Source organism: Beta vulgaris, chromosome 4, assembly GCF_026745355.1.
Source record: "Beta vulgaris subsp. vulgaris cultivar EL10 chromosome 4, EL10.2, whole genome shotgun sequence".
Lineage (NCBI taxonomy): Eukaryota > Viridiplantae > Streptophyta > Magnoliopsida > Caryophyllales > Amaranthaceae > Beta > Beta vulgaris.
The window spans coordinates 11,850,540-11,922,628 of NC_079205.1; the positions used below are offsets into that span (position 1 = coordinate 11,850,540).

General features: G+C 37.1%; 4 protein-coding genes and 3 long non-coding RNA genes across 7 annotated transcripts in view; 4 read left to right on the forward strand and 3 right to left on the reverse strand.

The window, feature by feature from the left end:
* Positions 1-2,018: 2,018 nt before the first annotated feature.
* LOC125496336 (uncharacterized) lies at positions 2,019-3,227 on the forward strand. Its single transcript, XR_007273007.2, has 2 exons — positions 2,019-2,545; positions 2,610-3,227. It is a non-coding gene; the product is annotated as an uncharacterized LOC125496336 (long non-coding RNA).
* A 1,970-nt stretch (positions 3,228-5,197) lies between these two features.
* LOC104908640 (uncharacterized) lies at positions 5,198-6,625 on the reverse strand. The gene is made up of 2 exons (XM_010697770.2): positions 5,707-6,625; positions 5,198-5,607 (listed from the first exon to the last, which is right to left on the reverse strand). Exons 1-2 carry the CDS (start codon positions 6,623-6,625, stop codon positions 5,198-5,200), a joined length of 1,329 nt encoding a protein of 442 aa, XP_010696072.2.
* Positions 6,626-11,792: 5,167 nt separating this feature from the next.
* On the forward strand, positions 11,793-13,676 carry LOC104908639 (protein FAR1-RELATED SEQUENCE 5-like). Its single transcript, XM_010697769.1, has 3 exons — positions 11,793-11,901; positions 12,572-12,783; positions 13,125-13,676. Exons 1-3 carry the CDS (start codon positions 11,793-11,795, stop codon positions 13,674-13,676), a joined length of 873 nt encoding a protein of 290 aa, XP_010696071.1.
* A 111-nt stretch (positions 13,677-13,787) lies between these two features.
* LOC104891558 (protein FAR1-RELATED SEQUENCE 5-like) lies at positions 13,788-23,483 on the forward strand. The gene is made up of 4 exons (XM_010677264.1): positions 13,788-13,990; positions 14,475-15,477; positions 15,827-16,013; positions 23,392-23,483. The coding sequence occupies exons 1-4, from the start codon at positions 13,788-13,790 to the stop codon at positions 23,481-23,483; spliced, it is 1,485 nt and encodes a 494-aa protein (XP_010675566.1).
* Positions 23,484-37,849: 14,366 nt separating this feature from the next.
* LOC104908618 (uncharacterized) lies at positions 37,850-40,290 on the reverse strand. The gene is made up of 3 exons (XR_792215.4): positions 39,571-40,290; positions 38,714-38,781; positions 37,850-38,037 (listed from the first exon to the last, which is right to left on the reverse strand). It is a non-coding gene; the product is annotated as an uncharacterized LOC104908618 (long non-coding RNA).
* Positions 40,291-59,721: 19,431 nt separating this feature from the next.
* Positions 59,722-61,203, forward strand: LOC125496375 (uncharacterized). Its single transcript, XR_008968841.1, has 6 exons — positions 59,722-60,009; positions 60,118-60,201; positions 60,287-60,418; positions 60,494-60,600; positions 60,674-60,740; positions 60,820-61,203. It is a non-coding gene; the product is annotated as an uncharacterized LOC125496375 (long non-coding RNA).
* A 9,455-nt stretch (positions 61,204-70,658) lies between these two features.
* The window catches only part of LOC104908635 (protein FAR1-RELATED SEQUENCE 4-like), a 3,069-nt gene continuing 1,638 nt past the window's right edge, over positions 70,659-72,089 (reverse strand). Inside the window, exons 3-4 of the mRNA XM_010697766.2 lie at positions 71,899-72,089; positions 70,659-71,749 (exon numbers count right to left, since the gene is read on the reverse strand). The exon at positions 71,899-72,089 is cut by the window's right edge and continues 908 nt beyond it. Of these exons, the coding sequence (XP_010696068.2) occupies positions 70,659-71,749; positions 71,899-72,089 (1,282 nt within the window). The remainder of the gene's footprint in view (positions 71,750-71,898) is intronic.

Consider the following 72,089-nt stretch of genomic DNA (forward strand, 5'->3'; position numbering starts at 1 on the left):
CAGCTTGAGATGAGAAGCATTCCAGGTTCTAGGTACCGCCTTCCCATCCTTAGTAATCAGGTGATAAGCACCTTTTCCAACTATTTGACCAATCAGGTAAGGACCTTCCCAGCTTATCCCTAGCTTACCTGCATTAATCTCCTGAGTATTTTGGAATACCTTCCTGAGAACCCAATCTCCTACCTTGAATACTTTGGCTTTGACATTCTTGTTAAAGCTACAAGCTACTATCTGCTGCTGCGCAGCCATCCGTATTAGCGCATTATCTCTTAGCTCCTCGATAGAATCCAGGTCATAGCTGAGCTCTTCGTCATTGGCTTCTGGAGTCAGCAAGCCATATCTAGCTGTGGGGATAGCTACTTCTGCAGGCAGCACTGCCTCGCATCCATACACGAGCGAGAAGGGAGTCCTTCCTGTAGCACCTCTTGGTGTTGTTTTGTTTGCCCAGAGCACTTTAGGCAACTCTTCTGCCCACTTTCCTTTTTTAGCTTTTAGGCGTCTCTTAATGTCGTTGATAATTACTTTGTTGCTGGACTCAGCTTGCCCATTAGCCTGTGGGTATCTGGGTGTTGAGGTCACCAGTTTGATGTTCCACTCATGGCAGAACTGCCTCGTCTTATCACTTATGAATTGTGATCCATTATCACAAATGATCTCGCTAGATACCCCGAACCTGCAAATGATGTTAGTGTGCAAAAAGGATATTACTTCTTTGTCCCTTACCTGCTGGAATGCCCCAGCTTCGATCCACTTGGAGAAGTAATCCGTAAGTGCTAGCATGAAGACTTTTTGTCCTGGGGCTACGGGTAGTTTTCCCACAATATCCATGCCCCACCTCATGAAAGATCAGGGTGTCAAGGTGGGATGCAATACCTCAGCTGGCTGGTGAGACATTCCTGCGTGCTTTTGGCAGCTTTCGCATTTTTGCACGTACCTCTTTGCATCAGCATGCATAGTTGGCCAATAATATCCATATGCTAGGATCTTATTTGATAGACTTCTTCCTGTTGCATGGGACCTGCATTCACCTTCGTGGAATTCTTTAAGCGTGGGCTCCCGCTGGTCTTTCTCCAAGCACCTTTGCAACAAGTCATAGCTAGCGCATGCTCTTTTAAATAGGGTACTTGAAAGGACATGATACCTGGTAGCTTTCATTCGCAGCTTCCTAGCTTCCAACTTATCTTCTAGCAGGATGCCCCCTTTTCAGATATTAAATTATTAGCTGGGTCCAGCTAATGCTTTCTGCGCGATTATCGTCTGGCTGCACCGTATTCACCTCCTTACTGATAGCCGGTTCAGCTAGATGAGCTATTGGTACTGACTTGAAGTCGCATTTCCTGAGTGCTGATCCCAAGTTAGCTAGAGCGTCGGCCTTGGTGTTTTGATCTCTTGGGATTTGCTTTATGCTGAATTCTTCAAATAGCTTATCTTTTTCCTTGACTAGCTCCAGGTAAGAGGCCATCTTTGAATCTTTAGCTGCGTATTCTCCTTTTACCTGGCTTACTATTAACAGCGAATCACTGAACACATGTAAACTGTTAGCTTTTAAATCATACGCTAATATCATACCTGCAATTAGGGCTTCATACTCAGCCTTATTGTTGGTAGCTTTAAAATCACAACAGATAGCGCATACTATCATGTCCCCTTGTGGCGACTTTAGTACTACACCTAGACCAACCCCTCTGAAATTCGAGGATCCATCGACATACAGCTGCCAGGATCCATACTTACCTACTTTATTGATGTGGCGTACTTCCTCTTCAACTGCAGCTGCTAGGTCAGGACTAAAGTCTGCCACAAAGTCAGCTAGGGCTTGGGATTTTATAGCTGTAATTAATGTCATGCGCGGTTAGGGATATAGCCCACTTGGCCATTCTCCCTGAGCACTCTGGCTTTCGTAACACTGCTTTGATAGGATAATTAGTCATGACATGAATAGAGTGGGACTCAAACACTAGTAGAAAAAGGTCAATTCGCGTCGCCCCATTTGCGTGGCACAAACACGGAAACGACGCAAAAATACTATTTGCATCGCATGCAACAATGAATCGACGCACAAGACGAACGATGTGCGTCGTATGTAACTAACGTGCGATGCAAATCATCTATGTGCGTCGCATGAAGCCCATAGTGCGACGCACATAACAAAGTAATCTGCGTCGGACCCTTGGCCCATCCGACGCAGATCGGCCCAAAATCCACAATGCGCGACTTTTAAACACTCCTCTCCCCTAACTTCTCTCAAACCCTAACTTCATCTCTCTCTCTCTCTCAACTACCGTCATCTCTCTCTCTCTCACCTTAGCATCGTCTCTCTCTCTCTCACCTTACCATCGTCTCTCTCTCACCTTACCATCGTCTCTCTCTCACCCACCTTATACAGAACTCAACGACGACGCACCTTACCTTCGACGCAAGTGAATCTCAACAACGAAATCATTCATCTTCTTAGTTTCGTGAATCTCAACAACGAAATCTCAACAACGCAAGTGAATCGCACCTTACCTTCGACGCAAGTGACTTTCAAATTCGTTTTGTGAAGGTATTCTTCTTTCTTTTATTTATGTCTAATTTTTTTGTTTATTTTGACCTTTTTTCGTTTTCAGATCTTCTCGAAGTCTTGTAGTTGCGTTTGAGGTGAAGATCTGGATTGCTATGAAATTATATGAAATTCTCGAAGATCTGAAATTTCGACTGGATTTCTGTGAAGATTACGTTTGAGTTTTGTATTTTATTTTTAATTTTATCTCCCCTTCATCTTCTGATTAGGGTTAGAATTTCTTTTTTCTATTTTTGATTTAGTTTCTTGATTGTTCGTTTTATTTTTAGATCTGATGAGGATTAATAGTTATGATAAGTCCCATAGTGGGTGGGATATTTTTAGATCTGATGAGGATTATTTTTAGATCTGATGAGGATCGACAATCATCATTCATGGACAGGATAAACTTGTGTTAGGTACCCTTCAAGAACTCGAGCTTTGGAAGGAGAATGCGCTCAAAGATGGGTTTGAAGTGGGATATAGAAATCATCTAAATCTTTACAGAAAGGGATTTACTGCTTGTAAAGATTAACTCTGCACTCCTCTCTTCCTCATAACTCAGCTGTATTTTTTTCAATTAAAATTATATAAAACTATGTAACATCTAGTATTTTTTGCTGTTTTTAAATTTAGATCTGATGATTTATAAAACAGTTGTATTCGGGTTTTTTGATTGTTTCAATTGTTTATTATCATCAAGTTGTATTTTAGATCTGATGTTCTTAATTTCCTTTTCAATTACTGCACACCATGTAACTTCTAGTTTTCGCTGTTTCTGTACCACTACCAACTCCACTTTCTACGTTTTCTAGTTTTTTTCAATAAAATTTTTTTTTTTTTAAAAAAAATTACAATTTTCGTCGCACGTTGCCCAAGGTGCGACGCAAATGATTCATCTGCGTCGCATCCTAGGCGATGTGCGACGCACATCTACCTTGAGTCTTGAGCTTGGAATTAGCCTGGCAAGATTCACTTGCGTCGCACCGTATACAGGTGCGACGCAAATAGGTGAACCATTTGCGTCGCACCTGTATACGACGCAGATCGTTTCTGAGTCATTTGCGTCGAGGGCTTTGGCGTCGCACCAAAGTCCGACGCAAATAGGCGCCTCACATCCGACGCAAATTGCCTTTTCTGTACTAGTGAAAGTAGTGCCTTAACTTTCGAGATGCCATGTACAAAGCTAACACTAATTTTTCGAGAGATGTGTACCTGGTTTCAGCGTCCAGCAAGGATTTACTTACGTAATAAACTGGGAGTTGCTGGCTTTCTGCTTCCCTAGATAGCACTGCACTTACCGCTTTGCTGCTGACAGCTAGATACAACTGGAGGGTCTCTCCTGCAGCTGGTTTCAATAGGAGGGGAGGTTGGGCTAGATAAGCCTTCAGATCTTGCAATGCAGCTTCATGCTCAGCTGTCCAGTTGAACCCTTTATTCTTTTTCAGCACGTTGTAGAACAGGTGGCATTTGTCGGACGATCTGGATATGAACCTATTCAGCGCAGCTGCTATCCCAGCCAGCTTCTGGACCTCTTTCAGATTCCGCGGTGATTGAATATTGATTAGTGCCTGCACCTGGCTGGGATTGGCTTCTATTCCTCGCTGGGTGACTATATACCCCAGAAACTTACCTGCTGGGACCCGAAGGAACACTTGCTAGGATCGAGCTTCATCCCATACTTCTTCAGAACTTCGAAGGTTTCTTGCAGATGGTCTACATGGTCTTCAGCTTTCTTTATTTTGACCAGCATGTCGTCTATATAAACTTCCATCGTATCCCCCAGCTACTTCTCGAACATCTTGTTGACCAGCCGTTGGTAGGTAGCACCTGCATTGTTTAGCCCAAAGGGCATTACCTTATGGCAATAAATACCTCTTTCAGTCATGAAGGCGGTCTTTTCATGATCTGCAGGATCCATAAGTATCTGATTATAGCCTGAGTATGCATCCAGGAACGTTAACCTTTCGTGCCCAGCTGTTGCGTCTACCAATGCATCAATATGTGGCAACGGGAAGGGATCTTTAGGGCACGCCTTATTGAGGTCAGTAAAATCAATGCACACTCGCCATTTGCCATTCTTTTTGCCTACAACCACCACGTTAGCTAGCCATTCTGGGTATTTGCCTTCTCGGATCTTCCCAGCTTTCAGCAGCTTCTCCACTTCCTCATTAACTATCACGTTTCTTTCTGGAGCGAATTTTCTCCTTTTCTGCTTTATGGGCTTCGAGTTGGGGTCAACATTCAGTTTATGTGTAATGATGTCAGGCTCAATGCCTACCATATCCTCGTGGCTCCACGCGAAACAGCTTATATTTTTCTTTAGGAACTCAATAATCCGCTGCTTCTCCTAAGCTGGCAGGGATTCCCCAATCTGCACGGTTTGTTCCGGCTTTGCTGGGTCCAGCGCTACTTCATCTACATCTTGCTCTGCTGGCTTAGCTGGCGCTGGACCTTGCTGTAATTTCTAGATGGACTCTTTCTTTGCTTTTAAAGATATGCTATAACACTCTCTGGCTAGCTTGCGATCGCCCCTGATTTCTTGCACTCCCCATTTGGTAGATAACTTGATAGTTTGATGATAATTTGAGGGTCCAGCTCGCATTTTGTGGATCCATGGTGTCCCCATGATAATATTATACGCTGAGGGACAATCTACCACATTGAATCTAGTTTGCAAGTTAACTCCCTTTGCATAGGTAGGCAGCACGATCTCCCCGAGCGTTGTAGCTGGCTCACCATTGAACCCGAACAGAACAGTTGCTTTTTGAGGATATCAGCTTCCTGCAGTCCCATGCTTTCAAGGGCGCTTTTGAAAACAATATTAGCTGAGCTGTCATTATCTATTAAGACTCGCTTCATGAGACAATTGCTGATGGTGAGAGACACGACGAGGCCGTCATGATTGTCAGCTTCTTCATCTCCATCTTCCTTGTCGAAGTTGATGGTCATACTCCTGAGCTTTTTCTCTTCTGCACTTCTCAGCGGACTTGGTGCGGTTTTGGAGCCTTCTCGGGCGAACCTCTTAGCTGCAGAGTATGTTAGTCCACATATTTCTGAACCACCTGAGATAGAGTTGATTACCTTATCGTGTAGAGGCTCAGGTGGTGGATGAGGTTGCTGTTGGCTGGAACCAGCTTTGTCCTCTTGCTACCCCTTCTTACCCATCAAATGCACGAGATAGCCTTTTTTAAGCAGCCAGGCTACTTCCTTTTTGAGGGCGTTGCAGTCTTCAGTCCGATGGCCATGGTCACCATGATAGCTGCACCATTTGGTGGTGTCTTTCTCGTTGTCTGGTCTGTCGCTCTTGCGTGGCCATCTAGTTGTTGTCCCCAGCTTTTCGAGCGCATTTACTACGCCTCTTGCATCCACATTAAAGCAATAGGAAGCAATAGACGGGTAATCATTGTTAGCAGATTTACCTGTGGCCTTGCTGGCTACATTATTGCTTTCGCGCTTTTGGTACGGCTGGTGACGCCAATCACTTTTCTTCTGATTCTGGGCCTTCCGTTCATAGCTGGATTCGCTCCCGTACCTGGACACCTCATCTTCTTCGACGCGGATTTCAGCCATAGCCTTGACTCTAACTTCTTCGAATGTGCTACAGGGGTACCTAGTTAATTCATAATACAATCTAGATTTATATGTTAGACCTCTCCTGAATGCTTCGATAGCGGTGGGGACATCCAGGTTCTTGACTGAGATCATTTCCTTGTTGAATCGATTCAGATACTGCCTCACAGCTTCGTTTGCCTTCTGAGTGATGCGATACAGGTCGCCTGTATGCTTCTCCAGAACCCTACTGCTAGCAAACTGCATATAAAACTTGTTAATCAAAGTAGAGAAATTTTGGATACTAGCTGGTTTTAGGCTGATCAGCCACTGCAAGGCAGGCCCAGATAAGGTGGCCCCGAAGGATTGGCACATAGTAGCTTCCAGCAGGTGCTCAGGAATGGAGAGAGTCCACATCTTTTGCTTATATTGTGCTACATGATCGTAGGAATCCGCAGCTCCATCATACAGCTTGTGAGGCTGGGTCACATTGATCTTCTTAGGAATCCTAGCCCTTGCAATTTCTTCCATGAAGGGGGACTGAGCATAACCATCGGGAGATTCTTCAGCCACAAGGGTTTGTGCTCCAGGCAGCTTCGTTAGCATGCGAAGTATCTCCTGTTCTGAGATTCCAGGAGCGCTATTTTCTTAGCAGCAAGATCAACTTCCTCTGCTTCTTCGTCAGACCTAGCCTCTTCGTCCTCGCCTTCGCTGGCTTCAGAGTCCTCAAGATTGAGAATGTGGGGAATCATACCTCGGCCACGGGGCTTTGGTGTCTTGCTGCTCTTGACAAACTCTAGCTCCTTCTTGAGGCTATCAATGGTTTGCTGAGTTTCAGATTGATTGCGGCGAAGGTCTTCCTGGGCCTTCAGTAGATCGACCTTCAGTGCTTCGGCAGAATCGTCAGCCATCTTTCGAAGTGGAATGAAGGTGTTTCTTTTTGTGATTTTAATGAGAGTTTAGCTGTAGAGCCCCACGGTGGGCGCCAAACTGTTTATGCCAAATTCTGATCAGGCAGATTTTAGTTGAGGATCTACAGCTAATGAAATTGCAGCTACGAACTACAATATATTCTAGCTACGAAAATAAGCAAAGGCAGAAAAGAACAAGACACCAAGAAATGGTGATGCGGAAAACCCCAAGGAAAAGGGTAAAAACCGCGGGTGGAATTGAGTCCACCAATCCACTATGTGAGAGAATTACAACTTATAGCTAGCAGCTAGCAGCTTGTACAAAGTACACTTGTGAATGTTCTAAATGTAGAAGAGAATGTATGAATGTAAAGCAATGTAAAAGCTTATCCTACCCAGATTGTTTCCCTTTCTATATATACTAATACATTTTCTGAACGTTGCTTCTTCTATTTGAACGTTACATAACAAACTCCTAACAAGGTGCCATGACTTCCTAAAATCAAGGGGTATCTTCTCTTCTGCTTAACAACTGCCTCCATCCTATTTCTTCGGCACAACAATCGTTGCTTGACTTGGCGTTGATCAGCATCCAATGTTTTCCAACCGGATTTATCTTACGCACTTCATAACTGCTTGCTGTAGCTGCTACCTGATGCTTTCTAGCTGTGGTAATCACCTTACCTGCAAATTCCAGCTTAGGAAAAAATTTAGGACATAACACCACCTGAGTCACGCCTAAAACCGCCGCGACCACCATCGTCCTTCCTTCCTCTCTCGCGCGACGCCTCTGCTGTCCCTCCAACCCACGCCCAGCTTCGCGACGTCTCTCTATCTCTCCGGCCGTTGAGCCACCGAAAAACCGCCGGCGAAAAACCCACCACCGAACTCCCTCTTCCTCCCCCTGCTTCGAGTCCCCTATATCTCTCCCTCCCCGTTCGTTTTTTTTAAGTCCAGGAACTGATTATTTGAATCAGTAAAGGAAACCCCTTCCCCTTTTAAGTGATTTTATTTAAATTTTGTTACTTTATTTTTATCTATTTTTAGAACTAAAACTCACACTTTTCCTAAACTAGCTACATTAATTAAGTTAGTGTATTTTGTTTAAGTTAATCTTTTATAAACCTGATAAAAGTTTTCTAATTTTTCTAAAACGAAATACGGAGTAAAATAAAGTTAGTTTTTCATGTCTAAAATAATTGTTTAAGTTAATGAAAGTTAAGTTGAAATAAATTGTGAGTACTTAAAACGATTTCTAAAATAATTTGAAAATCGTAAACTTTGATTCATAAGCTCGCTTGAAATAATAAAGAATTACTTTAAGTATTTTGGATTATTTAAATCGTATATTTTATGAAAACGGGGTTATTTAGGAACTAACTTAGATCTCGTTAACATTTATTGTAGACTCCGACTTCGTAGACGAGGAATACCAGGAGCGCTAATACGTTCCTGAATTTTACTTCGGGCACGCATCACGAGTTAATCTCCGATGTCCATCTAAACATAGATCCCGTTAGCGTAAAACGAATTAATTACATGATTATATGCTTATATAAACTTATAAGTATGGACTATAATTATGAATTATCGACTTAACGCGGACTATGACTACGAATAACAAAATGGACAACGACTCTGGATTCTGATTATGAATTATAAATAATGAATGGACGATGTACGATATGACAACGATGTTTATAAACGCTATTATTAAAACCACTTAATGTCTTTATAATGTTATGAATATTATTATGATTATTATTACTATTACTATTATTATTATGGTTATTATTGTTATTATTACTTCATTCATGAATATTATTATTATTATTAATATTGAGATTTTATGAAAGTTGGAATTGATAAGAACTTGTGACAATGAAATGATTATGAATCTCAAGTGATGATTGTGAATATCATGAAATGATTTATTGAAATCTCTATGAATGGATTGAGATTATAATGGATTGAATATGTTCACACTGGATTGAACAAGATGACGTAAATGTGTACGTGATTTATGTGATGACGTGAATTAAAAGATGTTAATCACGTAAAGTGAAATATCGGAGGGAAATGGTGAACAAGTTGCCCTGTATGAGTGGTTCAGCGGCCCCTTACAGGTTCTATAGTTACTATGCTCATTATTCTGTTACTGTCTTTCTTCTATCTTGTTGTGATCCAAGTAGAAGAGGTGTGCACGCTAGGGACTCTGTTATGGCCATTATGATATTCGTCCCCGCCTAAAAGTAGGTGGTTACAGGGGTTCACCCCGGACTACTATGTTGAAGTAAGTGGTTACAGGGGTTCGCCCCGGCCTACTATGTTGAAGTAAGTGGTTACATGGGTTCGCCCCGGCTTACTGCCGTTCTCTTTCCTCTCCTTGAATAACTGGATTAATTGAATTATTGATATGATTATTCAGTGTATGTATATGTGTATATGTACTATGACTTCCAAAACTATTAATCTACTATTTTACAAAGTATTTTCAACTTAAGTATTTTACGGGATGGAGTTGGAATTACTCAATTTTTCTGATTTTTGGGAGCTTGTCTCTCTTGTCTCTTTTCAATGTATTTGTGTAGGTGGGTGATCGATAGGGGAACAAAAGGGAGAATATTTAGAGTTGTCATCCACTTAGCATATGATTAGCTTCCGCTGGAACTCTGAACACTTAATTAATTAGTAATGTTTAACGAATAATTTACTCAGTTGTAATGATTAATGAATTTGAGTTGGTGTGTTGTAACTTAGCCTTGCATTTATTTCCAGGGAGATAATTGTGGCGGGAGCACCACCCGTCGAGTCGAACCCTCGTGGATTTATTTTCTCCCAAAACCCGAGTTTTATCGAATAAGGAAGGGTTCGGGTCGGTGAGGGTGTTACACCCCACCTACAAAAATGAGCAAAAATTTTACTTTACTATTGTAATGCATCATATCATCTAAAACTACAAACAACAATATCAACCAATTTCTAAAATATTATACAACATTTTGCGTATAATAAAAATTAAATAAAAAGTTAAATAGATGTGCCAATAATTCAAGTAGTAATAAACTTGTCTAGTTAACAACATATATTAAGCATTTATAAGTGAATTTGATATTGTCAATGATTGATAGAGGTGAACATATTGTATCTATGTGTTGACTTCACATTTTGCTGACCAATTTTTTCAGGAATATACCTATTTTATAGTAATTTAAATTACAAATATGATGAATTACTAATGAATTACTCTAATAAAAATTGCCAATCTATAATTTATTATGTAAGGGTTCGAAAAATACATTCTTATAAATAAAAAGGTGTAACATTATTAGCTTTTGTAAATTTATCTTATGAGTTTGGACTTTTCTAATTCTCTCTCCTTGTTTCTCCTTCTATTTGTATACTATCAACACTATCGTATAAGCATATTATTGTATGATAAAATCTTGCATACTTATAGGATATAACTTTTCACATTGGCCATGAATACTCTCTTTATGAAAGTGAGGGATAGCCCAGTGGTTAGAGCTTTCTTCCCGGTTCTAGGAGGTTTCGGGATTGATTCTCACCCTTGACATGTTGGGCTCCCCTTTATCCCCCCAACTTATCAAGGTTTCTCCTTACCTTATTAAAGAAAAAAAAAATGAATACTCTCTTTATTTCTTTTTAATTAATTTGTATCATAAAAGTAAAATCACTTTGATTTTGGGAAGTATCATTTTATATATCTAAAGCAACTTCATATAACTACTAAAAACTAAATGTCTCACACATATTCTCTGACTTTAATAAGTATACCTTGCTATCTTCTATCATATATGTTAATTAATTAAATTAGAAAATATCACACTAATTGCCTACTTTCCGGACAAAAGGAGTACATCTATATACTCCCTATGTTTTTATATATAAACTGAACCATCGTATGATGCACATGATTTTTTTGTTCAATAAGTATATGTATATATCTTTAAATGTGAATATATTTTGGGAGATGATCAATCAATTTTAAAGAGTTGGGATTATAAAGTTAGGTTATATGATCTATTTTAAAATAGTATGTGAGGTTATTTATGATTTTGATAAAGTAAATATTTATTTAGGAGAAAAAGTATCTACTAATGTATTTGGTAAATAAAAATATAAACATAGTTGGTTTTGAAAACCAATTTCATCTATCTCTTTTAGGTCTTCTTGAGAGATGCGAGACAAAATTAAGTATTTGTATCGTAAAGCTATAAGCTAGGCCATCCGACAAATATAAATGATTCTAGCAATCTTTGTGTCATCTCCTAATTAATCAATGAAAGGCTGAAATGATAATTAACATTCCATAAATGAGTAAAAGGTATTTATAATACAAAGAGAGCTTAATCTAACAACTACAAAGATGTCTCTTCACTACCGCAATTTAGATCCTGCACCGAGGTGTAGGATGAGGAACCTACACCTCGTGCAAAACAGCAGTGTTTCATGTATTTTAGGGGGGGCCAAATTTTGGCTGAGTTTTGGGTGAGTTTGGCGCCTTTTTTGAAGTGGGCCACCTTGGGTTGTCTCATGCAATGTCATGTTGTACTTTGTAACTTACATCAATCAATCATTCACTCTATTTCTCTCTCATTAATTTTAGAAGAAGCATGTAAACTCTCTCTTTTTTTTTTCTTCTTCATTGATTTCTTTCTGAGTTTCATAATTTTCTTTTATAATTTGGCAAAGTTTACTTTGGGTGATTTTCGGTTTTGTATTTTGAAAATCTTTGCAAGTTTCATGGTACAAAAGTTGGAAAAATGGAAGATATAAGTGAAAATGATGTTGATGATGTTGTTCTTGATGATGCAATGGAAGATTTAGGGAATGAAGGAGAAAGAGAAGAATATGAATTAGAGAAGAAGAATGGTATTTAGCTACGTAGCTCTTTTTTAATGTACAAATGCATGTTAGTTGATGTGCAAGAATATAGTAATGTACATTTGGGAATTGACACTGTTCAATTGGTTGACTATGAATGTACAGTGGCATTTTGTACTTTGGTTACGTAGGTCAGATATGTTTAATGTTATCCCATGAAGTGTCAATATGCGCAGTCAATTTTAACTTTGGTAGTTACACAAGTCAATCACTCACTTTGTATGTCTCTGATTTATTATGCAAGAAGCAATTTAATGCCTTGTCTCATTTATTTTTCATTTATTGTGTTCTTCATTGGAATGTACCTTATATTCATGTATGTCTATTATAAATTCCCAAAAGTTGAAAGTATGGATGTTTTACTGTTTTGCATGTGTAAACCTTTATGTGTTTCATGATACTCAATTTGCCAAATGGAGGGAAAAAGTGGAAAATGATGTAATTTACGTGCAATAAGAACAATAGTACAATTAGGGTATTTTAGTGATCAATTTAGTGACATCAAATGTACATTTTTCTATATGAGGGTTAATATTTGTTATGTGTTAATTTTTTGTTTTTGTTTTAGTGATCAATTTAGTGACATCCAATGTACATTATTCTATACGAGGGTTAATATTTGTTATGTGTTAATATTTTTATTTTTTTATGTTTGTAGAATACGTTGAGTGTGAGACATCTGAATTGATACACAAAGAAGTTGCTAATGATGAAGAAGCTTACAAATTATACAATGAGTATGCATTTAAATGCGGATTTGGTATCCGGAAGGGCAAAGTTTGTTGTAGATATGATACAAAGACCATCAGACAACGTTTTTTGGTTTGTAGTCGTGAAGGATTGAAAGACACAAAAGGTGGTGTGCCTAAGGTATGTGTTATGTTTTGTATGGTTTAATGTAGGTCATGACAATATGTACATTAAATTTATATAGTAGTGTTATGGGATGTTGATGATCATTAACTGAAAGCTAATGTTCACTAGAGTATACTTGAGCTATTTGGTATATTGTGTGTGGTCATGATACTAATATGTACATTAGTATATCATATGTTATTATATATAGTGGTATAAATTAGTATACATGAGGTAGTTATTTGATTTGTTTCAAATTATAGTGTTTTAAAAAATGATGTGGATGTTCATTACTGCAAAGCCAATGTTCACTATAGTATACATGATGTTCTTTTTTGGCACATGCATTTACTAAGCTTGATCAACGTTGTGGATGTAAAGCGTTTATTCAATTTGATATTTCCAAAGAGTCTGGACTTTTTATTGTTACTAAGCACCATATGATTCACAATCACCCCATGGTGCCATTGAAACAAAGACATTTAATAAGATCTCATAGGAAAGTGACAGTTGAACAATTGCACATGATTAATAATTTGAGAAGTTGTGGAGTTGGGGTTGCTGAAGCTGTGCGTGTATTGACGAAGGAAGCGGGGGGATCTGCAAATCTTGGTTTTGTGAACAGAGATGCTTATGATGTAGTTGCTACTCAAAGAAAGAAAGAACTTGATGGTTGTGATAGTAACCAACTGATTAAGAACTTTACGCAAAGACAAGCAGCGGAATATGATTTTTATTATGACGTTCGACTAGATCATATAGGGCACTTAATAAGTTTTTTTTGGAGAGATGGAAGAATGAGAAAGGATTATGAAGTATTTGGAGATTTAGTTGTTCATGATACGACGTACCGTACGAATAAGTATGGGATGATTTGCGGTCCGTTTGTTGGGATGAACCATCACTAAAGGAATGTGAAGTTTGGAGTTGGTTTCCTATTAAACGAAGACACCGATTCTTTTGTGTGGTTGTTTGACTCGTTTTTGAAGAGTATGGGAGGTAGGTCGCCGATAACCATTATGACTGACCAAGATGCCGCGATGGCCAAGGCTATAAGCATTGTTTTTCCCAATGTTATACATCGTCTGTGTATATGGCACATAGGGAAAAATTCCATCAACAATATAAAAGCATTGAGGGGAAAGGCTGGATTTGTGGATCTATTCAATTATGTGCTAAAACATTGTGAGACCAAGAGTGAGTTCAAGCACTACTGGAGAAGGTAATTGTTCATTGTTTTCAGCTCAATGTTCAGTGCTAAACGAACATATGTTCAATTGTTGTTTTATTGTTCATTGTTTTCATCTGAATGTTCAATGCATAATGAATATTTTGTTGAATGTAATGTTTGGTGATTAAATTTTCAGCATTAGTATGTTATTCTGATCTCAATAATTGCGATGATTTAATGTACATTATTAAATGAGTGTTGAGAAAGGGAATGTACATTGTCATAGGGTATTGATCATTCACTGTATTGTGTGTGTGATATGATTACGGTTGTGCATGCGTTGATGAATGGAATATTGTTGTATTACTGTACATTATTATTATGTGATTTTTAGCTCAGTAAATGTCATGATGTAATGTACATTATATTATGAATGTGTACAAATTTATGTTCATTCAATAACTGATATTGTTCATTGGTTTAAGGGGAATGATCATTGGATTTATCAGAGTTGTTTACAGTATTATGTATGCAGTATGATTACCAAGTACAAGTGTGCTGCATGTCCTTGGTTGATTAAGTTGTACAAGTTAAGGAAGATGTGGTGTCCAGTTTACTCCAAGGATTACTTCTTAGGGGGGGTGCTGTCTTCTCAAAGAAGTGAGACTACAAACTATTCCTTGAATCAAAGGCTTCATAGCATGCAAGGCCTTTGCGATTTCTACAAGGTTTTTATAGATGTTGTTGAGGAATGGAGGGATAGGGAGAATGGTGAAGATTACAATGCACTTAATGGCAACAAACATCTAGCATTTGTAGATGTTAAGTTACTAAATGAGGCGAAGAAGATATACATTGTGGCTGTGTATTTGACATTCAAGGAAAATTTCATAAGAGGTGCGTCATTTTGCCAGAAACTAGTCAAGTATGATCCCCCTTTCTTTGAATACCATGTGGGCCGCATTGAGAAAGAATATCTAATGCATCTTGTTAGATTTTACCAACAAAATATGACAATTGATTGCACATGCAAGTATTTCACTGAGATGGGTTTATTGTGTTCCCATTCATTGAGGATTTTTCACATACATAATGTTGAAAAAATTCCCCAAAGATACATTTTGGGTAGATGGGCAAAACATGCTATGTGTACAAGAGTTGATGATGACGTTGGGAAGGATATAAACATTCTTCAAGCGTCGGTGTGGCATGTTCAAACTACAAGGGATGCTTTATCCATAATCAATTCAACTCAACATGACATAGCTGCTAGGAAGGTTGTGGAGAATGATTTAAGTGATTTGAAGTCAAAGGTTGGGTTGCTTATTGGGAAGGTTGATGAATCAATCACAATTGATGACGTGCAAAATTTGTTATATCCTGTTGTGAAAGATCCACCTAAAAAGAGGAAGAAAGGAACTAGAAATGTAAGGTTGAAAAGCACAGTGGCGAAGCAGGTGAACAGGGTAAGAGGGTGGAAGAAAACTGCTGAGAAAGCTGCATTGAGGAACAAGGCAAAAGCGCAAAAATCTGTCCAGGTAATCATTGTACAATGCTATTCCCCAGATGTTCATCTGTTATTGTAACATGTTCATTATTGGGTAATTTGGATAGTAGGATACCATGATGGCATATTTTGTGTATTGGATGTACATTGGTATTATATTTGTTCATCTGTTTTTGTTACATGTTCATTGTATAATTATTTGGTAGTAGGATAACATGATGGCATATTTGTGTGGATATGCTGAAACGATGTACATTCTATATATGAGAATGTTCTTTGTGTCTTAATAAACTTGTACATTTTCAACACGGGGAATGGTCACTGTAATTAGAAGATAATTTTTGTTAATTAGTTTAGCCAGCTAACTTTGACTATTACAGGAATACATTGATATCCCTAAAGAAAGCACTGTAGCTCACTCAACACAGAACAAGTCTCTTCTTGATGTGTATGGCCCTGATGATTATTTCCCTATTAACCACATCCCTGGGGAAGGTAGTAAAGTTGAGCAGCCGCATCACAAAGCCGCTTTGGAAGTCTACCACGAATATTCTGAGAAGCTGTTCGGTAATTGAGAGGCGATATTGTGGTCACCTAACATGAATATTTTTGAAGAGCTTTTTGGGAAATGAAACGTAGTCCACTGATAAGTCATATTTATATATAGTTTTTAGTTGCATTTAGGTTGCATTTTAGAGCATTTAGTTTCATATTTAGGTTCATTGATGCATTATATTCTTAAGTTATATTTTTCTACTCCTATTCGGTATGTTTTCTTGTTTTTGATGAATTTCAGGCATTGATGACATATTTGGAGTATGATTAATTAAGCTTGAGGATTAGGAGCACTTGGAAGGAAGCTACAATGCATAAGGATCGTCATAGATATTTTATAATACGAATTTGAGCGAAAACGAAGTGGAAAATCATTAGAAGAAATGTGAAAAAGGAGTCATGTCTACTCTTCTGATCATAACTTTTGATGTGATTCTTAGAATCGAGTAATTCCAGCATATTTGGAAACTAGACTTGAAGAGCTTTCCAACGATAGGTGGCACGCCCCGACGAGACTTTTAGTCAAGGAGTTATACCTTTCGGAAGATTGCACTGATTCTGCTGGAATATGCCACGCGTACGCGCGGATCACTAATCCGCGTATTAATGATTTATTTAAGATTTTCCTTATCTTGTAAATTACTTTCCAAGTCATATTAGGTTATTGAATATTTATTTAGTGTTGGAAATAAACTGAAGAGAGAGAGAATCATGTTGTATCTTATTCCATATAGTCCAGGGTATATATATACAATACAATAGTTAGGGTTTTACTTGGAGAACAAAACCCTAGAATATCTCGGATATATTAACGGGGGTATATAATGGGCATCCATATTATATTTCATAACATTTAGATAGTTTTTCATTCTTTTTCTCTCTCCTCCTCCCTCTCACGTTATTTCTTTAGGTTTAGTTTAGTTTTCTCTCCTCTCTTTCTCTCTAATTTCTAGTGTAAACCCTAGTTTTTATTATTTTTCATTAATTCATAAGTTTTATTAGTTTCTTTTGTTGATTTCTTCGATTATGCTTTTCTTGGTAGATTTAGATTTAATTATTTATTTCATGATAGAGTAGTTTCTTTTATCTATGGTTAAGTTGAAACCTAGTATGATTTAATTCATGATTGTTTCTTTAAATTCTCATATTAATAGTTAATTGTTCTTGCTTAATTGATTGTGCATATGCCAATACTAGATTAGGGATAACTAGTATTGTTATGATTCCATTGTCTTCATCACAATGGGAGTTGGATTTTGACGGATTTGAGTATTTCAATTAAGGACATGAAGTTCTCCACGGGAGTAGGTAGAATGGATTGTTAGGAAGTTAAAGTGCCGTGTTTAATGTCTTTAATTTGCATGATTCCACGAGAGTAGGCTTGAATGCATATTAGAGAAACCCTAGATACTCGGGAGAGGTTTATGGTACTTTATAGGGTGCATTTTTCCTTGGGAACATTTAATTGATTAATTTGGGGTAGGAATTATTTTCTATTACTTCATGCTAGTGGGGATACTTAACTGTAGAGTCTTTTATTTATATATTGATTAGTATAGTTATTTCAACGATCATTGATATTAATCTCCTTTAGTCTTACCATTATTTAAGAGCTAATCATAGAACAACTTTCTCTCTGTGGGATCGACTCTGACTTACCCTACTACATAGTTAGGAGGATTAGTTAGGTTATTTATTTTTGTTAGGTGCGCGACACGCCTATCAAATTTTGGCGCCGTTGCCTGGGAGACGGTTTTGTTCTATTTAGTTTTTTTTTATTGTTGGTGAGACTAAATTGTAAATATTTTTTATTTTTATTTTTTTTTCCTCTCTTTTGTCAATATTTTTTTTTATAACTTCTCTGTATCATGGTGTCATGTTATTTTCATGATGGGAATAATTCTTTTGCTAGGAAACATAGTCGAAATTCTTGGGATTCTCATGTTTACAGTTTTGATGCATCATATCAAAATCCTCCCAATTTTTGCATGAGTTCTCCTGAATTACCTCATATGTTATGTGAATCCCATGTATATGCTAGTAATTCTAGAGCAATTTTTTCTTTTCCTCAATATGAGAATGAATTATTTTGGAAATACTATCACAGACTTGGTGATTTTATAGGTCCTAATCATGGAATTGAATTATGGGATATGTGCCTAGTGATTTATGAGGGGTTAAATGAAGAAACTAGGATGGTGGTAGAATCTATGTGTGATGGAGGATTTCTATTTCAATCGCCTGATTATTGTTGGGATTTAATTGAGTGGTTGGCTAGAGATACTTATGAGTGGGAGATGTCTTCATCTGCTCTTTCACCCCAAACTTACATGTCACCACCCCCTTATTGTTCTAATTGTCAGTCTACTTCTCATGATTTTTCTTCTTGTGATGTGACATTAATAGACGGTTTCGACCCCTCTTCCCAATTTGAATGTCAATCTGCTCAGAATTCTAGCCCCGATCTGTTTATTTATGATGATAATGAGGGTGGATAATAAATGAGAGCTATTGGGATGATGAAAAGATTGAAAGAACGACTAATGTGATGGATGTTTTGCAGGAGGAAAAGCCATGGTTGAAATTTCCTCTTGGAGGAAAGTCAAGTTGAGCGTGAGGTGATTTATAGTCTTTATTGGTATCACCTACTGTTTTTGAGTCTCATGTTCCATTCTCTAAAATTAATATTATATCTTCTTCTTATTATATCCTCCATCGTTTGTTCTTTCTCCCCTTTTGAATGACTTTCATGATAATGTAAATAATGTACAATTCGTTTCTTTACCTTCTTTTGAGTCATGTAAAAAGACTAACGATTATTCTTTTTTTCTTGTAAATTAACTTTTCGTTTGATTTTTCTTTTGTAGTTTTAATAATTTTTTAGGACTAACATTTTTCATTTTTCCTTTTCACTGTTATATAATATGCTCTAGATGTTTGCAGGAACATATGATAAGCTTCTTCGAGCATTGAACTATTATGAGTGGTCTACTAATCTTAAACGGTCATGCAAGACCTTAAATTTGCGCTTTTCGGGAGGCAACCGAGTTTTTAACTTAGTTTATTTCCTCTTTTCTTTCCTTTTTATTTTTTTTTCATTCTTTGTGTGTGACTTTTGGTGTGTTGTTGGTTCTTGTGATTGTAGGTGGAAATTGAAATTGAAAAGAATTTTACAGAAAAAAAAAAGTCGTCTAAGGCATGGTCGAAGTTGTCAGACCGGGCAGATTTCGCCCCACCGGGCAGATTTGGCGCTACCCGGGCGCGCAAGCGATTTTATGAGGCTGAAGTCAACCGGGCAAAGTCGCCTGACCGGGCGGGTTTTTGTGCTTGACCGGGCTAGGTGAAATTTCAGCAAAACAAAAGAAACCCAGCAGAATCCCCTTCCCCTATTTGTTTCCTTCGTCCTCATGCTACTCTGCTTCACGCCTTCTTTCCCCTGACGCTTCACCTATCTTAGACCACCTACCGCCGGCCTCTTGCTCTTTGCCCAGTACCGCGCCAGTCGCGACCCGCGCAACCCTTTCCTTTTCCGACGAACCGCCCCATTCTGCCCACCGCACCTGTGCCTCGTTCGTCCCCTCCTTCGACCGCCTACAACGGCCGCAAACCCAACCATCAACCTCCTACCGTCCTTATGCTTCCCACCGGCGCAACACAACCCCTCTCGCCGGATTTTGCCGCAGGACCAGCTTCTCTCACCACCATCCCCACCTTCGAACCTTTGCCCCATTCTGTCCACCACCCGCATCGGAATTTCTCCTCCTGCCTCCGCCCTACCGTCAACCACCATCAACCTGCACGGCCGATACCTTCGAATTTCCAGCCTGAACTTCCCCTGCTTCTTTGTCGTTTGTTTTCTTGTTTTTTTGTTTTGTTTTGTTTTTTTTTCTGATATGATTCCTTTTTTTTTTTTCATCTTTTCTTTTTATTTTCTTTTCTTATTCTTCTCTTCTCTTACCACTTCTTTATAATTTGATTAATGATGGTTACAGGATTTTATCAAGTAGGCACCAAATAGATTCAAGTTCGCTTTTGTGAAGCATTACGACATGAGTTTTGAGCATATTTGACTCTTCTCCCCACTTAATTGGGTAGTAAGCATTTATTTACTTGTACTTGTTGTTTATGTTCATCTCAATTTTTGCTTGGATTTTTGTTTTGATGCCATCTTGTTGCGAATCTTTTAAACACATTGATTAATTATTAGTTTATTGGATTGTCGGAGTTTGTGTGTGATCTTGGTGGTGTGTTGTGGCTTTTGGTGGGCAACTTTGGTGATTTGGTGATCCAGGGGTTGGTTTTCGTTCCTTTTCTGAACTGGTTTATGCAGTGCGGACTACTATTCGCTTGGGGGAGGAATATTCTATCTTTTATTGCTTTTTAGTGTAGATTTCATTGCTTTCGTAGGATGTTGCACGGTTATACTGCTTATTAGGAGTGGGAGTTTACGTGTAACAAAAAATTGTACTGCTTTCTTAGTTGCATTAGCATATTATCTTTTTTTCTATTTTAGTTGCATCTATGAGACTACTGCTAAGACTTTTTAGAACCTTGTTGATATTTTACTACATTTTTAGTGTCACTCATCTTGTTCATGATACTTCATAGCACGATTGTTTCGCAATTGATTGTTTGTGGTGAGATTGATTGATCTCTCTCTGGCTCGATTTAACGTTACTATGCAGACACTTAACCAAGTAAGCTTTTGTGCCTATAAACTGACGAATCTGTGTCAGTTATGTTCTTTCATGTGTGATTAGTTCCTCGTTGTTGCATTGATCTTGACTTTGACTTGGTACTTCTTGATATTTGATAGTGCATACATTTTGATATGATTGAGGCGTTTCATTTGATGATCTTAGTTCCAGAGTTATTCTTATTTTCATATTATCCTTCCTCTAGCCCCGCTAAGCCTTTTCTGACTTTTTTTTATTGATACCAACATTACAAGCCATTGACCTCATTTGATTTTGTCCAACCTAGCTTGGGGGAGCGAGTATTATTTTGGTTAGTTTGTATTGAATTAAAGTGCTCTATTTGTGGTTTAGAAGGATGGAAAAATATGTTTAGTGAGCTTGGAAATTGAAATGAAGGTTTGAAAAAAAAAAAAGAAACACAAAAAAAAAGGTGAAAAATGAAATGAAAAAAGAAGTGAAAAAAAAGAAGTTGTGAATAAAGTGAAATAAAAAGGGTTATGATTGAGTTTCTTAAGTGAAAAAGGTTGTTGATTGATTTGGAGATTGTTGGTTTGCAGTGAGTTGTTATGACCTCTGTGGTCATGTTTTCAGTTATATGATGCTCCCCTTCTTTGGTTTTCCACCACAATTCCCAAATTATTTCCATACCTTTCACCTCAGCCCCATTACAACCCCTAAAAGTCCTCTTGATCATTATGTATTGTATTGTTGAATATTAAGTGAGTCAAAAATCAAAGTTAAAGAATATTTGCTTCATCTGAGTCGACTGATTTAGGTTGAGAGTCATTATTCATCCCTTAAACACATGAGAGATTTGAGTGCACATAACTATAGTGAGGTCTGACAGGTTTGGTTAAATCCAGTTTGGGAGAGATGGTTTGTGGTTTGATTGGAGAGTCGATTGCGATACATGACATGCTATGCGGCTTTGTTCGAGCTTGTTTCGATGCTTGGCTTATGTAGTGATTATATCTCTTGTGTTTTCAATTGAGTGTTTAGCCTGTTGTAGTCCTATATTGTAGGTTGTCTAACTTTTCCGATGTCTATGTCTTATTGCTTGAGGACAAGCAATGGTTTAGCTTGGGGGAGTTTGATAAGTCATATTTATATATAGTTTTTAGTTGCATTTAGGTTGCATTTTAGAGCATTTAGTTTCATATTTAGGTTCATTGATGCATTATATTCTTAAGTTATATTTTTCTACTCCTATTCGGTATGTTTTCTTGTTTTTGATGAATTTCAGGCATTGAGACATATTTGGAGTATGATTAATTAAGCTTGAGGATTAGGAGCACTTGGAAGGAAGCTACAATGCATAAGGATCGTCATAGATATTTTATATACGAATTTGAGCGAAAACGAAGGGAAAATCATTAGAAGAAATGTGAAAAAGGAGTCATGTCTACTCTTCTGATCATAACTTTTGATGTGATTCTTAGAATCGAGTAATTCCAGCATATTTGGAAACTAGACTTGAAGAGCTTTCCAACGATAGGTGGCACGCCCGAGAGACTTTTAGTCAAGGAGTTATCCTTTCGGAAGATTGCACTGATTCTGCTGGAATTGCCACGCGTACGCGCGGATCACTAATCCGCGTATTAATGATTTATTTAAGATTTCCTTATCTTGTAAATTACTTTCCAAGTCATATTAGGTTATTGAATATTTATTTAGATAGTTTTTCATTCTTTTTCTCTCTCCTCCTCCCTCTCACGTTATTTCTTTAGGTTTAGTTTAGTTTTCTCTCCTCTCTTTCTCTCTATTTTAGTGTAAACCTAGTTTTTATTATTTTCATTAATTCATGAGTTTTATTAGTTTCTTTTGTTGATTTCTTGTTATGCTTTTCTTGTAGATTTAGATTTATTATTTATTTCATGATAGAGTAGTTTCTTTTATCTATGGTTAAGTTGAACCCTAGTATGATTTAATTCATGATTGTTTCTTTAAATTCTCATATTAATAGTTAATTGTTCTGTCTTAATTGATTGTGCATATGCCAATACTAGATTAGGGATAACTAGTATTGTTATGATTCCATTGTCTTGATCACAACGGGAGTTAGATTTTGACGGATTTGAGTATTTCAATTAAGAACATGAAGTTCTCCACGGGAGTAGGTAGAATGGATTGTTAGGAAGTTAAAGTGCCGTGTTTAATGTCTTTAATTTGCATGATTCCACGGGAGTAGGCTTGAATGCATATTAGAGAAACCATAGATACTCGTGAGAGGTTTATGGTACTTTATAAGGTGCATTTTTCCTTGGGAACATTTAATTGATTAATTTGGGGTAGAAATTATTTTCTATTACTTCATGCTAGTGGGGATACTTAACTGTAGAGTCTTTTATTTATATATTGATTAGTATAGTTATTTCAGCGATCATTGATATAAATCTCCTTTAGTCTTACCATTATTTATGAGCTAATCATAGAACAACTTTCTCTCTGTGGGATCGACTCTGACTTACCCTACTACATAGTTAGGAGGATTTGTTAGGTTATTTATTTTTGTTAGGTGCGCGACACGCCTATCATCCACCATGAATGAGTTGTTGATACACTATTTTTTTTTGTAATGCATGTAGCTCATTCACGTTGTACTTGGTCCAAAACACCCAAAAAAATCCTTATTATGAATTGGAGGTCGTGTTAACTTATACAATGTTTATAATTGGTGTATATGTTAACTTTAGGTAGTGAACATGAAGGTATTGATAATGTACATGCTAAAGATATGGGTAAAGAAGTTTGTATTTTGGCACCTAATGTGATGTATAAATGGTGAAGTCACACTTTTGAATGTTGGAATCTCACTTGAAAACACGAGGTTATTATTTGAAAATATGTTATAAAATGTGTATAATTATTTGAATTTTTGAACTATGGAGAAAATTGATGTGAACATAAAAGGAATGATTATGTACAACCTATAAAAAGGAGTAAATAGCAAATTTGTTCAAATCACACATGGGATAGAATATAGGAAAAATTGACAATAGAGGTCTGAACTTTGGGCGATAATTTTTAAAAGGTTTGAACTATTGATTAACCTGTGTAGGTCCCAACTTTAGGGGGTCTTAACTTTTAGCGGGCCTCGGTGACTTAAAATTGACGATTTTTTTTAAAATCTCACCTAGTTCCTACTTCCCTCCCTCAATTAACCCTTCTGGTGTGACCCAAGTTTTACAAGTTATGACCTATTAAGCCAGTTTCAAGTCACTAAGGCCCGCTAAAAGTTAATACCCCCTAAAGTTGGGACCTACACAGGTTAATCAGTAGTTCATACCTTTTAAAAATTATCACCCAAAGTTGAGACCTCTATCGTCAATTTTTCCTTTATTATGTCAAATATTTTGAAGTTAGCAGCTCAAAAGTTAGTAATTGTTTCTATACAAAAGTATTCTAGAAAAGAAGTATCAAGTAATGGTATTGTTTTGTTAACACAAAAGTAATTCTAGAAATGGTTGGGGTGCGGGGGGATCAGATGTTTGGTTTAGTACAACAAAAAGCGACTATTAGAAATTGTTGGAAGAGCGCGGAGTTGAATCTATGTGTGTTTGGACTTCCCTTTAGCGTGCGCTTTGGCAGAATCAGCAACCCAGGCAGCACGGTTGTTGACTTTGCTCATAAGAATGTCAATGCAGTACTGGATTCTTAGTTGCTTGATCTTGTCAAACTGAGAACAAATGAATTGTGTGAGGTTTAGGAATATGAGTAAGACATGGGGTGACTATCATCCTAAAATAAATGTACATGTAAAAGACATACAACGAACATCTAAGTAAATACATTGTACATGTAAAAGATATGAAATGAAGATTTAAGTAAAATGTACATGTGAAAGAGATAAACCGAACATTAACCTAAAATACAATGTACATGAACATATGAAGAAGTATATTTTGACTGAACAAAGGAGCAAGATAATGTGCTTGATAAAAAAATGCAGTGAACATCATATTGTCTTTAATGTACATATTTAAGAGATGCAATGATAATATAATTAATGTACATGTGAAAGACATGTAGTGACTATCATAATACAATCAATGTACATGTAAGGGACATACAATGAACATCTAAGTAAATACAATGTACATATAAAAGACATGAAATGAAGATTTAAGTAAATGTACATGTGAAAGAGACAAACCGAACATTAACCTAAAATACAGTGTACATGAACATATGAAGAAGTATATTTGGACTGAACAAAGGAGCAAGATAATGTGCTTGATAAAAAACATGCAGTGAACATCATATTGTCTTTAATGTACATGCTTAAGAGATGCAATGATAATCTAAGTAATGTACATGTGAAAGACATGTAACGACTATCATAATACAATCAATGTACATGTAAGGGACATACAATGAACATCTAAGTAAATACAATATACATATAAAAGACATGAAATGAAGATTTAAGTCAAATGTACACGTGCTTGATAAAAACATGCAGTGAACATCATATTGTCCTTAATGTACATGTGAAAGACATGCAATGATAATCTAAGTATTGTACATGTAAAAGACATGCAGTGAATATGATCATATAAAGAAGTATATTTTTGTTTGAAGAATTACTTACATTATCAGCTACGAGGCCAGTTTCAAAGTTGGCTTCCCATTCACTGTTATATTTTTCCATGTGCCGCATTGCGAAAATCCCACAGTCATAGGTGTTGCTGTTAGTTCTCCAGGGCATTTCCACTATGCGAGGCCTTAGAGGTGTACTTATCATGTTGAAGCTAAGGGATACCAGAAACCTACCATAAGCAATTGCCTAGACACAAGCAATAGGTGAGAAGATTGTAAAAAGATGGGGTAGCGCTTGATGAAATTGGTTGGAACATACAATTTTAGCTGGGTAGTCTTTATATTTATCGTGAATGGAGACATTTTCTGGCAATATTCTGTTGTCAAGTATGTCCAAAGTCATCTTGTTGAAGTTTAAGCAAAAGACATAGAAGTGGTCTGATGCGCACACAGGGAAGAAAACCTGCGACATTAGGATGTACAATCAATGTCATTCAGAGAACAAGCAATATAATGTCAGTGTACATTAAATTAATAACATGATGGGTATAGAGGATACTGGACAAAGTACAATCAATATCATTCAAAGAACAATCAATATGAAGACAGTGTACATTAAATAAATAACAATATGGGAATAGAGGATATTGGCGAAAGTAATGTACCAATGGACAATGGAGTGAATGACAATGTACATTAAAATAAGTGGCAATATAGTGTACATATAGACAATAGCAGTGAGTTGATATGGGAATATAGTTGAGATGTTAGGGTCAGAGAAGTGGCAAAGCAATGTACATATAGACAATAGAAGTGAACAGTCAGTTAAATGAAAATGTACATTAAAATAAGTGGCAATATAGTGAACAATTAAAGCATTAAAACATACATAACAATATGGGAATAAAGGTTACTGGACAAAGTAATGTACAAGTGGACATGGAAGTGCATGACAATGTACAATAAGTAGTTGAGATGATAGGGTCAGAGAAGTGTCAAAGAAATGTACATATAGACAATAGCAGTGAACAATCACGTAAGTGACAATGTACATTATAATAATTGGCAATATAGTGAACAATTAAAGCATTAAAACATACATGACAATATTGATAGAGGTTAACAACTCAAACTGTTCTACATGTGTAATGCCCTGTTCTCTGCACTCATAGTTGAGCCTTTCCACAAATTGTTCCATTCTTGTATTCTCAGTGAGTCTTGCAGTCTTCCTATCTTCCTCCGCTTGCTCAGGGGTGCTCGGGGGAGGATTTGAAGCATTGGGGAACAATAAGTGCTTTCAAGAAATTTGGGTCAGAATACATAAAAGAAGTAAATTAAAAGAAATAGAAGAACTAAATGAAAGAGATGTACATGTGCTATGGTTGAAAAGAAAAGTCGTTGAGTTGAGCCAGCCATTCGATCCGAATTACGGTGGTTCAGGATAGGTGCCCATGCATCAAGGAAGCCGTTCCAAATTCCCACGTCATCCCCCAAAGAAAGGAAGTGGGATCTGTTGAGGAATGTGTTACCATCATCGTAGAGCAAGTCCCTGAGGTTGAGCAAGAGGTAATCAATAATTAATGTACAAGTAAATAATACCAATTTGAATAGTAGTGGTTCACACTTGATAAGGATTAGTTATATAGTAGGATTATATTAGCTAATGTACAGCAGAGGAAAAACACAAAGTACATGAGTATATTTGTTAATGTACATTCATGAAGAGAGACAGTATGGCAAGTAGTTTTAAACACAAAGTACATGAATATATTTGTTAATGTACATTCATGTAGAGGCAAAGTAGGGCAAGTAGCTTATAACTTACTCATTATCTCCAGCATCAAAAGCAAAGTCTGCCAAGTAGGTGTTGTCTATTTGTCGCTTTCCTCTTTTCTCTGCTATTAGGTGGGAGTACTTGACCAAATATGGAGATCGGAAAATTGCGGGTTTGATGATTGTACGGCGTGGCCTGCTTGTAGTAATTCCGATCGATAATTCTTCATTTCTAGATTATGCATTTTTATACAGTAAAATGTGAACTTGGAAGTTATTAGGTACTGCACAGTAGATAAAGAGTAAGATGAGTTACCAGGGTCGGGGGGATTGATCTTCTGACCCTGATTCGTCATCTCTTCCAAAAGAAACAGACGTAGTACAAGTTAGGATATGGCAAGGAAAAACTTATGATTTGGCAAGGAAAAATGATAATAAATGCATACCTCATTGAACTACTCAGAAGCGAGTCAGCTGTATAATCCTCCATTTGCATTGGATCACCATACATAACACTATGGGTTTTAAAATTAGCAATGAACAAAAGAACCCATACTAAGCATTATACAATGATCAACCTTAATAAGGCAATGAACATAAAGGGGAGCCCAATGTACAATATTGTGTGATCATTGATCATGTGCACCCTATTGAGCAATCATATAAGCTAACTAAGATGGTTACGTATAACTGATCACAATGATCATTAGGAAGCAACACAGTGTACAATAATAAGAGTACAGTGATCAAAGAAGAACAGTTGCATTGAGCATAGGGAGTTAGTGGAGTAGAATGAACATTCAGGGAGTAGAATGAACAACCAAAATAAACCAATGAACATACAGGGGGAGTAGAATATACAACAATAAATTAGCATTAGATTAGCTGGACAATATAATAGATCACAATGTTCATTAACACAATAAACAATAATTAGGTAAGAACAGGTGCATTGATCATTTGCACGTTACTGAGCAATCACAATACACCAATTAACATAAAGGGGAGTAACTAACACATTCAATAACCGAAGTAAACTACTGAACATCATGGAGTGTTCAATGTACAACACAAGATGATCATCATTTGAGCTAAAGCACAAAGATCATGTTACTGATCACAATGATCATTAGTAAGCAACACAGGGTACAATAAGTAGAGTAGTAGAATGTTACAAGTTAGTGTAGTAGAATGAACATACAAGGGAGTACAATGAACAACCACAACAAACCAATGATTATACAGGGGAGTACAATGAATAACCACAACAAACCAATGAACATACAGGGGAGTAGAATGTACAATATCAAACAAGACATCAAATGAACTAGATACCTTTCATTTGATGGGATGTGAGGTTGTTGTGCAAAGACACCTACTTCAGCGTTGAAACTGGGGTAAATCCAATCATAAATATATTAAAAACCATTGGCATATGTCTACTAAGAAAACACTCACACAAAGGAAATATCCAGGGAACAAATGTAACTAGTTCATGTTAGTGAATTAGTGAAAATACTGGGGCAATGAGCCAAGAGTACAGTATGAAAGTTAGTCCACATAGGGATTACCCCTGAGGCGGATCAGTGTTAGGCTTGTTGGACTGGAAGATTTTATCAACATGTAGGTCCTCGCGATCTTTGAAAAAATCACCCAGCGACAGAGATGGGGAAAATGAGGAAGATGGTTGATCTTGTCGTTGTGGAGGCCTGCCCATGCCTAACTCCAAGTCCAGGCTGAAAGTTGGGGCATCAAATCCACCTGGTGCTTCATGCGGTTTGAGATGTGATTGAACAGCCTGGTCCACCATTTCCCAAAGCTCCGAGGAGCTGAAAAATGCGGCGTCTTGACTCAAAATTGAGGGGTTGCCTTGATCAGGGAAAGGGTTGGGAGTAGGATTGATTGAAGGTTGCGCAGCATTTTCATATCGAGTCCAAATGGCCTGAATAATGGATGGGGAAAAGCTGCTAACAGTGGGATCTGAATTGAGATGCGGGCCTTGGTTCAGCAAGGCCGTCAACTCAATGAGATTAGCTGTGAACTTGGAACAAAGATTGATGAAATTTGATTTCCAAGAGTGAAAAATAAAAAAAAATTGTTAGAATACTGTATATGTGTGATAAATATATAACATATAGATTTGTTTTAAAAGAAAGGGGTCACCTCAAGGTCATTGGGTGGTTGTTGTTGTTGTTCAGGATGTTGCTGGTGCTGTTGCTGCAAAAAATCCCAATATACAATCTGTAAGTACTCAATGTACAAAGAGTAACTAACCAATGTACAACACCACAATGGACAATGTACAACCAGAAATTATGTACAAGAAGGTGGTGTACATTGTTCAAAGCAGGAATTATATGTGTATACAAAATAGTTTGGACAACCAGAAGGAATTACCTGTTGTTGCTGATTTTGTTGTTGTTGATCTTGTTGTTGTTGTTGGAGTTGTTGTTGTTGCCGAAACAAACAAGTAAATGACTGTAAGCCCAATGTACATAGGCAATTAAGATGAGTCATTGTACATCTTGATGAACCGTGTGTACATTGAAGCAATAACAATGTACAACAAGATGATGTGCAATATATAATGTACAATGTACAAAACGATAAAACTGGTGTACATTAAGACAATTACAGTGTACACCATTATATATATATTTAATATGTACAAGAAGGTGGTGTACATTGTTCAAAGCAGAAATTATATGTGTATACAAATAATGTGTATAAAAAATAATTTGTACAACCAGAAGGAACTACCTGTTGTTGTTGATTGTGTTGTTGTTGATGTCGTTGTTGTTGTTGGAGTTGTTGCTGAAACAAATAAGTAAGTGACTATAAGCCCAATGTACATAGGCAAATTATATGAGAGATTGTACATCATGATAAACCGTATGTACAATAAAGGCAATAACAATGTACAACACGATAAAACTGGTGTACATTAAGACAATTACAATGAACAGCACAACCGTCTACTTTGTACACCAGTATATATATTTAATATGTACAAGCAAGAGGGATAACCTGTTGTTGTTGATCTTCTTGGTGTTGTTGGGGTTGTTAGTGTTGTAAATTTTGCTGCCGAAGTAGAGTATTGTTAGGACAATGTACATTATACATGGCAAAACAACAGATTATGAATATATGTTAGAGAAGGTGGATTACTTGTTGTTGTTGTTCATCTTGTTGCCCGTGCATGGGAGCAGTGATCCTTGGGAGAACAGTCCCTATCCCAACTCCGGACATGAATTCCCAAGAAATCCTGCTCTTGATAATTTCCCGTTTCCATATAGAGAGTAGCGGGAATTGACGGGGAGGCTTGTGTAGTTCCTTCTGTAGACGATCAAAATAGCAGACCTAGCAAATAGTAGAGCAAATAGCAAATAGCGAATTAACATGACAATCTTAGGGTAATGTACATTAAGTCATTCACATTTAGAAACAGATGGTTCACAGTAATGTACAACTCAGAGAAGACAGCAAACAATCAATAAAAAGCAATGTACACTACTGTAGCACAACAACAGGAGAGAAGAGCACATGACTTACAGCATTCGACATGAAAAATGTACATTTATACAGCGCAAGTGAACAATCAGTTAAGTAATAATGTACATTTAGTCATCCACAGTCAGAACTTATGGTTCACAAAAATGGACAACTGGACTAAAATAGTGAACAATCTATACAATACAAGAAGAGATAAGACAATGGCATATTATGAGAAGCAATGGACATAGGGACAGTATCGATATAATTTTAGTAGCAATGTACAACGAGATAAGGGAAGTGAACAATCAGTTAAGAAATATTGTACATAAGAAACTCATGGTTCACAATAATGTACAACGGGACTAAAATAGTGAACAATCAATACAATTCCAAGGTACAGTACTGTAGTAACATCACAAGAAGAGAGCAGACAGTGGCATATGGACAATATCAATGTAATATTAGGTGGCATATGTGTACTTGTAAGAAAGGCAGAGGACCAGCAAAGAATCTAGTGGTATCCTCTTGCCAAGCACGAGCTGAATGAAGCAATGATTCAGTGGTGTACTTGCACCAGTTGTAGTTGGGGATGTTGTTGATGTCAATGGTAGCTGACAAGAAGTTTGTGAGAGGCTGAGGGTTTAGGGTTGATTTAATGCAGCAGTTAACGGCCACCACTAGGAAGGTCCTCTTCCACTTGTCCGTAACTGGCACTGTGGCATCAGCAAGCTTCGTCGCCATTGTAGAAATGTATGGCGAACCCCTCTGGATCGGACGCCAACATATTCCCTCCAGTCCTCGATCATACTCCTAAAGTCAGCATCATTCTCCTGCAATTCTTTGGTCTCATCAACGACCAAGCCTCCTAGTGGAATCCCATACACCAAGTGGACATCGATTTCCCTGATATCGATTTCCTTGCCTCGGCGTAGCAAGAGGGAGCCACTACCCATACAATATCGGCTCATGAGCCTAGCACAGAAGATGGGGTCATTCCTTGGCATGTCTAGCTCAAGTAGACCACCGAAACCCATATCAATGATTGCTTGCTTCTTCTCAGGTTGATCAGCAATAGCAGCGATGAAGGCTTGGAATGGCGTAGTACTATGCCCGACCTTCACACAGGGCTCAGTATGTTTTTTTGCCTTTTTTGGTGGGGGCTTCACATCAGGAGGTGAATCACTACAATGTACATGTAAAGAAAGTGCAATGTTCATTTAAGTCAATTACAATGTACACAGAACATAATCAGTCTGACTAGAAAAATACATAATGTACAAACAAGGCATAGCAACAGTGTACATTCAATTACAAAAAAAGTACATTCAGAAAAATACTATTGTACATGTACATCCAATAGAATAATAGTGTACATGTACATCCATTAAAATAATAGTGTACATGCTTGACATAATGTACAAAGAAAGTGCAATGTTCATTTTAGCCAATACAATGTACACAGAACATAATAAGTCTGAGTAGAAAAATACATAATGTACAAACAAGGTATAGCAACAGTGTACATTCAATTACACAAAAAATACATTCAGATAAATACTATTGTACATGTACATCCAATAAAATAATAGTGTACATGCTTGACATAATGTACAAAGAAATGGAATGTTCATTTTAGCCAATTACAACGTACACAGAACATAATCAGTCTGACTAGAAAAATACATAATGTACAAACAAGGCATAGCAAAAGTGTACATTCAATTACACAAAAAGTACATTTAGAAAATACTATTGTACATGTATATCCAATAGAATAATAGTGTACATGCTTGACATTATGTACAAATAAGGCATAGCAAAAGTGTATATTTAACCAAACATAAGTGTACAATCATCAAATTAATAGTTTACATAGAATTAAACAGTTATGTACATTCAAGATCAAACAATTAATAGATGCAGAAGGAATGTAGATGCAGGCCCACATAATTTGGACATCAGGGTACAAACAAGAATGTACATGCAGAAATAAGCGGAGTGTACATGCAATTGTTCATTAATATACATGCAATAAGAGTAGAACATACATAAAATAATATACATGACTGGATAAATAATGTACAAACACGTATATTTAATTGTACATTCACTATACCTGGACTTAGCATCCTTCTTTTCTTTGAGAGGTGAACTCTCAATTGTAGTTTTGTCCTTGCCCTTGCCAATTCTGATTTTCAGGCCTGCTCTGGGGCTTTCCTCTTCCCAGGCTTTGTGGTATCTACTTCAAGTGGGGCCTTGCCTTTCGCAGCCTTGGAAGTTGTGGCAGCCTTGGAAGTTGAAATTTTTATTCTCTTACTGGGGTTGGTGCTGTAAGATGTAGGTGCAAATTTAGTTAGGTGTAAACATGAACATAAAAGAAGTAAGTGTATTGTACAGAGAACATACGCTTGGGCACTTTTCCTCGCCCTGGCCCTCAACACACCAATTGGAACCCTGCATGTCAATATGCAATGTACATTAGGGTAAAAGAAAGGAACATGTATACATTAGATTGCACATGAAGTATATATAATATAACATATTTCTTACTCTTCATCATCGTATGTTTCATCTTCTGCAGGTATTTTTTCAGGACTGGGAGGTGTTGGAATAGGTTCAGAGTCAGTAGTAGGAGGCCTGACAGTGTACAACAAATGTAACACAATAAACATCTATGTAATTAACAATGTACAACAAATATTCCACAATGTACCCTGAATATAATATTAATGTACAAGGACTTACATCTCAGGATTATTTGGAATTTTTTCAGTTTCAGGTATTTGGGGCCCGGCAGTGTACAAGAAAGTTACAACAGTGAACATATACGCTCATACAAATATACAATGAACATTAAAAAAATAAATAGTGTACAATTAAGGTTCAGTAATGTACAACATGACAGAGGCACTGTATAATAAAGGCAATGTACATTAGCAGTGTATTGCAACTTACATCTCAGTATTTGTTTGAATAGGGTCATGTTCATTAGTAGGGGGCCTGGCATTGTACAACAATTGTAACACAATAAACACTTAGCTTAACAAAGTACAATGAACATGTATGACTTTAAATGATCATAAGTATAATGTACAAGCACTTACATCTCAGTCTTGGTTGGAATGACCTCATTCTCAAGAACAGGCGTTCTGGCAATGGGATAAAAATTATGTAATTAAGAAATGTACAATAAACGTTCATTAATGAACAAAACAACAGTAAGTAGTGTACAATCAAAATATACTTACTTATCAGTTGTTCTGGTGGTGCTTGAATCAGTAGGAGTATGTTCTTTCTCAGTCGAAGGAGGACTGTAATTTTAAGAGCAAACAGTAAATAGGGGCAAGAATTCTGTTTAGGTAGTGTGAAAGTTGGTAAATAGAGTGTACATTTATGTAATTAAAAATGTACAAAGAATGAACATTTATGCTAATACCAATGCAAAAGAACATTGTACAATAACATAGTGTACATTTATGCTTGAAACAGTGAACACCAAAGATATAACAAATGTATAATGAACGTTCAATAAGCTAATAGTGTACAATAAGGTTTCAGTAATGTACAACATGATAAAGGCATTGTACAAAGGTTCAACAGTATGAACATGTATGACTTTCAATGTACACTAAATGCTACACAAATAAACTAGTTTAACAAAGAACAATGAACATGTATGGATTGTAATGAACACAAGTATAATTTCAATATACAACAACTTACATCTCGGTATTGGTTGGAATTGCCTCATTTTCAGTAGGAATTTGTTCATTTTCAGTAGGAATCTGTTCTTTTTCAGTCAAAGGAGGGCTGTAATTTTAGGAGCAAACAGTAAACAGTGAACAATAATTTTGTTTTTGGTAAATGCACTGTACATTTTATCCCTAGTAGGACCCACAATTAACATTTACCAATGTACAACGTGCCAATGATCACAATACAATTTACATTTTTGTCAATGAACAATAAGGCAATGGTCAGTGTACAATCTAAGGCAATGGTCAGTGTACAAGTAGAATATCAGTGTACAAGCGCTTACATGTCAAACTAGGTGGAGTTGTCTCTTGTTCAATAGTAGGTTGCCTGCCATTGTACATCAAAGTTTATAGAATGTACATGAACCGCAGAGCATGAGATCATATTTATAAAGTACAAAAAAGTGAAAAAAAATGTACATTGCATTTCACACAACGTACAACAGTTGAGGAAATAGTGTACTTACTTCTCAGCTGTGGTGGAATCAGAAACATTGGTAGGATCTGTTTGCTTCTCAGTAGAACCTGTTGTGGTGGACCTATCAATGTGGGCAAAACATTCCAACATGAACAGTAATGCCAACACACATGTACAAGCTAGGACTAAAGACAAAAATGTACTTACTTTTCAACAAGTACAGGTGTGGGTCCTGTTTGCTGTTAAGTAGATTCTGTTGTGGTAGGACATATAGGAGGGCTGTCATTGTACATTGACATTTAGTTATTGAACAACAAAACAGTCAAGAATGTACAAGCAAACAACATAGTTAAATTATCCCATAGACTACAGGTTCTACTAATGTACAACTAGCCAATAAGTCAAGAATGTACAAGCAAGCAAAAATGTACTTACTCTTCAACAAGTACAGGTGTGGGTCATGTTTGTTGTTCAGTAGATTCTGTTGTGGTGGGACCTATTGGAGGGATGTCATTGTACATTGACATTTAGTTATTGAACAACAAAACAGTCAAGAATGTATAAGCAAGCAACATAGTTAAATTTTCCCATAGAGTACAGGTTCTACTAATGTACAACTAGCCAATAAGTGTAATAACAGGGGGTGGGTTCTGCTTGCTTATCAGTATAGAAGAATGTACATTGAACATCACACAGTGTACAACATTGTGATGAATTAGTGTACTTACTTCTCTGTTTCAAGTATGGGTCCTGTTTGATGTTCATTAGATTCTCTTAGGGTGGGACCTATTGGAGGGTTGTCATTGTACATTGGCCTTTAGTTATTGAACAACGAAACAGTCAATAATGTACAACAAAGCAAGATAGTTCAATTTTCCAATAGAGTACAGGTTCTAATAATGTACAACTAGCCAATAAGAGTAATAACAGGTGTGGGTTCTGTTTGCTTATCAGTATAAAAGAATGTACATTGGACATAACACAGTGTACAACAGTGTGATGAATTAGTGTACTTACCTATTTGTTGCAGGTGTGGGTCCTGTTTGCTGTTCAGTTGTTGTGGTGGAATCTATTGGAGGGTTGTTATTGTACATTGGCCATTTAGTTATTGAACAATAATACAGTCAAGACTGTACAAACACATAGATCATAGTTTTGCTGATGTACAATAACTAATTAAGCAAGTGTCCCATTGTACAATAAAAGGCTGATGTACAATAACTAAGCAAGTGTCCCATTGTACTTTCAAGTAAAATGTACAAGAAATACATTGTCATCCAATGTACAATCAATTTAGTATAATGTACATTAAATAAGGACATGTCCCATTGTACATAACGGCTTGAATAAAGAACAACCAAGTTTCAGTAATGTACAAGTAGATATAACTCAGTGTACAATGATTTGATTAACATATTTCATAGAAATTGGTACCAGTTTGTATCAAAATGGATCATGCAACCTATCAAATTACCAATATCAAAATCCACCATTGAAGAAGAACGGACATGCGAAGTACAATTCGCAACACACAATGTACATTATTATTACAATCAGCAACAAAATTGTTCAATTACTAACATGCGAAGTACAATTCGCAACACACAATGTACACCACATAAACCCTAAACAAAAAAAATTCAATTACTACCGAAATTGAACCAAAATTTTTTAATGTACAATGCGCATCACACAATGAAAATTTTTATCAATGCACAACCAAAATTACAGACATGCGAAGTACCAAAAAACAATTTTTAGTACAATTTGAAACAATCCACAATGATGAGTACTCAATTTCTTCACCAAAATTCAAATACGTAAATTTAAAATTAAAGAAACGAAATTGTACAAACTTACATAATATCTTCACCCATAGTTAGTTAAGGAGATGGAGGAATGATTCTGAGGGGTGTTGGGCAAGGTAGTTTTTTCGCTTGCCTTGGTTGCCGTGGTTTTCTTGTCTGCGGTGGTTGTCGTCGTTGTTTTGGATTTTTTTTGTCGCTACTGTCCATAAACGCTAGAGCACAATGTTGTGGAATGGTGCAATCGAATTTTTATGGTGGTAATTGGAGATTTATGGTGTGAATTGCAAGAAGTATTGGGTTTTTTTTGGTGAGAATTGCGGTGGTGGTGAGAGAAAATGTAGAGAGAGAAATTGATAGAGTGAGAAAAATGGTAGAGAGAGAAAGTGATGAATGAAATATGGAGGTTGAGTGTGAAAAGTAGAAATATGATGAACAGTATATGGGGCGACGTGATTTGCAGTTGACATCAAATCAGTTATTAATTGGTGAATAGTAACGGTCAAATCAGTTTCTTTTGTAAACTTTCCCATGTACATTTCTGAACTGATACCATGTACATTGGTCTTCATGCCTTTACGAGAAGCCTGCGTTTTATTCTATTCATTGTGCGTCTTGGACAAGGTGTAGGTTCCTCATCCTACACCTTGGTGTATAATCTACTAATTGAATATAAAACGCCTATCTTAGATAACCATTTTGTTGGGTTGTAACATAATAAAAATTATTAAGTTAATAAAATATTCCTTTTCTTGCAGTTGTGCTTAAAAAAAACCCTACCCTCCTCCTCTCATCTCTCTCCTAAAAAACCCTAATCATTTTTCTTCTAGTTTGGGGCTGCCATAATCCTTTTGATGGTGGCATGCTCCCAATTCTTCTTTTTTTTTTTCTAATTTTCATTGTTTTTGTTATTAATAATCTTCCATTATGTCTCTTTTTGAGAGTTTTCTACCCAATTTTTGGGTTCTTTCTCTCATTTTATGGGAGTTTGGTTTTATTCTCTTCCCACGTGGAAGTTTAAAAATTGGCATGAGAAATTGTTCCAATTGGTTGAAGTTCAAGACCATCAACATCGAAGTATTGGAAATTCGGATGCGGTCAAAATGGTTAAATCAAGAATTTTCTTCCCCAAACTATGTCAGAATGATAGACTTTCCCATCAATAGCTGCGTGATCCAGTAAATATAAGGGGGTTGTGCTGTATTGTTCGATCTGGTTCATTGTAGTTTATTCGAAGACGAATTTGATTTGATCTTGTAACAACCCTGAATTTCCACTTTATTTAGAAAACATATTATAGTACAAAGCATGGACAATTCAAGAGCTGTTATGCCGCAGTTATTAAACATTTAATAACAGCAAGGCGAAAGGTACTACTACTAATACATAAATTAATTATTAACTATTACAACTAAAAGGAAATGTAATTAATTAATACGCTCCTATAACAAACCATAATTCTAAACTATTGCAGCGGAAGTCTTAACTTTAATAAATCTACATCTAGGTGAAATCAACGCTTCCACCCCAATATAAGCTAGTCACCATCAAGCCCTGCACATTGAAGACATGTAATATCAGCCAAAAGGCTGAGCAAGATTTCATACCAATAATACCTTTGAACTATCCAATGTGCAGGTGGAATACATACATAGTATTCCACAAAATCATTTCAATTGTACAACATTCTAACTTGAATATAATAGACAATCTTCAATAATTCAAATCCACTTTACTTTCTTTCTAAACCATTTTGTAAAACTTTCAAATATAACTCCTTTGAAATATGTGAGTAGGAAGTAATAAAAATCCAATGAGCTAGCTAGGCTCACTAAATAAGGTAAACACCAAAGTCCCTAGTATGCATACCCCTAACTTGATAACGTACCAAGAAGGAAGACAAATGGCAAGAGTATTGATCAACATACTCCCAACTACTAAAATATATTGTTGAGACACTGTTAACTCAACATACTTCCAAACTCGGAGAATACCGCTTACCGGCAACCCCACAATAAAACTCTATAAACCCTCGTAAGGGTGAGGAACTTCCTCCTTTTAATAATATCTTAAATCGTCTCATAAATTATTTTGATATAAAATCATCGTCAAAACAATTTAAATGCTCCATAAATAGCATCGCAAAAACGATTCCAAACTCAATATAAATCACAAATCAATATGAAATACTTTCTGTAATAAACTGTACAAGCTTAGTATGAAATCTTACCTTATTAGCAAACCACTATCAACCAATCTCAATTACAAGTCAAAAGGGTTCCTCTACAAACCCGTGATCTACAATACAATAATATATATATAGTATAAGTCATTTATCATATACCTAGAGTTGACTCAACTCAATCCAAGACAAAACTACTTATACCATCATATAAACAATATACTTAATAAGCAATTATCAAACCACTATCATAATTCGATCACTACTACTTCTACATGTTAAAGCATAATACCACACTAATAATTTATAGAATATTTTATCACTGTTATTAACCTCCATTACCTACCCTTACACGCATACGGTACTACCCGCATATAAGACTACCAAAACAGCATGAACTTGCATCAAGCATAACTTCTAGTATACAACTCCGAATCACGTAATTCTTGTGTCTAAATTCATTAGCTTTTCGAGCTCTACAACTTTCATGAAGGAACCAAGGCCTAAAACTTACTGTATAAATGAGAAAATTCGCCCAAACAACAGCAGCGAGCAAAACACAACAACAATTGCAACCACAACAACAATTAACACGATTACACCAACAACCTTCCAAAATTTCTGCTCAACAACTGTAATAATGACTTATAATTTGAACTAGGCAATTAACAACAATCCCACATATCACATATTTTAGAATATACTTTAGAAACAATATTTTCGCAAACCCAACTCGAAAATACATTAACTAAGTCGAATTAAACATGAAATATAAACCATTTATACAAATTTCACATAGTAGGAATTTCCCCCAATTCGATTTTGTCATGAACCCTAATTTAACAATATACCCAAACTTTGAAACTTTAACAAAACTGAAAATTAAACTTAGGATTAGAACTTACTTGAATAGAGAGATGAAATTACTCAAGAAAAAGACCCGAAAATCACTCCTTTTTTTAATCCGATATTCGCCCCCAAAAACGTCCAATTTGAAACCCAAATTTTCACTCTTTGAAATACCCACAAAATCAAGTATTGTTGAAGTTAGAGGAAGGAAGATTGATGTGTGATAAACGTTCAACAAAGTTTGTGAATTTATGGTATTGAATCAAGAAATAGGAGAAGAATGAATAGGGTAGAAGATGAAGTGAACCAAAAGAAAGAAACCTTTCTTTTGTTTTGTTTTGGCTGGGAATTACAATCCCGTAGCCTTTGTTCTTTTTTTTTTTTTTCTTTTTCTTTTTCTTTCTTTTTGGTTTTAAACTCCTTTTTCCTTTTTTTTTTTCCTCTCTTTTCTATTTGTTTTCCTTTTACCATCTAAATCTAGAAGTGTATACTTATATAATATATGATAACCTCTTTTAGAAATATAAAACTTACTTGACCACTCTTGAACTAAAGCCAAAGTGAGAAAAATTAATATTTTCATAAATGAAATAATTTAATTTACTTTCATAAAATATTTAATATACAAATAATAAGCATATAAATAGGTACAAAAATTGTGGGGTGTTACAGATCTTGTCTGATTATGTATTGTTTTTTCTTTAATACTTATTATAGATGTCGTTTGGCCATCAATTAATGAAGTTTCTATTTCAAAAAAAAAAGTAAATAAAATAGTATGGTGAATTAGTATCCACCCAATTATTCGGTATACTTTTTCAACTTTAGCCATATATTCACATTTAAATTTGAAGAGTTCGTTACTTCTATTAGTGAGCTTCGTATCTTTCTTTCTTTATACATTAAACCGTTTAGTTATCAAGTATTTTTTACGTGTTTCATGTATCCTATTCTTTATAAATTAAACCTTGACCCATCAAACTCACCTCTCTCTCTCTCCGAGTTCTTATATCACCAGTTTTTTCTCACCATCATCGCTCAACCTTACCATCAAGTGCACCACTCATGCTGTAGATATGACAAATTTGAAGTTTTAGACACCCAAATCAAAGGTAACTCTAAAATAAATTTGTCTTTTCAATTAGCAAATTTATGTTCTAGCTAGATTTTCTTCCATTCATCTGGCAAAATAGGGTCTTATATTACAAATTTATAATCAATAAGAACAATTCGCAAAAGTTTTCTATCATCACACACGTTTTCATATATATCACATAACTGTATTATTCTGTCATGTACATTCCAACTTTTATAATATGTGTGCAAGTAATAAATTGTTTACACAAATTCACCTCCATTGTTGTAAATTTTAAAATAATATTAACCAAATCAATTTCATAATTTCACCATATCCAGTAAACATGTCATCTTATATAATATTATAAACGGTTTTTTCACCAGGTACCCCTGTGGTTTTTCAAAATTCATGGGGTACCCCTGGTTTTAAAAAAATGCACCAGGTACACTTATTATTCAAGTTAAATGCACCAAATACCCTTAATGACTAACGGTGTTAAGTTTTCGTTAGTCATTAGGGTTAATTAACTCTCTAACCCTAATTAAACCATAATTGATTAACTAAACCCTAACCTCTAACCTTACCCTAACCCTAACCCCATGACTTGAAACCACACCAACCAACCACCACCACCCCTCCCCTCCCTCACCCCCTGCAGCAGTCCTCATCATCCCCCAAGATTTCCCAACCCACCCCCACCCCACCCCACCCCACCCCCGGCAGCTTCCCCCTCCCCTAGCAGCAACACCACCACCTCCCTTGCATTGTAAAAACCACCAGACCCTGCACCCTCTAAAACAGATTTTGAAAACATTTTCGAAAATCAATTTTAAAAACATTTTCTAAATCAAAAACCATTTTCGAAATTATTTTCAAAACCATTTTCGAAATTATTTTCAAAACCATTTTCGAAATTATTTTAGAAAACCATTTTCGAAATTATTTTCGAAAACCATTTTCGAAAATCAGTTTTCGAAAACCTTTTGCGAAAACGATTTTCGAAATCATTTTCGAAAACCAATTCTGAAATCATTTTCGAAAACAAATTTTGAAAACATTTTCGAAACCATTTTCGAAATCAAAAATCAATGAAGAAGAAGGAGAGAGAAAAAGAAATGAAGAAGGAGAAATTTCGACGGGGTGGGGGTGGGTGTGGGTGTGGGGAGGGGGGAATTCGACGGGTGGGGGCTGCGTGGGTGGGGGAGGGGTGGGGGCTGCATGGGTGTGTAGGGGTAGGGGGCTGGGTGGGTGGGTGGGGGAGGGGTAGGCGGAGGGGTAGGGGCTGCGTGGGTGAGGTAGGGGTGGGGGAGGGGTTGTGTAAAGATTAGGGCTTAATGTTAGGGTTAGAAAGTTAATTAACCCTAATGACTAACGGAAACTTAACACCATTAGTCATTAAGGGTATTTGGTGCATTTAACTTGAATAATAAGGGTACCTGGTGCATTTTTTTAAAACCAGGGGTACCCCATGAATTTTGGAAAACCACAGGGGTACCTGGTGAAAAAACCCTATTATAAAATTCTAACTTATGGTATCAAATATTATGGGAATCTGTAATATAATACTTCTTCTAAATAAGTGGAACATTTTCTATTTTAGGAAATGTCATAATAAATGCAACATAACTCAAAATGAAAAGTTTTTTTCTTTTATTTACGTAAATGCCATTACTTAATTTCCTCAACCACTTAATTAATCTATCATCTACCAATTACCTAAAAACTATCTATCAATCAACCTACCCACCCTCATCTCAGCCACCCATCTCTCTCTCTCCTCAACTCAACAAACCAACCCACACCACCACCAACCCGACGCCACCACCATAACACACCAACCCGATGCCACCACCACAACACCCACAACCTGACGCCACCAACTGGCACCACCACCATCCTTAATACCAGGGGTTCTTCGTGTGTGAAATTGGCATCTGGGTTCTTCGTGCCAACTCGAACCCGACATCACCAACCGGACGCCACCAAGGGCCACTCATTTGACAATTTATTGGGGTTTGAATTGGCATATGTGTTGCTTACTTTGGGGGGTTTTAAGGGTTTATTGACTAATTCGTGTGTGAAATTGGAGAAAAATTATTTGGTTTTTCTGGGTTCGATATCTAAGTAGAATTATGTTTTCTGGATAATTGATGGTGGTCGATGTGTTGCTGCAATGGTGGTGATGGGGAGAGACAGAAGATGCCCGGTGGTGGTGGTGGTTGATGCATTCGGTTAAAAAGGTGGTTTCATGGGTGGTTTAGAAGGCGATGAGGGTTGGTTTCGTTATTGGGGAGGGGAAATGGGGTTTTTTGGTGGGCAGGTTTGGGGGAGGGTGGTTTTCCAGTGGGCAGGTAGGAAGGGTGGTTTCCGGTGGGCAAGTTTGGGGAGAGGTTTTTCGGTTGTGGTGGCGGTGGTCGGTGGTGGCGTAGTGGTGGGTGACAGGTGGAAGGTGGTGGGGCAGAGTTGTTGGGTAATTAGTTTAGTGTTTTATTAAGTTGCCTAATCCCTCTTTTAACTATGGTCGCCAACTTTCTCTCTCTAGATGTCTTGGTTTGTGTGCCAATTCTCTATGTTGCACTTATTTAGAACCGGAGGAAGTAATTAATTCTCTCATATTTGTTCAAAATTGTTAGTAGGACTATCAAAATTCCATAATGTTTTGAAAATGACCAACAATCTTTGAATTATTAAAGTGTTATATAATTAATAACTGCTATGGGTGTCTCGCGCCTTCCTTCCTCGCCCACTTTTGCCTTATTTTGGCTCGCTTTCCAATGCCCTCGCTTTACCCCGTAGGGCCTCTGGATGGTATCGAATTCCCTTTTACGGCAGGGGTGTGCCTTCTAAGGGACTACCACAAACCTTGGGTGCCTCTCATGAGCACCGATACCAAGCCCTGACGGGATCCCGGAGCCGTGGCCTATAATCTACGCTTTTTCACGTTTTCGGGACATTTTTCGACTCCTCCAGGCGTGCCAACTTTTTTCGTCCCGAGCCATCCTGGGGGCCCTAGGGTGCTTAATAATGACTACAGGTGCCTCGGACCTTCCTTCCTCGCCCACTTTTGCCTTATTTTGGCTTGTTTTCCTACGCCATCGCAGTTGACTTTGAATAAAACCTCATTGGTCAATTTACAATCCCTGAAATAAGGAAGACAAAATAAGATAGAAATAAAGGTTTTGGAGGCTTTTTCCTTTTGAAAAAATAATTTTTTTAGGCAAAATTGACCTCAACACCCTGAATTATAGCGTGGGTGCACCAAGCAGTCTCAACTACGACTTATAGCCCGAACACCCCAAAGTATGGACTTGGGTGTCGTCCATACCAGAAATGAGGTCGTGATCGGAATTTTCACTGGCTATAAGTGTGCTAGATATTGGGTAATCATAGAACTTTTTTCATTGATTGTGGTTGAACTTCCAAATTGTTTGGACTATTGCGGGCATTCAATGTCGACAATATCATTATCTAAACTGTTATTTGAATTCTTCTTGAAACTTCAAGATGAAGCTGAGCTCATTTTTGTTATATAATTTAGGATGCATTTGGGAAGAAAATCTTTTTGTTCGATTAAGGAAGGAGAAAATGGAGGCACACGCTTTTTTTTGTTTAAGTAAAAAAATTTGGGTTAAAAAAGAAAATAAGAAAGGGAGAGAATTCGGTGAGAATTATAGGCACCAAACTCATTTATGATACATACTGTACCCAAGTCAGTACTTTGGGATGTTCTGGCTATAAGTTGTAGTTAGGGTTGTTTGGTGCACCCGCATTATAGTTTAGGGTGTTGACGCCTTAGGCTGAATATTCAAAATAAAAGCATGATCCTTCATCCTTGGTACACTATGATGATTTCTAAAATATTTGTAATTGAAATCCTATGTTGTAGAACTAATTGGAGTATTCTCCGTGCAATAAACTCTGATCCTTCACCATTATAATAAAGATTAAATTCAATAGTCTAGGCTTTATAAAAATCTACGCTTTTTATAGTTGTGTGTTACTTGACTTCCACATGATCTGATTTTCCAACGGTTGTTGATGCATCTTTTCTTTTTGCAGAATCTTTGATGACACCAAAAGATGCGATGAAGGACCTTGAAAACTGCTAATGTGTGTTCCCCTATCTGTTAGAAGATATTTACTGATGCAATGGATACTATGAGGCTTTATATAGTTATATTACCTGAATAAAAACATAATATAATACCTAAATTATGAACGAACAAATAAGAGATCTATGCATTTAATATCAATCATCAACTGATCTCAATTATCAATATTTGCCATAATTTGGTTCTTAATCAATGGACATGTCTCGGTTGATCATATTTATTGCCTATATATTAGATATCAATCACCTTGATCAATCTATTGCCTGAAATAAAGAAATCAAATTCCTAAGATTACGAAATCAAATTATGTATATGACTGACACCTAATAAATGTTTGACTTTTCTTTTAATTAGTAAGGATTTGAAAATCGGAAATTAGTTGTCAATTGGCAATTAAAATATGTATTTTAGAAATTCGAAATTAAGATTGATTGGCAATTAATATAGGCAAAATTAAGGCTGATTCAGAAATTCAAATCCTTACCATAAGTTATGTTTTTTTAGTGATCATGCATGATAAATCTTTACTATTTGAAAATGTTATGTCAAATTCGGATATTCAGGTTAATTGGCTAATTAATACCCGAAATTATGGTTGATTATTGGCAATTAGCATAAATCATGCATGATTGATAAATTATTTTTATTGCCATTTTGAAATCCAAAATGTAACCAATATGGGAGTGATGATATCGCATAGAAGACATTTTATACTGATTTGGTAGATCTAAATATGTTAATGTTTTAACATATGCAACAAAGCGCAGGTTTCATGCAGACATATAGCAAGCGCAAGCTAGAGAAAGAGAAAGAATGCAACCATTTTTAATTTTGGCAAGTCCATTTATTTTCCTGATTCCAATCCCAACACATGGCAAATGAACTTACAGTATGTTGCCAGGCAAATGAACTTACAGTATGTTGCCAGGCAAATGAAATTACAGTACTTTGTCGGTGAAAAAATAGCAAAACTTTTGGTGAGTTGACACCCATATTATTATGCAAGGTTTATGAAGGAGAACTGATGCATTTTCCTCATGCAATCAGTCTATAATTTTTTTGCTTTTGTCAATGATATTGCTTGCCACGGTCATTTAAATCATATATTGTAAGCTGTTTGGAAATAATAAACCATTACAGCTCATGAGTCGATTCAGAGGTGAGTGAAGCTGGAATACTGAAAAGTTTATTTGGATATAGAGGGACTTGGATTAAACAGCACAAAGGCCAATCAAAGATATAATACAGTTATATGTCAATATGTGATATAATTATTTATACATTAGAAATTTCAAATAAAAATAAAAATATGAAAGAAATTTCAAATTATATTTCGAATTATATTTCAGATAAAATATGAAAGAAACTACTGGATGTGCATTAACTTGTTTGCAAGGTCAACAAACTGATGTTGCACCAACAAGTTTTTTGGCGACCACAGTGGGATGAGAAGATTCATAATAAAATTTTGAAGTAACCCCGAGGGACTAAGCCTCCCAAGGCATCCAGGATCAAACTACTGGATGTGCATTAACTTGTTTGCAAGGTCAACAAACTGATGTTGCACCAACAAGTTTTTTGGCGACCACAGTGGGATGAGAAGATTCATAATAAAATTTTGAAGTTTTTTTTTTGTACTTTTGAAAACTTACCGTAAAAATAGTTGTTTTTAATTTATTAAAATGCCGAAAACAAGTTTTAAGAATAATAAGGAAGTTGCTCATGATGAACTAAGTTTCCATACCATGGAAACTAGTTCTTAAATTCCTCTAGAGACAAGGGTGTATGGTAACAATGGTAAACCAGTTCATCATATAGTCATAAGGAGTAAGTTGGAGATACCCCACAAAGGGAGAACTCATCTCCAAGTAAAACTGGTCGTGGACTTGTACATTAAATGCATGGAAAGTTCACGGAGGTAGTAAAGAATTTGCTATTAGGAGCTAGAGAGAGTCAGAGACAACAGTTTGACTTTAACTACATAACTCTAGCCCATGACTCTGCCAGAGTGTTCATGGATATCCTCCAAAGGATAAGTGAAGAGAATAGAGATATTAACTCTAGGCAAATTGATAGGATACTTGTAGATATCAATGATCCTATTATGAGTGCAACTTTCATGGCAATGTCCAAGTCTCTTGCTACTGAAGTAGTTACTCGCTTAGAGCCACTAGTCGAAAAACACTATCAGTTAAATGAGAAACTAGTTAAAGCCTTAAAAGAGGTCTTGTTAAATAGAGCAAGGGGAAGTTGTGGCACAACGCCATACATTCCTCCAATAGGTTACCCTCAAAGGGTAGATTTCTCCCATCCTGAAACTAGAGATCCACTTATCTCAAGCTATCCACAAACTTCCTCCAATGGGAATCAAACAAAGGCAATACCCTTGAGCCATGGAGAGATTAATCATGGAAATCTGAGGAGAAGTGATGGAATGGCAGCGGAAGTGGCCAGAATGGCAGCGGAAGTGGCCAGAATGGCACCAGACGTCAAGACATCATCAACCTTCGCTTTTCATGGGTGGTAGACAAGTTGGTGACAACATACACCAATCTGGATCATCACAAGGAGGATAAAGACAAGGTACTTTTGTTGCAAGCAACGATATTATACCATATACATACACGCCTCTTGACCAACCAACTATGGCTGGTATTCCTTGTACACCTTATGCCTATATGCCTCTTAACCAACCAACTATGGCGGGTACGCCTCATTATGGGAATATTTCAGGGTATGGTCAGCACCAATCTCCATTTGCTCAAGCAACTGGTGCTTATCATCAAGGATGCCCACAAATGGACATACATTCCCACCACAAATGGTACAAGGAGCAACCAATCATACCTTTATGCAAAAATAGGAGATCCTTATTGGAGGTTATCAAAATCAATCTTTCAATCCTAATCCTATCACTGCATATGATCATGTAGGAAATATGGGGTATGGGAATATGGGACACCCAGGAAGTCATCAGGATCCATTGGCAGCGCAAGTTGAGGCACTAGGAAAAATCAGAGGCAAATAGGTAAAAAAACTTACCCTGAATGGATTGCTAGAGCAAGTCCATTTCCTAGAACGTTTAAGATACCTGCCTTTACCTTGTTCTTCGAAAATGACCGAGTTTCTGCTGAAGAACATTTAGGTAGGTTAATTTGTCAGTGTAGACAAGCAGCTGACGATGATTTCTTAAAACTTAGAATGTTCTCCATGTCTCCAACTGAGACTGCTTTTTGGTGATACACTAATTTACCACATAAGTCTATCCATGCCTGGCAAGATATGCAGGTGCAATTTACAAATCATTTTGCACGCACTAAGCTAGAAGTGACTTGAAGTGATCTGGGCAGAATCCAACAGAAGTTAGAGGAGTCTGTGGAAGACTACCTATCTAGATTCAAAATGGCCAAGATCAGGTGTCATGTCAGCATTCTCGAAAGAGAGTTTGTACAAATGGCTCAAGAGGGAATGTTAATTCTGTTTCGGAAAAGATTTCATGGTCATGCCTTTAGCAATTTTGTTGAATTAGCAGAATTGGCTGTAAGGTATAAAAGGAACCTAGAAGCTGAAAGTGCAGCAAGGCACCAGAGCTTCTTTGCTCAGAATGAATATCCCTTCCACTTTGAGACTGCACAAGAAGTGGATGTGGCAGAAATCATTAAGGGAGTTCCTTATAAATGTTCTCTTTTAGAGAAGAAATAATTTATGGCACCAAAGGACATGAAATCTGGACAAAAGATGACCTATACTTCTGATGCCAAGAAAACTAATTCTATCTTTGTCTGAACAAAAAGATAAAACTGGTAGAGAGACATAAAGTAAGAACTACTGAAGAAGTTAAGGGTAAAAAATACTATAAATGGCATGATGCAGTTCTCATGATACTTCTGAATGTATTATTTTTAGAAACAAAATCCGGGATGAAATTGCTAAGAAAACTATCATGCTTCTTGATGATGAAGATGTGAATGTAGTTAGAATGGATGAACCATTTGAACTATTATATGGTATGGCAGAGGATAATAATGCGTTTACTCTTACTTTCCAGACATCTCAAACTACTGAAGTAGGTAGCCAAATCTTCAACAGATTGCTCGATGAAGGAATATTGGTTATGCCAAAAATAGCCAATGAGGAAGGGATGGAAGATATGTGCAGATGGCACATGAATGGGTCACATACAACATACCAATGCTAAGTGTTCAGAGGATTCCTAACTAGGCAATAAAGTCTCAAAAGACTAATTGTCTCAGATATGGAGCACCATGCTATGGAGTTAGAACAATATAAGGACAACTCAGCCACAGCTAAGACGCCTACTAAGTCCAACCCAACTCCAAACATGGAGATGCATGAGGAAAGAGATAAAATCTATAAGGAGACTGCTTAGAAATTCCCATTGCAGACTAGGGAAAAAGAAGGGTTGAAAGCTCCGAGGAATGAAATATGCTCACAGAGTGCAGACAGGCTAACTTTTAAAATGGTTAGAACTCAGATCATCCCATATGATACTGCTTATGTGCCTGCTTATCAACGTCCATTTCAAAAAATGTCCAGAAGTCAAGGACCAAGAAAATATGATATCCCGAGTCCATGCCCTTCCTCAAAAGGAAAACAAAGGGAACCAAGTCAAACTCCTGTGCCCAAACTAAAAGAAGGGCCAAGTCCCATGGGGACCAAGGGAGGTAAAAATCAAACCAGTAGTTAAGCCAATGCTACTACAAAAAATGTCCAAAATTTGCTCAAAAGTAGGACATCAAAGATGAAAGAGCTGAGTGCAAAAGCTGCTTCAGCACGGGGTCAAATTAGCACTCAAAATGTAACACCCCTCTGGGGACCACGAGCCCGCTAGTAGATATTGTCCTCTCTGGGCCCTAGCCCGCAAGGTTTTGCTTTGGAGTGGGAACGGCCCACCCAAAAGGCCTCTACTAGGTTGAGGTATCCACCTCTATATAAAGAAGGCTTTGTTCTCCTCAACTTCCGATGTGGGATGGCTTTTACTCCCTTTCCCCACCCCCCTTAAAGGGTGTCTGCGTCCTCGAAGGCACGACAGGACATGGAATTGGGCCCTGGCTCTGATACCATCTGTAACACCCCTCTGGGGACCACGAGCCCGCTAGTAGATATTGTCCTCTCTGGGCCCTAGCCTGCAAGGTTTTGCTTTGGAGTGGGAACGGCCCACCCAAAAGGCCTCTACTAGGTTGAGGTATCCACCTCTATATAAAAAAGGCTTTGTTCTCCTCATCTTCCGATGTGGGATGGCTTTTACTCCCTTTCCGGAAAGGGAGTAAAAGCCATCCCACATCGGAAGTTGAGGAGAACAAAGCCTTCTTTATATAGAGGTGGATACCTCAACCTAGTAGAGGCCTTTTGGGTGGGCCGTTCCCACTCCAAAGCAAAACCTTGCAGGCTAGGGCCCAGAGAGGACAATATCTACTAGCGGGCTCGTGGTCCCCAGAGGGGTGTTACACAAAATGTACAGGAGTCCCTTATTGCAAACATAAGAACAGATGAAGAGGCGCTACAAGCTAGTATGAGTAAATTGTTACCTCTAGAAGAGGAACAATTTGGTGCATCATCTACAAAGACTGATGGCCAGCAGCCTCAAGGAGGTGACCCTCTTATGAAAGAGATACAGGGAAATGACTTTAATGAGGATTTTGAATCAGAGTTTGGATATGAGGATTTAGACTTATTTGTGTCAGAAAATGACTTGATGTTGGATGGAGACCCACTGATGAATGAGCCTCAAACAGAAATGGGAGAGGGTCAAAACGTACAGTGTAATATGGTCATGCTACTCGGAGTTCAAAAAGTTAGAGGACCAATCAGACTCCCAGGCCAATACCACATCATGGGCAGATAAAGTTGACAAGGAAAAAGGGAAGCTAAATTTAAAGTTATCTCTTTTTGAAGTTTGTCATCTTATTAAATGTACCTCATAAGAAAGGACCTAACAAGACATCTCTAAAACCTAACCTAGAGAAATTAATCATAGATAAAATCTTTAGGCCAGCTGATGTTAATAAAAAGCACACCAAAGCATTATTTCTAAATTTTGATTTCGAGGGAGTTCATTTAGGTAAAATATTGGTAGACACTGGAGCTACAGTTAATATTATGCCACTCTCTGTGTTTAGAAATCTAGGAAAAAATAGGAAGGATTTGCATAATATACAAATCAACATAATCGATTTTTTTGGTTTATCAGAATAAGTGGAAGGAATGACAATCTTAAAGATAAAGGTAGAAACTAAAACTACTTATACTAGTTTCTTCGTAGTTCAAAGTGATACTAATTATAATGACATACTAGGAAGAGACTGGTTACATCACAACTATGCTATTCCATCATCACTCCATCAAGTCTTAATCTTATGGAATGGTGACACTTATGAAATGGTTCAAGCAGATGAGGAAGTTTGTTTAATTACATCTCCTGATTTTGTTTTTATTAGGCACTCTCTAATATCAGTTCCTACTATCAAAATTGAGTTGCTCTGCAACTTGAGTCACAAACTCACCAAGAGATAAAAGACCAGAAGCGATTCTCATTGACGAAGTCGAGGACATCCTTGAAATTGAAGATATTCAATCAAAATATGAATATGTTCAACAAGAGCCAAACTATGATCAACCCTTAGCTCTTATTAGCTTATAAAGTGTTAGTCTTGGACGAACACTTAAGCAACTACAAGAGGGGGGGTGAATTGTAGTTGGAGAGATTTTCAAATTTTTTGCGGAAATAAAAGAATGATTAAGTAAGAAAGAAATAATCGCATGAATTAAGAAAGAACTAGAAACACGAGATTTTTACAAGGAAAACTTCCTAGGCCCAATAGGAAGATAAACCTTGACCAAGAGAGATTTTGAGACAATTCTCTTTAATAACTTTTAGGCCAAAAGACTCTTTTGTACAACCTAAACTTGGACCAACTCTGTTCCTCTAGGAACTGGTTCTCTGTCAGCCTGTTCCCCCTGAACAGTTGACTTCTCCCTTGACTTCACTCAAAGTCTTTTCTCTTTCTCTCTTCTGTTTCTCTTTCTCTTTTTCTCTCAAAACGATTACAGACTTAGATTCACTCAACCCAATCTATAATACATCAATTTCTAAGAAGAAGAAAACCGAATGTACTTTCTCTAAGAATATTACATAAAATTCTGAAAGTATATTTCGAGCTCATTACAAAACTCTATTTGTAGGGACCTTTTTCTTCTCGAATTCTTCTCCATGATCTTCTCAAGATCTTCTCCATTATCCCACGTAGCTTCAGCCACTTCTCCACAATGTATCCGTTGATAATTCTGTTGGCAGTTGGCTTCCTTAAACATAACCACTTATCCACGTTCACACGCCTTAAATATAGAGTGGTTGTTGTGGTTCCTAAAATGTAGGAACTACTTCAACGTTCTATTTTTAAGCGCATCCTTAGGTTAGTGATTTGCGGCTCCTATATTGTAAGCAACCGAAGATGCTGCACACACACTAACTCAACGCAATATTATGGAACCTTAATATATTCATTTGTTACATCCATAATATTAATCGAATATCACAAATAAGTTATAAATAACTTAATCTTGATTAAACACCTAATCAATTCTTCATAAGTTATTTAACATGTTATTTGTGAAATCTAAAGATAATTAAACTAATTAAAACTACAAGAATATATCAAACAAAATAAAATAAACAAAACTAGAAAAATAAATCTAAGACATATACAAATTACGTCTAACATAATAAACTAAAAACCGGATTAATAAACTAAAATCATGTAAACTTTAATTATATGTCATTATCAAAATAGTGAAATAACATAAAGTTAGGATGTATTTTTCTTATTAAAATTTTATTATGATTATAAGCAAAGAAAAATGATATAAGGGGTTTACCCCTATTGTTGATCAAGTAATAAAAGATTTAGTTTTTGGAAAATATCAAGAGGATTTTTTTTATAAACTCTAATGCATGTTGCTCAACTTTATATGAAACTGAATCCTTCGGCGAGGAAGATGAGAAAGTATGGGCTGAAAGTGAGGATATTAAACAGGAAGTTCATGATCCACTAGAGGAAATAAATTTAGGGGACGATGAAAATCCACTTGTCAATTGCATAAGTAAGCTCCTCACTGACCAAGAAAAACATGAAATCATAAAGATTCTAAAAGAATTTAAAGACTGTTTTGCATGGGGACATCATGAAATGTATGACATTGATAGGCAAATAGTAGAGCACAAATTACCTATCAAGGAAGGATTTAAGCCAGTGGCACAAAGTCCTAGAAGACTAGCGCATGAACTGGCAGAGCCTATACAAGAGGCAATAGACAAATTCCTCAAGGCAAAGTTCATAAGGCCTTGCCAATATGCTGAATGAATCTCCAATATAGTTCCAGTAGTTGAGAAAAATGGCAAAATACGAATCTGCATTGAATTTACGGAGTTGAATAAAGCTACACCTAAAGATCAGTACCCCATGCAATGGCTGGTCTTTTAATAGATGCAACATCAAGATATGAATACATATCTTATATGGATGGGTATTCAGGATATAACTAGTCACTAGTAGAATAAATGTTATTTGTTGCGGTGATATTGCTGCGGTTTTACCTATACGCAGCAATATAACACGTAAAAAGAAAAGAAAAAATAGAAATTGACAATATTGCTGCAGTTCCCACCCAAAACCGCAGCAATATTGTCTAACGGACACTTTTTAAAAATAATGTGGGGCCCTGAACAACAAATATTGTTGCGGTTTCCACGTAGGACCGCAGCAATATATTAAAATGATATAAAAAAAATATTATTTAAACCTATTGCTGCGGTTCCATAAAAAAACCGCAGTAAGAAGGTTTAAAATGGAATTTAGTTGTAAATTTTTGACAAAAGTTTGCATTACTCTATGTAATAAATGCTTAGTTAATGCTTATTTTTTCCATTTTTAGCTTCTTATATACAGCTCCTGCATTTAACTTTTTCGTTAATAAAAAGGCCCATCTAGGAATTCCTTTCACTTTCACGTACGCCTCCTCTTACCCTCATCTTCTCTTTCTTCCTCTCATATTCTCTCTCATCAGTTTCACGCTCTTCCTCTAACCCTTTCATCATCTCAGTCACCTCTAACCCTCTCATCATCTCAATCACCCCTAACCACGACGCTTTAACCATCCTACGCCGGTCGATTGTTCTTTCTTCGTCACAATTGTCTAACACTCGCTCGTGGCTCTGTCCTCCGCCTTTTGTATTCGGAGGGTTTGTCGGTGGATCGTTCGTCACAACAGTTAACAGCACAACTACCACTACGACGGAGGTGCTTCGGCCGGAGTTCGGCGGTGAATCGAGTTTTCGGTGACTCGGGTCGGGGTTTAGTTTTGCTGAGTTGAAATATGGAACTTGTGGGTTTAGTCGTGGGTTTTAGTCGTGAGTTTTGCTGAGTTGTAATCTGCAATGCGCGGGTTTAGTCGCGGGTTTTGCTGGTTGGAGAAGGTGGGTTTGGTTGTTGTTTGTAACAAACTCGGAGTTCGATGATGCGAATGATAATAGTAACTCGGAATTTGCTTGATTTTGTGATTATGTTGTTGTTGAGGGAGTTAATGGTGGGCAGAAACATGGGTGCACCTGCATCTGTTGGAATTGCTTTGTAGAGAGTTGCACTTTGTTGTTTGAGTTCAATTTGTTTATTGATTTCTAAATTGGTTTTAGGAACTCTTTTTAATTTTCATTTTCTTATTTTTCTTCATATATATTTTGTTTTTTAGTTAATCATTACTTGTAACTAGCATTTTTTATTTTTATATTTTAATGAGATTTATATATCATTTCATCTTCAGAAATTGGTGGATAGTGGATATGTTGCTTAGTATTAATCTTTCAAATTTGATTGCAAAAATTCAAAAAAAAAAAAATTTTTTTTTACCTGTACCAGGACCTATTGCTGCGGTTTTGCGCAACAACCGCAGCAATAGGCCAAGATATTGCTACGGTTCATAGCAAAAAATCGCAGCAATACGTTGTATTTTTTTAATAAAAAATAAACCTATTGCTGCGGTTTTGGCAAGGTACCGCAGCAATATCTTGGCCTATTGCTGCGGTTTAAAACTGCAGCAATATATTAATAATCTATTGCTGCCCCCTTAATTGCTGCGCGCCCAAAACCGCCGTAATGGCCACTTTTTGACCGCAGCAATAAGCATTTATTCTACTAGTGAGTTAAGGATTGCACATGAAGACTATAACAGACCAACCTTCAGATGTCCAAAGGCATTAGGCTGTTTGAATATGTGGCCATGCCATTTGGATTAAAAAATGTCGGAGCCACATATCAACGAGCAATGGACGCAATCTTTAAGAACATAATTGGTAAGATCATGGAATGGAAATTGACCAGAACAAGGTTTATTAAGCGTTGATTGTGATTAATGAATCTTAAGTGTGTTTAGCTAGCAGCTCGGGAATCGGGCTGTTACATAATTAAACTAAACTGAACTGAGAAAACTGAATTGTAGAGAGAAACTGAGCTGGACTTAACCAAACTGAAATTAATTGAACTGAACTATACTGAACCGAATTGAACTGTAAATAGGTCCAACAAAACATGATTCTGCTAATATATCAGTTGGTCTTGATTTACTTTTAAAAAATTCCATTTAGGCATCCAAATATAGTGCCCGATTTCCTAAATATGGGACATCAGAAGTAGAAAAATATAGTGAGACCTTACTAAGATTTACAATGTTCAAAATTGATATATGACATATTGAAATGAAAACAATTTAGCCTACTTTGAGATAGTACATATTTTTATATAAAGCTTTTAGTTTCTTTTCCCTCTTATTTCTTTTTTCCCTTACACCCTTTGCCCTTCTTGTTGCAACACTACCACTAGAGGCGCCACCAACCCACCACCACAACGCCCCACCACCGGCCATCCGGACAACCGACCATTAAACATCTTTAAAGTACGCAGATAAAACAAATCCCACAAAACAAATAACACACCCAAAAATCACATCCACAAAAGAAATCCCACAAACCGAAAAAGTCAGATTATAGTTCATGATAAAAAACAAAGGTTCAATTTTTTTTAAAAGATATACTTATATGGTAAAGCATCCATTGTAGAAGCCTCGTTATAGGGGCAGGTAGGTTACTATTTCCACAAAACTAGATCTTGCAAGGGTTTAGTCAAGAGAAGAGAGAAAATAGGATTAAACTCATCCATTAATACTTGTAATCCTCATCAATTGTTACCATTCATTAGTTGCGTGTTTGGTGGTTTTTTTTACTACGAAGCACTGACACGCTGACCGAGCTTGCGTGTCGCGTGTCAAAACGCTAGAAAATGTGTCGGACACGCGCTACGAAGCTCGGGTTTTTTTGGCTATTAAAACCGTGTATTGAGATATAATATAGATATAAAATCCTGAACCCTACATATTTAACTGTACCGCCTATCAGTTATTTCTCTCTCTAAAAGTACCACTGTACACTTTACAAGGTAAATTACTTTTTGTATTAAATTGTGTCAGATTTTTACAGTTTTTTATCAATTTTTTTGCTTTGAGTCTGTATATCAATGAGCCGTGATCAGCGCATACCCATTATATGTGGGTTGTTGTAAATACCCGGGTATTTTCGTCATTTCACCCAGGAATCAGTTTTTGGGGGTTATTTGTAAAACAAGGTAAGTGAGAAAAAGAGAAGGGAGAAGTGAGAGAACGTGAAATTTCGGGCGAGAAATTATACATTTACACCAAAGAAGCACTGGAATTCTCCTTTGCATGTGTTAATTTAACCGTGGAATTGGTTATCCTCATATAATTCAGTTGAAAGTAAAGTGAAGCGGTGGTGTTTTGGTTGAAGAACTTGGGTTTTGTTGCGAAATCAAATTGGTAAGTTAATTAAATAGATACTATTAAGCTAGGTAGATACTATTAAGCTGAAAGTAAAGTGAAGTAGAATTGTTTCAATTGTTAGATTTGTTTGCAATTGTTGGAATTAAGATCTTCATAAGTAGAATTTATTAAGGTTGAATAATATGTTGTTGTTTGAGAAATTTGTTATTTTTAAAGTTGTTGTACTCACTGTAGAAGTGTTATTATGATATTTGTTAGTTTATATAATTGTATGAACCTTTTTTTTTTTGTTATTATGATTATGATTTAGGTGTTGATTGAAATAGTGCACGTTATATGGCAATAGTTGAAGAAGAGGCCAGCAGTGGAAGCTATGTGGAGGAGGAGGCTACTAGTGGAAGCTATGTGGAGGAAGAGGCGAGTAGTGGAAGCTATTTGGAGGAAGAAGCTGAGTGTTTAGAGGTTGTTGTACATGTATATGTATTTGTATGAGTTATTTAGTAGAGTGTATGAGTTAATTAGTTAGATTAATGTTAATGTTTCTGATTCAGGGCAATTTGAGGAAGCGAGGAAGGAAGGGTAAGAGGAAAAGGAAGGTTATAGAAAGCAAGGGGATGAAGAATAGGAAGAGTGATGCAGGTGAGAGCAGCAAGAGGAGCACCAAATTTGTTTTGACTGGAGCTATGTTGAGGGTAAGGATATTTATTTTTTGACTGGAGCTATGTTTTGACATTTAATATAATTAGTAAGTAATGTTGAATATGTTAAATATAAATTTAATGCAGTCCCATGACAGTGAAGGTGGACAAGTAAAATTACGGGGAGAGGTTGTTAAAACACAATTAGATAAGTGTAATGGATCGTACCCAAATGTGAATTGTAGGGTAGAGACTCTGGGGAGAGTAGTAGGTGGTTTTGATGATCTGAAAATCAAGTGGGTTAGGGAGATGGGGTTTGAGGGATCCTTCATTTGAAGAGAAAGAGATTGCCACGTTCATTGTGCTATTGGATAACGTCTGTGTTTGATCCTTTTAACAAAGTATTGATGTTGCCGGGGGGTGTTGAGTACCCGTTGGGTAAGAGCCAAGTGTATTGGATTTTGGGAATTCCGCATGGACCTAGGAAGGTTCCTATGGTAGCACGCAGTGAGGGGATGAAGATGGCAGTGAGCAATATTCGTGAGAGGTATGCAAGTGATGTTGGTGTACCATTGGTTAAGGTTATTGATGTTGTCGAGGGCTCCGTATGTGTAGATCAAGAACATGAATTCAAGACGGCTTTTTTTATGCTTTTGTTAGGGGATTTTCTGTGCCCGACAACTTGTCGAAGGCTAGAGAGTAAGTTGTTGGCTGCTTGTACTGTGGCGATGGATGTAGTGAATTATGATTGGTGTTCCCTTGTATTGGATAAGTTAGTTGAGCACGAGCGGCACTTTGCAGAGAAGTTTTATAAGAATGGTTATGCAAAGGGATGTGGGGGATGCACATACTTCCTTGCGGTTAGTGAATTTGTATTTATGAAAATATAAAATGATTATTGATGTGTTTTCCAGATTGCTAAAATGATTGATGTGTTGCAGATTCTGTACTTGGATAGGTTGAACCGCCGTCCTTTGAATTGGGGGATGTTTCCTAGAGTGAAAGCATGGTCAGTGCAAGATGTGAACTTAGCTAAAGCTGAGGACAAAATTGGAAGTGGTGACTATGGAAGCCTGAAGGTAACACTTTCGCCACATGATCATATTAGTTATTAGTAGTGCATTGATTAGAGATTTTGAGAGTGTTTGAATAATTTATTTATTTAATAGTGCATTGATGTTGCTTATGGTGAGAATCATCCGATGATGCCGAGGGACACAATGGGTCCAGACTCCAGAGCACATGGCTTATGAGGTATGATCCTGCGGGCGGGGTTGTTATTAACTGAATTATTATTACAAGATTGCCACGTTCATTTGAAGAGTTGATAATTATTATTACAGCATGGTTATGATAATAGAAGTTTGGGCGTTAACTGAAATGATTATTACAAGATGTTTTGATAATATGTGAAATATGTGCAGATTGCTGGGCTTGTTCTGAGTGGTTTGGGTATAGAACTACCAGCAGCACGCATGGGAGTTGGTGGAGTTGGTGCATGCATGGGAGGTGTAATGGGAGGTGTTGGTGTTGGATTAGGTGGTGTTATGGGAGGTGACATGGGAGTAGAATCAGAAGGTGAAGTTATTCGGCCACGACGTATATAGGGGTGGAAGGGTTGAGCTGAGGCATAGGACAAATAGAAGAGAAGTGAGTGAAGGTATGGATCCTGTTGGTAGGATTTTAATTACTGAAGAGGAGGGTGTGAGGCAAGAAGACATGGAGGGTTTTAGTGTAGGGGAACAACAGCATGAGGAGTGGGAGGGGGAACAACAGCATGAGGAGTGGGAGGGGGAACAACAGCATGAGGAGGGGGAGGAACAAGAGCATGAGGAGGGGGAGGGGGAACAACAGCATGAGGAGGGGGAGGAACAAGAGCATGAGGAGGGGGAGGGGAACAACAGGAGGTGGAGGGGGAGGAAGAATAACAGCATGAGGAGGGGGAGGGGGAACAACAACATGAGGAGGGGGAACAACCCTTTGTTAGAGACATTGTTAGAGACATGGAGGGTGTGAGGCTAGGGGAGCAACAACATGAGGAAGTGGAGGGGGCACATAGTACTAGTAATTTTAGTGTGGGAAGCCTAGTTAGGCGTTTGAATATTGGGTTGTCGGAGACAATGCCAATTGATACGGGTAGGTATGAGTGGGGATCAAGCTTCAGGGGTGGTGATAATATAAGTTTGGGCGGTAGTAATGATGGTAATAGCAAGGGTAGCACTGTAAATGTTGAACAGGGTAGTAATGATGCACTTTCGGGGACGCAACCCGAAACAGCAGTGGTTTGTAATATGAAGAAGAGTAGGAGGCGGAGATGCACAAGGGCAAAGTGTGAAGCTTGGTTCTGATTTTGATGTGCAAATTGTTCCTAAAGTCTACCCGCATTATAGGTTAAGGATTGCGAAGTTTGTTTGCAACTACTCCTCTGAGTAAGTGAAGATATGGAAGTAATATTGTTAAGTTAAGTTTATTGTTAAGTTAAGTTAAGTTTATTGTTTTTTGCAAGAGTGATGGTGTTATTGGTTGCATTTGCAGTGACGATCCTGTTATGGTGAGATGTGGTTCATTATCTGCCACGGTGCGGGATTGTAAGAGTGTTGTTTGTGTTTATAATGCTTGTGTTGACGCAAATGTTAGTATTTTTAAAAATCTAATTGATTATGTTGTTATTTTATTTATTATATCAATTTAATGGATTTTCTTGTGAGTTGTTAGTATGTTGGGGTTGTAGCAGCAATGTATACAAAGTCATGGAGGAAGAAATTTGTTGGTAACGTGCGTGTTATGATTGACCCGATTATTGCTGTAGGTTAACTAATTATTGTGTTCATATTTTAAAATATAAGCTTGTATTTTAAAATATGATTGACTTCTTAGTATGAGTTGATATTGAAAAAATTAATGATGGTGCAGAGTGGTGTTTTGGGAGACGACACGGAGTTGCGGTGGACCTGCTGCAATGAGTTGAAAGGGGTGCGTGCTGAAAGAATTTTTGTGGTAAGAATATCGTTACTTTACTAAATTTTTGTGATATTTACTAAATAGGGTGTGATATTTACTAAAGTTATAATTATATTTTTAGGTCTTTATTCCAGTTCTAGAGGGAAGTCATTGGTGGTGTCTTGCCGTATCTGTGAATACAGAGGAAATATGGGTGATGGATTCACAATGCAAGAGACTGCTTGAGGCGCATTGTGAAGCTATTGACAAACTGGTAAGTAATAAAGTTAATGTAATGTTGAAAATGGTGTAATTTGTTGTTAATGTAATGTGTGTGGTACTGTGTTAGGTAATGGGAGGGGACAATTTTTTTTGTTCATTTGATGTAAGTTGGATAAGTGGTGAGCTATGCAACTAGCCCAGAAAGGCTGTGAATATGGCCTCTTCTCATCAAGGGTAAGTAATTGGTGGTTCATAAAGATAAGCCTGTCCTGTCCTATGGTTAATAAACATGAAATGGTTGTAACAGAAGCGGGATTCATATGCTGCTTGCTATAAAGGGATGTGCAGCTCGTTTGAAGTTTGATTGTTGCTTTGTAAGTTATAGTATAGTGTTTGATTTAGGGGGGGGGGGCAGGGCATAGTATATAGTATAATTAGTAAGTGAATGTGCAGAGTGGGAACATAAAGGAGGAGAGTACTTGGCTGCTAACCGAAGATGTATTGTCCGATGAGAACGAGGTGAAGGAGAGTGTTAAGGGAATGCTTGACAGGGTTTGAAAGAAGGTGAAGGAAAGGTGAATTTCGCTGCTAACAATATTTTGTGTAGTTTTGTATAGGGCAAATGGCCATTATATGGCCCATAGTTTTTTATATGGCCCATAGCCCATAGTTTTGTATAGGGCAAATGGCCAGCCATATGGGCATTGTATGGCCCATAGCCCATAGTTTTGTATATGTCCAGCCATATGGGCATTTTATGGCCCACAGTTTTTATAAGGGCATAGAATGCTAATTATTGTTAAATTGGAAAAGTAACAGAAGGTTGAAATGAAGATACATTACATCTTGAATATTGAAAATGCAAATAGTATGTTACACATTACATCAGATTCCGATTACATAGTAAGGGACATTACAAAATCTTAATAAAAGGCCTTTAGGATTAGCAATTGGTAGAAGAAGAACAACTTGGGCCGGCATCATCATCTTCAATAACGTCGAGGCCTGAATTTGTAATACGAAAAATAGTTGTAGCACGAGGGAGAGAAGAGGACTGGACAATAGTTGCATGCCTAAGGGTTGTGTGACCTAAATCGTGTTTTGTTAGGAACAACCTTGTGTTGATAAACCCGCTCCAGTACAATCCCAAACACGGTTTAACTTCCCGACCAGAGGAGTGCATAGTCTCTACAGTCCTCCAACTTGGGTCAATTACGTCGGACACCTCATTAGTGATTAGAATGACCATGTTGAATTCATTAGCCATACCGAGAAGTTTGTTTGCAACTGAGGACAAGAAAGTGGACCTTGTTGATAGTGCATCCATGGCGAAGTAGGACCTACAAAGCGCAGTGATTGAATCAACAACGACCATGCGTAATGGGCGGGTTGTTTCCATTGAGTTGTTTATCAATGATTTCAAATTATGTAAAACAACATTCATTTCGTTAGGAGTTGTGACTTGCTTGACAATGACATTGTCTATTGGATTTTCCCCAGAATCATATATCGTACTTATTTTATCTGCTAATGTTCTTGCGCGTTTAACGGGAAATGGACCATTAGTGTTCAAGTAAATAGAGCCACAGTAGATACCTCCATAGTTGGGCGGTAGTTGGGCAGTCATAACAGCTTGGAGACAAAGTTGTATTTTTCCGGAACCACTTTCGCCGCATACTTCTGTAATGCAACCCGTAGGAAGGCCACCATTTAGGATATTGTCTATGGATGGACACCTTATTGCAATTTTTGGTACTTTACTCATGTGGTGAAGTAGTGGGTATAGAGTTGATGAGAAGGTTAATTGGGCTGCCAGAAGTAATTAGATGAAGTAATTACACTCAAGGAATTAGTGGGTAACTGGGCTGCTGAAGTAATTACAATGAAGGAATTAGTGGGTAACTGGGCTGCAGAGATTTAGTTAGATGAATTAGTTAGAAGGATAGGGTAGCCCAAAGAAATAGAAGAAATGGGTAATGGGTAAAAAAGAAAGTGATTTATAGGAGAGAGCCCAAAAAAGAAAAGGGCTTTAATTGAGTTGGCGAGAGAGAGAAGAGAAAGTGATACGGGCTTTTAATGGTTGACAGGTAGAGGGCTTTAATGTTTGACAGTAGGACTGCTGCTGGGTTGCCTGGGTTTCTTGGGTTAGCGTGTAAAAGTTTCTTGGGTTAGCGTGTAAAAGCAGGCCAATGTTACGACAGCACCCATCCCATCTCATCTCACCATCATTACTCCTAACCCTAAAGTCCAGTAATAGCTACCTTTTCAAATTTTTTTTCAATGTTATTGGTTTATTGTGTATTGGTATTGGTTAGATATTTTGCAGAAATTTTATTAAATTAATGTTATTGCAGAATTAGTTAATTTCATGATATTTGTAAAGAATTAAGATAACAAAGAATTAATGTCCATGATATTTTTGTCCATAAATCAAGATAACAAAGAGAGGGATAAAATATGATAACGCAATATGAAAAATAACAATAGTTTCTTATAGTAAGTCGATTCGATAATATTATATATTACAAAATACAGGTTACGGTTAAGATGTCCTACTACAAATATATTATTTCACAAAATATTATATATCATCCTTCCTTCTATTATAGAACAATATTTATATATTATGATATAAACCCGAACAACGAGCCCAAAATAAATGCATTATAAACCCGAACAACGACCCCAAAAAAATTGATAGTCGAATGGCAGAATAGTTAACGATCCTGTAAAATAAACAAACATAATATCAAATGTAATATTTTAAAAAAAGTAAAAAATTATATGAAGTAATTGAGAAAGTGTATTATATTACCTCCAACAGAACTTTCATCCTAATTGCTCCCATAACCGTGACGGGCATGGTAGAAATATTCAACGACATGGAATCCCACATGAGGATGCTACCACTTTTGTACTCAACCCCAGGTGCGTAAAACCACTTCAAATGGGTGCCCCCGACATCGTCAAGGAGTGATTGGAAAATGTTCTTATTAACACGTGTTTCACATAACACGACAACCTTAGGTTTGTGGATGTTTATGACATGTAGAAGATGGTGTATGAAACCTGGCCTTGTTGCACCCCTTACATTCCAGATTATAATTGGGGTGTGGAGAGGTATTGTTACAGCATTCCCGAGCATGTGTGGGTGTAATTTGACAAACGTGAAGCCCGTAACATTGGCTGTTGGTGTGCCATACTCTAATAACAGCAATCTAATACGATTAACTTGCCCCATAACGTGGAAAATGGTTTGTTCATCTTCGAAGGTTGCCATGCCAACCATACATCTCGCTGCACGGAGAAGGAAAACAAACCCTCGTTGGGCTGTTTGGGTATGGTCCATATATAACGTTCCCATTGCCAAGGAACAGTTATATGTTCGACATGTTGTTCATCCATCACACTCATTTCCCACTTTATTAGGACCCGAACAGCTTCTGGAAGGCGGCCTAAGTCATTGAAGGATGGAATGAAACCAGGCATCACGTTACCATCAGCTGTAACCATACACAAATTCTGCATATGGATCGGCCAACGAACGAAAGGAGTCATCATCAGGCGTCTGACATGCGTGGGACTCAAGAAAACACGATTTTCTTCATCTCTGTCCTCTCCAAGGAAAATGAAATAGAATGTTTCATTGACGTTCACCAATGGCGAGTTCCTTGTGAATGGGTGGCAGCGGTTGAGTAGATTTTCAGGGGCTGGGTAGTATAGGAAACCAGTTGGAGGGGGTTGGATTGGATATGCCATGGAACTAAGTATGTAAACAGTAAGAGAAGATTTAGAAGATTTAGAAGATTTAGGAGATTTAGGAGGTTAATATTAATGGGGAAGTTTAATTCCTTTAAATAGGAAACCGAATGGGTTTTATTGAAGAGGTGTGTTATTTGTTTTAATGCAAATCCATCACTTAAAGAGATGTACCAATTCATTAGCTTAATTATAATAAATAAAGTAATAATAAGAGGTGACATGTAAACCTTAGGGCCCAAACCATAACACATACCCAAAAATATAACCAAACCCCCAACCCACAACCCAAGTGACAACAATGGGTGATTCTCCGGCGACTTCGAATTCGGGAGGGAGGAAGAGGAATGTCCTGAAATGCTACCACAGGAGAGATGCGAAAAAGCGCACTGCCAGTCGCGGTGTCAATGGTGGCCGGAGTTTTTTTGGCTGCGCTTCATGGCCGGTAAATTTTGAACTTAACTTCAATATTTGAAAAATTATAAAGTACTTGCTCAAATTATTTTCCGATGCCAGGAAGACGACTGCGGTTTTCTTCCTATGGGAGGATGACTTGCTAACGCCGACAATGGAGGCATTGGCGAAAAACAAAGATGCTGTTATAGAAGATATGCTGAAGAAGAACGAATTGCTCGAACAGAAGGTGTTGCGGTTGAAGGGGAAACAACACTCATTTCTGAAGGAGAATAAGGATTTACATGTTACTCTTCAACAGCAAATTGGGAGAGAGAGGACAATTGTGGTTGCATTAGTCATGTCTTGGATTGTTTTTGCATCTGCACTTTACTTTTCTTAAGTTGGAAGGAAAGACAAGATCTACTTAATTGTGGTTGAATCTAGATATTAATGTACTCAAGTGATTTGCAATGTTGAACTGATTTGCAATGTTGGAAGTATAAATATATATATGTTGTTTTATAATTATTATTATCAGAATTCAATATACAATATATGTTGTTTTATAATTATTATTATCAGAATTCAATATACACTGATATGATTTCAGTTTGTTATGATCTCATTTTAGTATGTTATGACCTGAAACCACTATGTTTAGATTTCATCAATAGACTAAATAGAAAAATAATGGTAACATATTAATGTATGCAATATGAAATAAAAGTTTAAATCGTAACATTTTAGTATGTTATGACCTAGAAGATGTTTCATCATAGTTGACATCATCCTAAATCGTAACATTAGAAGATGTTTCATCATAGTTGACATCATCCTAAATCGTAACATTGTATGAATATTTTATAAAAGTTTCAAGGAAAAATGGATCAGAATACCCCCAACTTTGGCCCGTCCGCTTTTAATACCCCCAACTATGAGTTATTTTTAAATACCCCCAACTATTGAGGAGGTCCACCAAAAATGCACCCAGATAACTTGTAACCTGTTAACCAGGTAATTTTTTTATTTCTCGTTTATTTTTAGTTTCGACTCCTACCCACCACCACATCAACCACCCTCTCCCCCACCCCAGACCCTCCCTCTCCCCTCCCCGGCTGCAAACCCTCATGTCAGCCCAACCCAGACCTCTCCCCTCCCTCTCCCCTCCCCACTGCACCCCCGTCCCAACAGCACCCAGTCCCCACCCCCATTCGACCCACCACCACCCAAAACCTTGACCCAACCACCTGCCACCAAAAACCTCGCCTTAACCACCCAGAAACCCCAACCCAACCACCAACCACCCAAAACCCCGCCTTAACCACCCGAAACCCCATTTCAACCGACCCTAACCACTAAAAACCACTCAAAACCTCACCTCAACCCACCATTACCCACAACCATCGACTCAAAATTTGAGCAAAAACCACCACAAAACCCCAATAGAAAACCAATATTACCACTGCCACAAAATCCCAATCGAAACTTAACAACCACAATCAATTCAAACCACCATTAAACCCAATTAAATCCCAGAAGATGGTGGTGGTAGAAGAAGACAAAGGTGAAAATAAGATTGATTTGTATAGATCAAAGAAGAAGGAGATTGAAGGAGGGAGGTAGTGAAATAGGCGGGAAGTGGTGGTTGCAGTGGTAAATTTGGTGAAATCGATGGTTGTAGTGATGGAAATTGGTGGTGGTGTTTTGGTGGTGAGAATGAAGATTGTGGTGATGTTGCTGTGGTGAAAGTGGAGATGGTGTTGTGGTGGTGTAGGTGGAAGGGGTGGCGGTGTGGTGGTGTAGATAGGTGGTGGCGGTGTTGTGGTGCGTGGCAAGCAGTGGCATGGTGGGAGGTGGTGAGGTAGATGAGGAGAGAGGAGGGGGTGGTAGAGGAGAGAGAAAGGGTGGTATGGTGGTGGTAGAGGAGAGAGAAAGGGTGCAAGTAGGGATTTCGAAGGGGGTTAGGAAATTCGATGGGTGGTGGGGGGAGGGGGAGGCTGTTGGGGGCCGCTGGGGGTAGGGGGAGGGGCTGGGGAGAAAGATGACCAACTATTGAGGTGGTCAGGGAAGGTGGTAGTGGGGCGTTGGGGGTGGGGGGATGAGGAGAGGAGAGAGAGAGATGAGCAGAGGGGGTGGTTTTTTGGTTTACCAGTTCATCCGGTCATAACAGGTAAATGGTGCATTTTTGGCGGACCACCCCCAAAGTTGGGGGTATTAAAAGCGGACGGGCCAAAGTTGGGGGTATTCTGATCCATTTTTCCAAGTTTCAATCGTAACATTGTATGAATATTTTATAAAAGTTTAAATCCTAACATTCTATGCAAATTTCAACGAACATTCTATCAATATTGATTTCAATAATACTTGTTACATTTTTCATCAAAGTTCATGTAATGTAATAGTTGTTAACATTTGAATTCAATACACAATTATGACATACAAGTATACTTGATTTGATATAAGTTTACCAGGATTTGATATAAGTTTACAATGATTTGATTTAAGTTAACCTTGATCTGATTTAAGTACACCACATTGTATGAATTAAGTTAACCATGATTTGATTTAAGTTAACCATACCTTAGTAATTATTGATTTCATCTAATTAGATTATTTGACCCATATTATACCTTAGTAATTATTGATTTCATCTAATTAGATTATTTGACCCATATTATACCTTAGTAATTATTGATGAATGATCCCCTACCAATGATAATACAATAAGGTCGATCGATCCCCTACTAATGATAACATAAACCTTTAGTAATTATTGATGAATGATCCCCTACTATTGATAATACAATAAGGTTGATCCTTGATTGTATTGATAATACAATAAGGTCGATCATCATGAATGATCGCCTACCAATGATAATACAATAAGGTCCTACTAATGATAACATAAACCTTTACTAATTATTGATGAATGATAATACAATAAGGTCAATCCTTGATTGTATTGATAATACAATAAGGTCGATCATGATGAATGATCCCCTAGTAATGATAATACAATAAGGTCGATCCTTGATTGTATTGATAATACAATAAGGTCGATCGAGATCCTTTATGATGAATGATCCCCTACTAACGATTCCGTTACTTTGTTTTACCGATATGTCGATCACTTACTAATCAATTACGTTGTGTCGAAACTTATGTAATAAGTAAGTAGCTACCTTTTGTTATTTTTCGATGTGTTGCTAACTTATGTAATAACTAATAACTAAGATGAGGGTTTAATTGTTGGTTGATCACATAACATAACATTAATTCACTTTATAACATTGTATGTCACTTTATAATGTCACTTTATAACATAAACCTTTATAATGTCACTTTATAACATAAACCTTTATAATGTCACTTTAGTACTTTCATACCCATGATCTGAGTTATTTTCAAACTGCTCTGATTTACTTACATAATGATTTGAGTTTGTGTCAATACGATTTGAGTTAAAACAATATTGATTTCATTTCAGTGAACTTCTTTATTATGTTCCAAAACAATATTGATTTCATTTCAGTTAAAACAATACTGATCTGAATTATTTCATTCCTGATAATATATGGTTCATAAATGATCTGAATTTTTTAACCGAAGATATGAAATGAAAATCAAAATATGATAATTACTACTTACTAATTATAACGAAACAATCGGTTTTTTAACAAAACAATAACCATTACTAATTTCATGTTTTATCCCACTCGGTTTCTTATACTAGCTACTAATTATAACAACACACTCGGTCTTTTAACAAAACAATAACCGTTACTACTATAATAAATTTAACAAAACAATAACACACTCGGTCTTTTAACAAAACAATAAATGTTTACAAAATGTACTTATGGTTACTACTATAATAATACCGTTACTACTTTACTACTTTCATTTCTAACAAAAACACTTACATACAAACCCTTACTACTTTAGTACTTTCATACCGTAATACAAATCATAGTGTTGATACTTTCACCCGTAATGTTTACAAAGTGCTTTTAAAATGGTTACTACTATAATAATACCGTTCATACTACCCCAACACGACGTATATGATGTCACCATCAACAATACCTTCACTTATAAAATTACCATCCAAATCAAGGCAATCACCATTTTGGTACAACTTTATTTTATCATATTCAACGTCTTGTATAGAGGCCCATAACATTGCCATTTTTTTTTTATTTTCGTTGTGCATTTCATCCTGAATATTTCAACATTAGGCTTGTTCTTAAGGTCCCGCATCGTGATAAAGTAGTAGTCCGGATCAATGTCCGGATCAGCAGCAACAGCCACTCCCGACTACACATGAAACAATAAAGTTATAATGTTAACATAATGTTAAAATTTCATCTTATAAGTTATATATGCCAAAATCAATCCGCAATCTGATCTAAGTACATAACTTTAAGAATTGATTTAATAAAACCACAATATGAGATAAAATTAGTTTGATCTGATTATGGTGGAACGTACCTTCGAATATGCTAGTACGAGTTCGGTGTCATCAAACCCGTACACGAAAGATGTTGTATCTTGTCGAAGATATTGTCCCCGACACATAAGATACAAATCATTGACATCTACACCAACTCGTGTTGCATACAACTCATAAAGTGAAGAAAGTTGCGTGTGTGGAGATATCACGTAACCAACACCATTATCCGCTAGATCGATCACCCGCTTTGACAAGTATCTTAATCTTCGGAGTTGGAGTACTCATGATTTTTTTTTTAAACTTCAGAGGAGTATCCCAACTGATTTTTTGTTGTGTATAAAATCAGTTCACTATTCTTATTATATAATCCAACAACATTGACTACATTTATTACTTCATAACACCTTTTCCTCTACCAATTTTAATTACACTCTCAAAGTTATTAGTTATTTATAGTAGAGCAGATCTTTTCAAGATATTTTAACTAATGAATTTGTAGGCCATTATTCAGTTTAATGACTAATTTCTTTCAACTTTCGGTGCTTTGTTTAGCCCCATTTATTAGGCCCATCTAATTCTTTCTTTGTTTTTTCAGGGGGTTTGTTTTGCTTTCTTGGGATGCCCGTTATGCATTCTTTCCAGTTTTCTTCTTTCTTTGCTTTCTTGGGCTTCGTGGCCTTTTTTTTTACAAACTCAAATACTCAAAGACATTTTCTACAACAGCCAGTGGGATAATTTCTTTCAACTTTCGGTGCTTTGTTTATTAGCCCCATTTATTAGGCCCATCTAATTCTTTCTTTGTTTTTTCAGGGGTTTGTTTTGCTTTCTTGGGCTGCCCGTTATTAATTCTTTCCAGTTTTTTTCTTTCTTTGCTTTCTTGGGCTTTGTGGCCTTTTTCTACAAACTCAAATACTCAAAGAGATTTGTTACAACAGCCAAAGCAAGCCAGTGGGCTATTTTCATTCCTTTGAGGAAATCTAACCCACTCCAATAACCCACTCCAATGTGGCCTTTTTTAACAAACTCACTCAATGAATGAAATCTGGGTTAATTTTACCCAAATGTTTTCATTTCTCAATCAAAGATTGCAAGTTTACAAAAAATTTCTTAACTTCTAAATTTACAAATATATTGCGACATTTGCAATATATCAAAAAATTAACTATGCGACATTTACAAAAAATTTACTATGTTTGCACGTTTTTTATCATTGCATAAATTCAACTATGCATCTATGCATTAGACCCCGCAACAGATGCACTAGTGAATTCACTCCCAACTCCTCCGCTACTAAGCAGCCGCGTAAAATACCCTATCGACCCATCTCCATCTACCATTGGAATACCACTGTGCGATTCTCCTAACTATTAACAATTGCACCAATTTTTCATTAACACTTTCCATAACATAACACAAAACTTATAACTACAAAAACATTAAAATGTTAAAATATGCAATACCTCCATCGATACACCAAACCCACCACTTGGTGTTGATGTAATGGCAGACCCATAAGTCATGCTCATGTCGCCGCCTCCGCTTTCCGGTGTCTACACACAGTGTTACATTACTTCTTAAATATATCACACACTTTCAAAGAATTATACTACGGCAAAAATATGTTATTAAATAACTTACCTTTAAAGCATACGGGTTCAACATTGGTGAACCATTCAAACCACTCTCACCCAGCTGCATGCATGTCCAGCGATGGAGTACCCCTCTTCTTCTTCGTCACTGTCACTCTCTTCCCTTTCCGACTTTTCTTCTTTATTGCTTTTTCAACAGCACCGTAGAATCGAACATCACGAGTTCTGTGAGGCAACATTCGACATGGGGGGTCTTTCACATTTACCTTCTCCGCATCTTTGCTTTTCAAACCCCCCTTGTTTACTGAATCAGGGGTACACTTCTTCTTCTTACCTACTGAGGATGGATTAATATCTTCCTCCTCCTCTCCATTCAACCGCCTCAAAACCATTGCACTACTCTCACTTACCCTTATTGACAGCAAATCAAGCAACTCCACGCAAACAGATATATTTTCCTCATACACCGATGCATTCTCACAAATAATAACAAACTTCTCCATTAGAAAATCATAACGACGTACCTCATCTGTTTTCAAAGGATCATGATACGCAACCTTCACCCTTGTGTGCTTCCTCTGCACATCTTTCCTCCAACGCCTAAGTATATACTTCTCAGCGACCTCCAACTTATCATGCATCTCATATGCCATGATGGTGTGCCGACATATTATTCCGTGACACTCAAATAATTTACATGAACAGCTAACGTCATGCAAAACCAAGTCCACCCTAATCTTGTATGTCCGCTTCTTCTTCGAAGGAATTTCCTTCTTTGTTTCCCGACATCGAATCCATACTCTATCCTCCACAAAATGTTCTACAATGTTATCAGATATAACATTCTTCCCATGGAACATTAAATATATTGTTCGATTGCACTCTCGTTGCACCTCCTTGAATTTTGAATCAGTGTATACACGCTGGAATACTTTCTCTACCGCAAAACCAGTCACTAGTTCACGGACATATCTCCCGGAATTTGCGTCTGCATGCTTCTCTGTGTTCGCACGTACTTCCATTGCTTCACAATAATGCTCAGCAAACTCATACAACCTCGTATGTTTATTTACATACCCATCGAAGAAACTATTCATGCTCTCCACTCTTTGTGTTGTTTTCATTCCCGCCCAAAACATGTGCCTTAGGTAAGTAGGGACCCACATCTCCCTCTCCCGATATAAACCTACAGCAAAATATCAAATGAGCTCACATTTTACCACATCAGCTACTGTGAAGCATACACCCCAACAAATATGCAAATTTTTTGATATTATAATAAACATTTAAGCATTTATACACCAAGCAAATATATACGACAAATTCATAACTAACCTGCCAGCCACTCATTAGAGGACAACTTCTTGTACTTCAATATACCTGAACTCCAATTCGCCTCAAACTCTTCCGGTTCCAAGCTATCGTATATGGCATTCAAAAGCTCGTCCTTGAAATATTCATACCCCTCAATCATTCCTAGTTTTGCACAAAACTTTTCAGTGATATGCCAAAGACACCAACGGTGA

Bases quoted from the DNA above. Each gene is read 5' to 3' on its own strand.
- LOC104908640 (XM_010697770.2), bottom strand. From the start codon at position 6,625: ATGGAAGAAATTGCAAGGGCTAGGATTCCTAAGAAGATCAATGTGACC. The intron at 5,608-5,706 runs GTAAGAAGGGGT...ACTCTATCTCAG, and splicing joins CTATCTCGTGCATTTGATGG to GTGGTTCAGAAATATGTGGA.
- LOC104908639 (XM_010697769.1), top strand. From the start codon at position 11,793: ATGGAAGATATAAGTGAAAATGATGTTGATGATGTTGTTCTTGATGAT. The intron at 11,902-12,571 runs GTATTTAGCTAC...TTATGTTTGTAG, and splicing joins TGAATTAGAGAAGAAGAATG to AATACGTTGAGTGTGAGACA. The intron at 12,784-13,124 runs GTATGTGTTATG...GCATTTACTAAG, and splicing joins CAAAAGGTGGTGTGCCTAAG to CTTGATCAACGTTGTGGATG.
- LOC104891558 (XM_010677264.1), top strand. From the start codon at position 13,788: ATGACTGACCAAGATGCCGCGATGGCCAAGGCTATAAGCATTGTTTTT. The intron at 13,991-14,474 runs GTAATTGTTCAT...TTATGTATGCAG, and splicing joins TTCAAGCACTACTGGAGAAG to TATGATTACCAAGTACAAGT. The intron at 15,478-15,826 runs GTAATCATTGTA...TGACTATTACAG, and splicing joins AAGCGCAAAAATCTGTCCAG to GAATACATTGATATCCCTAA.